Source organism: Vitis vinifera, chromosome 18, assembly GCF_030704535.1.
Source record: "Vitis vinifera cultivar Pinot Noir 40024 chromosome 18, ASM3070453v1".
NCBI classification, from domain to species: domain Eukaryota; kingdom Viridiplantae; phylum Streptophyta; class Magnoliopsida; order Vitales; family Vitaceae; genus Vitis; species Vitis vinifera.
This window is the reverse complement of record NC_081822.1, coordinates 16,564,170-16,625,117: the sequence shown is the minus strand read 5'-3', so window position 1 is coordinate 16,625,117 and position 60,948 is coordinate 16,564,170. Positions and strand designations below refer to the sequence as shown.

The window sequence follows — 60,948 nt, the reverse complement described above, 5'->3', positions numbered from 1 at the left end:
AAGCCACATGGCTACTACCAATCCACCCAAGTAGGAGGTGGCATTCCACTAACTTCAATTTCCCAATTTTGCACTTTAGTCCTTCAAGTTATCAAAAATAAAACCCATAATTGCCCATTAGTCCTTTAGGTTTTCATAACCCTAATCAGTCCCTAAGAACCTAATAAGCATGTTTAAGTCATTAACTAATCCCACTTAACCTTAATCAAAGTTTAATTCATAATTAAACATGATTAGCACTAAACTAGTTTTAATATCTAATTAAGCAAGCTTAAAGTTAAGTACTAAAATAATCATTATTGCCTATTTAATTCATTAGTACTAGGTCAATAAAGGTGATGGTGATGGTAACGGTGACAGTGACGGTAACGATTACGATAACGGTAATAGGGACAGTAAAGGTAATGGTGACGGTGACAATAATGGTCACGATGATGGTAATGGTAACGGTAACGGTGACGGTGATGGTGATGGTAACAGTAACGGTGACGATGACAAGAACGATTATTATGACGGTAACAGTAACAATCACTATAACGATAAGGATAACCATAACGACGATGACGGTAATGGTGACAGTAACTGTTGCGATAACGATGATGATAACATTGACGGTAGTGATGACAGTAATGGTTACGATAACGGCAACGGTAAAGGTAACGATAAGAGTAATAGTGACGGTGACGGTGACAGTAATAGTGGTGATAATGGTGACGGTAACGATGTTGGTAACGGCGACTGTGACGGTGATGGCAACAGTGACGATGACGTCCAAGTGAAGGGAAAGGAAAGGAACAAACGAATAAGTTTTGATAAAAACTAGGATGACCTCTCCAACATGGGAAACTAAATGAACTAAGAAAGAAAATAGATGGAACCAAGAATGGCACTCTAATGATGAGCAATCAAATGAACAAACTAATATGCTTTAAATGAACATAGATAGAACATAGGATGGATTCTCAATGATGCGGGAAAAAAAAAAAGGATCAAAGAAATAAGCTTTAGATGGAATGTAGGATGGCATTGTAATGATGGGAAACCTTAGGAGGCAAGAATGAACATAGATAAAGCCTAGGATGGCTTGAAATGATTAGAAACCAAAGGAATAAACGAATAAGTGTGGATAAAACCTAGGATTGCTTCCCATTGATTGGAAACCGAAGGAACTTACAATGAGCAATAGATAGAACCTAGGATGGGGTCCCAATGATGAGAAACCAATGGAACAAATGAACAACCATATATAGAGCTTAGGATGACTTCCCAAAGATTGGAAATTGAAGGAACTAACAAAGAACCTATAAAAGAACGTAGGATGGAATCCCAATGTTTGGATACAAAAGGAACTAAGAAGGAACGTAGATAGAAACTACGATGGTGTCACAACGATGAGAAACAAAAGAAACAATCGACTAATCCTAGGTATAACATTGGATGACATTCCAATGATTGGAAACCAAAAGAACAAACATAGATAGAACCTAGGATGGTGTCCCAGTGATGAAAAACAAAAGGAAAAAAAATAAATAAGCTTTAGATAGAAACTAGGCTAACATCACAATCATGGAAAACTAAAGAACCTAAGGACGACGATATATAGATCCAAGAATGGTGTCCCAATGATGATGAGTCAAAAGAACAAATGAATAAGCTTAGATAAAACCTAAGATGTCGTCCCAATGATGGGAAACGAAGGGAACTAAGAATGAAAATACATAGAACCAAGAATAGGGTTCCAATGATGAGCAATCGAATAAGCTTAGATAGAACCTACGACGGCATCCCAATGATGGGAAACCAATGGAACTAAGAATTAACATAGATAAAACATAAGGCGGTGTCCTAAAGATGAGAAATGAATAAGCTTAGATAGAATCTAGGATGACTTCCCAATGAATGAAAACCAAAGGAAATAACATTGAACATAGACAAAATCCTCGGATAGCATAAATATGTTTGGAAACCAGAGGAACGAAGAACGAACATAGATAGAAACTAGGATGGAGTCACAACAATGAGAAACTAAAGAAACAACAAACAAACCAAAGAAACCTAGGATGGCATCCCAACTATTGGAGACCAAAGGAACTAAAATTGAACATACATAGAACCTTGGATGACGTCCTAGTGATGAGAAAGGAAGGGAACAAACAACTAAGCTTGGATAGAATGAAAATAGATAGAAAACAAAATGGCATTCCAATGATGAGCAATCAAAGGAACAAATGAATATGCTTTAGATAAACGTAGATAGAACATAGGATGGAGTCTCAGTGATGAGAACCAAAAGGAGCAAAGAAACAAGCTTTAAGATGGAAACTAGGATGGCATCCTAATGATGGGAAACCTTAGGAGGCAAGAATGAACATAGATAAAGCCTAGGATGGCTTGCTAATTATGATAAACGAAAGGAATAAACAAATAAGCAAGGATAGAACCTAGGATAGCTTCTTAATGATTGGAAACCGAAGGAAGTTACAAAGAGCATAGATAGAGATAGGATGGGGTCTCAATGATGAGAAATCAAAGGAACAAATCAACAACCATAGATAGAGCTTAGGATGACTTCCCAATGATTGGAAATCAAAGGAACTAACAATGAACCTATACAGAACGTATGATGGCATCCCAATGTTTGGAAACCAAAGGAACATAGATACAAACTACGATGGCGTCACAATGATGAGAAATGAAAGAAACAATCGACCAATCCTAGGTAGAACATAGAATGACATTCCAATGATTGGAAACCAAATGAATGAAAATTCAACATAGATAGAACCTAGGATGGCGTCCCAGTGATGAAAAACAAAAGGAACAAAAAATAAGCTTTAGATAGAAACTAGAACCTAGGATGGGAAACCAATGGAACTAAGATGAACATAGATAGAACATGAGGTGGTGTCCTAAAGATGAGAAACGAATAAGCTTAGATTGAACCTTGGATGGCTTAGATGAACAAAAGGAACTTATAATGTACATAGATTAAGCCTATGATTACGTTCCAATGTTGAGAAACCAAAAGAATAAACGAAGATAGAACCCACAATGACTTCCCAATGAATGGAAATCATAGCAAATAACATTGAACATAGACAAAAGCCATGGATAGTATCCAAATGTTTGGAAATCAAAGGAACTAGGAACGAACATAGGTAGAAACTAGGATGATGTCACAACGATGAGAAACCAAAGAAACAACCGACTCATCTTAGATAGAACCTAGGATGCCATCCCAACTATCGAAAACCAAAGGAACTAAAATTGAACATACATAGAACCTAGGATGACGTCCTTGTGATGAGAAAGCAAAGGAATAAACGAATAAGCTTTAGATAAAACCTAGGATGAACTTAGAATGAACATAGGATGAGTCTCAATGATGAGAGCTGAAAGGAGCAGAGAAATAAGCTTTAGATGGAAATTAGGATGGCATCCTAATGATGGGAAACCTTAGGAGGCAAGAATGAACATAGATAAAGCCTAGGATGGCGTGCTAATGATGAGAAACTAAAGGAACATAGATAAAGCATGGATGGAACCTACGATAGCTTCTCAATGATTGGAAACCGAAGGAACTTACAATGAGCATAGATACAGCCGAGGACGGGATCCCAATGATGAGAAATCAAGAGAACAAATGAACAACCATAGATAGAGCTTAAGATGACTTCCCAATGATTGAAAATTAGAGGAACCAACAATGAACCTATATAGAACGTAGGATGGCATCCAAATGTTTGGAAAATAAAGGAACTAAGAATGAACATAAATAGAAACTACGATGGCGTCACAATGATGAGAAACGAAAGAAACAATCGACTAATCCTTGGTAAAACATAGGATCACATTCTAATGATTGGAAACCAAATGAACAAAAATTCAACATAGTTAGAACCTAGGATGGCATTCCGGTGATGAAAAAAAAACAGGAACAAAGAAATAAGCTTTAGATCAAAACAAAACGAAATAACATTGAACATAGAAAAAAACCTTGGATAGAAACTAGGATGGCATCCCATTGATGGTGCCACAACGATGAGAAGCAAAAGAAACAACCGACTAATCTTAGGTATAACCTAGGATGGCATCCCAACTATTGGAAACCAAAGTAACTAAAATTGAACATACATAGAACAAAAGGAACAAATGAATAAGCTTAAATAGAACATAGGATCACATCCTAATGATAGGACACTAAAGGAACTGAGAATGAAAATAGATAAAACTAAGATTGACATTCCAATGATGACATCCCAATGGTGGGAAACCAAAGGAAGTAACAATGAACATAGATAGAAACTTGGATGTTGCCTTAATAATTAGAAACCAAAGGAACTAAGAACGAACATAGATAGGAACTAGGATGGCATCGAAACGAGGAGAAAGCAAAGGAACATACGCATAAGATTAGATAGAACCTAGGATGGCATCCCAGTGATGTGAAACCAAAGTAACTACGAATGAATATATATATAGATTGTAGGATGGCGTCACATTGATCAACAACCAAAGGAATGAAGAAATAAGAAGACATAAAAACTCGAATCACATCCTAATGAATGGGAACCTTAGGAAGTAAGAATGAACAAACATAGAACCTAGAATGGCAATGCAACAAAATGAAACTAGGGAACAAATAATTTACCTTAGATAGAACCTATGATGACTTCGCAATAATTGGAAATCAAAGGACTATCAATGAACATAGACAAAACCTAGGATGGCATCCAAATGTTTGGAACCCAAAGGAATTAAGCACAAACATACATAGAAACTCGAATGTTGTCACAATGATTCGAAACTAAACAAATAACCTTAGATAGATCCTTGGATGGCTTCCCAATGATTCGAAACTAAAGGAACTAACAATAAACATAGCCAGAACCTAGGACGGAATCCAAATATTGGGAAACCAAAGGAACTAAGAACAAACATAGATAGAAATTAGGTTGGCGTTTCAACAATGAGAACCCAAAGAAACAACCAGCTAAGCTGAGGTAGAAACCTAAGATTGTATCTCCACAATCAGAAACTAAAGGAACTAACCTTGAACATAGATAGAAGATAGAAAGTCGTCCCGTTTATGGCAAAACCAAAGGAAAAAATAATTACATCACAATGATGGAAAATTGAAGAAGCGAAGGACGAAGATAGATGGATCCATGAATGGTGTCCCAATGATGATGAGAAACGAAAGGAAATAAGAATGGGGTTCCAATGATGAGCAATTGAATAAGCTTAGATATAACCTAAGATGGCATCCTAACGGTGGGAAACCAATGGAACTAAGAATGAACAAAGATAGAACATAAGGTGGTGTCCTAAAGATGAGAAACAAAAGGAAGAAATGAATAAGAATAGATCGAACTTTGGATGGATTCTGTAATACCTAGTACTAATGAATTAAATAGGCAATAATGATTATCTTAGTACTTACTTTTAAACGTGCTTAATTAGATGTTAAAGCTAGTTTAGTGCTAATTTTGTTTAATTATTAATTAAAATTTGATGAAGGTTATATATGATTAGTTAATGACTTAAGCATGTAAGTTTAATATTAGTTAATTTGGAGGACTAAAGTGCAATTATGGAAAGTTGGGGTTGGCTGCATGGAGACCCTTTATAGGGGCCTGTAGCTCGTTTTGCAGTATTTCACTTGTAGATGCTTGGGTTAGAGAGAGGATCTAGAGAGAGAAAGTGATTTTTGTTTATTTTGGTTCCTAATGGTATGTTGAAACAAATTTACGGTAAAATTTGTGTAAAAGTTGAGTGTAATTAGCTATAAACATGTTTTAGTTAAGTATTATAGATTAGTAAACATGCGATTAAAATTTAGACATTTGGGACCTGATAATGGGTTAGGCTTTAAAGGAAAAAATCAAAAAAATTAGTGCTTGGTAATTAATTAGAGAATATGAGAATTAAGAATTAATAACAGTAAGTTGTTAAAAATTAGTAAGAAAGGAAATTTTTATAAATTTTAAAGGTTGCGAAACCTAAATTATGTTGTTTTATTTCAGTTCATTGTAATAGGTAAAGATCACCTACATAGAAGAATCACAAAGGGAAAGTAAGTGTAAGGTAGGGAATTTTATGTTGTTCTACAGTGTATCTGATTTCTTCCCTTGAAACATTTATTGGAATTTCATTTTATTTCTATGATTTCATAAAATGTTTTAATGTGTCATTGCATCTCGGTTTATTGTATTAAAATGTTACAATGATATTGGAACGTATATTGGTATGAAGATTCATGGTTCTGGGTTGTGGAAATTGTTCATGGTGTGGTTGCATTCCACGAAGGATATGGAATTATCACATATGATATTCAGAGAATTGATTGGTAGGAAGTGTTTATGTGACGCTATAGTCATTATCCTTTGATATATTGTTTATGTGGGACTGTGGGTCCTTGGGTGAAAGGTGAAAATCCCTAAAGCCCCTGAGAAAGACACTCTGATATGGGTGTATGGGGTTGGTCCTACCCTTGGGTACGAGTCCCAAAAGACACAGGGTATGACTTACCCTTGGGTGATGTCCTAGAATAGTTATTATTATATTGACCGAGTATCTTGTGGAGCATTGATATCTGATGTGTAGATTGGTGGGGGTTAGCAGTTTATCAGTTGTGAAAGGATGGATGAGGGAAAGCATAGATAAAACTAGCAAACACATGCATACATGTTTGACATGATTGCATATATTAATGATTATAAAATGTTTATCATGCATGCTATTATACGTTTAATTCAAGGTTTTTATGGGTATGTCTAGGATGGTTATAAACTTTGCTATTAAGTTGTGAACTCACCCTATCCCTTCCACCTTTAGATGCAGGTCAGAAGACCTATGTTGGAAATAATGCTTGAGCATTGCCTTACTATTGATTGGATGTTGTTTGCTCGCATTGAAAGTGTTTTGAAACTTTCCCTTTGTGTTAAAGATTGAATCTTTTTTTAGGAATGATATAATATATATATATTTGTCAGGTACACTTGTAGTATGAGCTACCCATAGTGAACCATGGGGTTTTGGTATATGTAAATTAACGTAGTACAAGTTTCTTTTGTAAAACAAATCACATTTTGTTAACTAATTGTTACAAAGATTAATATAGGATGTACTCTTTATAACAGGTTTTGCATATTCTCTTTTTGCACAAAATCAAGCAGAAACTCGACATTTAAACTTTTGTATCCCCATTTTTTTTTTAGAGCACTTATACTATATTTGAGTATCAATTGTAAAATTTGAAAAAAAAAAAATAGGGGTGTGACAGATTTGCAATGATGGGAAACAAAAGGAAGTTTCAATGAGCATAGATTTAACATAGGATGACGTCTCAATGATGAAAAAACAAATAACCTTAGAGAGAACCTAGGATGACTTCACAATGATAGGTAACCAAAGAAAATTACATTGAACATAGACACAAACCTTGAATAGAGCCCATTTGTTTGGAAACCAAAGGAACTAAAAACAAACACAGGCAGAAACTTGGTTGGCATCACAACAAAGAAACAACCGACTAAGCTTAGCTAGAACTAGGATGGCATCCCAATGATCAGAACAAATAAGGAACAAAAATTGAACAGAAGTAGAACCTAGGATGATGTCCTAGTGATGGGAAAGGAAATGAACAAACGAATAAGTTTAGATAAAAACTAGGATGACATCTCTAGCATGGAAAACTAAAGGAATTGAGAATGAAAATAGATAGAATCAAGAATGGCATTCTAATGATGACCAAACGAAAGAACAAATGAATATGCTTTAGATGAACTAAGAATGAACATAGATAGAACATAGGACGGAGTCTCAATGATGAGAAAGAAAAGGAACAAAGAAATAAGCTTTAGATGGAAAGTAGGATGGCATCCTAATGATGGAATCCCAATGTTTGGAAACCAAAGGAACTAAGAATGAACATAGATACAAACTATGATGGCGTCAAAACAATGAGAAACGAAAGAAACAATCGACTAATCCTAGATAGAACATAGGCATTCCAATGATTGGAAACCAAATGAACGAAAATTCAACATAGATAGAACCTAGGACGGCGTCCAAAAGATGAAAAACAAAAGCAACAAATAAATAAGCTTTAGATAGAAACTCAAACCTAGGATGGCATCCTAATGATGGAAAACCAATGGAACTAAGAATGAACATAGACAAAATATAAGGTGGTGCCCTTAAGATGAGAAACGAATAAGCATAGATTGAACCTATGATTACTTTCCAATTTTGAGAAAACAAAAGAATAAACGAATAACTGTAGATAGATCCTACAAAGCAATCGAAGGAACAATCGAATATGCTTTAGATGAACAAAGAATGAACATATGATGAGAAGTGAAAGGAGCAAAGAAATAAGTTTTAGATGGAAACTAGGATTGCATCCCAATGATGGGAAACCTTAGGAGGCAAGAATTAACGTAGATAAAGCCTAGGATAGCGTCCTAATGATGAGAAACAAAAGCAACAAACGAATAAGCATGGATAGAACCTAGGATAGCTTCTCAATGATTGGAAACCGAAGGAACTTACAATGACCATATAGAGCCTAGGATGGGTTCCCAATGATGACAAATCAAGGGAACAAATGAACAACCACAAATAGAGCTTAGGATGACTTCCCAATGATTGAAAATAAGAGGAACGAACAATGAACCTATAGAACGTAGGATGGCATCCAAATGTTTGGAAACCAAAGGAACTAAGAACGAACATAGACAGAAACCACGATTGCTTCACAATGATGAGAAATGAAAGAAACAATCGACTAATCTTTGGTAGAACATAGGATCAAATTCTAATGATTGGAAACCAAATGAACAAAAATTCAACATAGTTAGAACCTAGAACAGCGTTCCGATGATGAAAAACAAAAGGAATGAAGAAATAAGATTTAGATAAAAACCTTGTATAGAAACAAGGATGGCATCCCATTGATGAGAAGCCAAAGAAACAACCAACTAATCTTAGGTAGAACCTAGGATGGAATCCCAACTATCGGAAACCAAAGTAACTAAAATTGAACATACATAGAACCTAGGATGACGTCCCAATGATAAAAACAAAAGGAACAAATGAATAAGCTTAAATAGAACCTAGGATCACATCCTAATGATAGGACACTAAAGGAACTAAGAATGAAAATAGATAGAACTGAGATTGACGTTCCAATGATGAGAATTCAAAGGATCACATCCCAATGGTGGGAAACCGAAGGATCTAACAATGAACATAGATAGAAACTAGGATGTTACCCCAACTATTAGAAACCAAAGGAACTAAGAACGAACATAGATAGAAACTAGGATGGCATTGGAACGAGGAGAAGGCAAAGGAACATAAGCACAAGATTAGATAGAACCAAGGATGGCATCGAAGTGATGTGAAACCAAAGTAACTACGAATGAATATATATATAGATTGTAGGATGGCGTCACATTGATAACCAACCAAAGGAATGAAGAAATAAAAACTCTGATGACATCCTAATGAATGGGAACCTTAGGAAGTAAGAATGAACAAACATAGAACCTAGAATGGCATTGCAATAATAGGAAACTAGGGATCAAATAATTTATCTTAGATAGAATCTATGATGACTTCGCAATAATTGGAAACCAAAGGAACTATCAAAGATCATCAACAAAACCTAGGATGGCATCCAAATGTTTGGAACCCAAAGGAATTCAAAACAAACATACATAGAAACTAGGATGGCATCACAATGATGAGAAACTAAACAAATAACCTTAGATAGATCCTTGGATGGCTTCCCAATTATTTAAAACTAAAGGAACTAAAAGCAAATGTAGCTAGAACCTAGGACGAATTCCAAATGTTGGGAAACCAAAGGAACTAAGAACAAACATAGATAGAAACTAGGGTGGCGTTTCGACAATGAGAAACCAAAGAAACAACCAACTAAGCTAAGGTACAAACCTAAGATTGCATCTCCACGATCAGAAACTAAAGGAACTAACTTTGAACATAGATGAAGCTAGAAAGGCGTCCTGGTGATAGCAAACCAAAGGAAAAAATGACTAAGCTTAGATAGAAACTAGGATGGCATCCCAATGAAAGGAAACCAAAGGAACTAAAATTGAACATAGATAGAACCTACAATAGCATCCTAGTGAAGATAAACCAAAGGAACTAAGATGGGAAACTAAGGAAACTTAGAATAAACATAGATAAAGCCAAGAAAGGTGTTCCAATGATAAGTAAGGATGGGAAACCTTGGGAAGTAAAACTGGACACATATAGAACCTAGAATGTTGTCCAAATGATGGTGGGACCTAGAACGACATCTCAATGATGAGAAACCAAAGGAACTAAGAACGAACATAGATAGAAACTAGGATGGTGTCGTAATGAGCAGAAAGCAAAGGAACAAACAAATAAGCTTAAATTGAAGCACAAATAGAACCTAGGATGACATCTCAATGATGAGAAACAAAAACAACAAAGAAATAAGCTTAAATGGAAACTAGGATGGCATCACATTGATGGAAAACCTTAGGAAGTTAGGATGACCAATGATAGAACCTAGGATGGCGTCCTAATTATGAGAAACCAATGGAACAATCAATGAACATAGGCTAAAACTAGGATTGCATCCAAATGTTTGGAACCCAAAGGGACTGAGAACAAATCTAGATAGAAACTAGGATGACTTCACAATGATGAGAAACATAACAAACTACCAACTAAACTTTGGTAGAACCTAGGATGGTATGCAGACGATTGGACACGAAATTAACTCAAATTGGATATAGATAGAACCTACGACGACATCCTTGTGATAAGAAATTAGAGGAACCAACGAATAAACTTAGATTAAAACTACAATTGTAACACCTAGTACTAATGAATTAAATAGGCAATAATAATTATTTTAGTACTTAACTTTAAGCTTGCTTAATTAGATGTTAAAACTAGTTTAGTGCTAATCATGTTTAATTATGAATTAAACTTTGATTAAGGTTAAGTGGGATTAGTTAATGAATTAAGCATGGTTATTAGGTTCTTAGGGACTGATTAGGGTTAGGAAAAACTAAAGGACTAATGGGCAATTATGGGTTTTATTTTTGATAACTTGAAGGACTAAAGTGCAAAATTGGGAAATTGAAGTTTGTGGAATGCCACCTACTTGGGTGGATTTATGGTAGCCATGTGGCCTGCCACCTCGTGCTTGGTTGCATCGAGACCCCTTTATAAGGGGTTGCAGCTCGTTTCCACCAGTTGACCTGCAGCAACTTGGGTTAGAGAGAGGATCTATGAGAGAAAGTGTAGATTTGAGGTAAGCAAGTTGTTTAATTTTGTAATTTTCGTTTATTTTGGTTCCTAATGGTATGCTAAACAGAATTAACGGTAAAAGTTGAGTGTAATTAGCTATAAACCCGTTTTAGTTAAAAATCACAATTAATTAAAGATTAAAGTATTTTAGCTGAAGTATTTTATTAATGGTAAGATCAGCACGAATCTTTGTTTGATTTGGTTTGATTGAAAAACATAGATTAGTAAACATGTGATTAATTAGGTTATTTGGACACTTGGGGTTTGTTAATAGGTTAGGCATTAAGAAATTCAAAAGAATTAGTGTTTCGTAATTTAATTGGGGAATATGAGAATTGAAAAAAATTAACAATAGAAAGTTGTTAAAAATTAGTAAGAAAGGAAAATTTCAAAAGTTTTAATTGAATAACTAATAATGGTTAGGAAACCTAAATTATGTTGTTTCATTTCAGTTCCTCGTAATAGGCAAAGATTGCCTACATAGAAGAAACACAAAAAGGAAACTGGTGTAAGGTAGGGAATTTTATGCTATTCTATGGTGTATCTGATTTCTTCCCTTGAATCATTTGTTTGAATTTCATAAAATGTTTTAATGATCTCGGTTTATTGCATTAAAATGTTACCAAGATATTGGTATGAAAATTCATGGTTCTGTGTTGTCAAAATGGTTGATGGTGTGGTTGCATTGCAAGAAGGATATGGAATTATCACGGATGATATTTAAAGAATTGATTGGTGGGAAGTGTTTATGTAATGCTACAGGTATTATCATTTGACATATTGTTTATGTGGGACTGCGGGTCCTTGGGTAAAAGTCCCTAAAGCCCTCGAGGAAGACACTCCGATGTGGGTGTATGGAGTTGGTCCTGCCCCTGGGTTTTAGTCCCTAAAGCCACGGGGTTGGTCCTACCCTTGGGTATGAGTCCCAAAAGACACGAGGTATGACTTGCCCTTGGGTGATGTCCCACAATAGTCATTATTATATTGATCGAGTATCTTGTGGAGCATCGATATCTTATGTGTAGATTGGTGGGGGTTAGCAGTTTATAAGTTGTGAAAGGATGGATGAGGAAAATGTTTGACAAACACATGCATACATGTTTGACATGATTACACATTTGTTAGTGGTTATAAAATGTTTATCATAAATGCTATTAAACGTTTAATTCAAGGTTTTAAGGGTATGTTTAGGATGGTAATAAACTTTCCTACTGATTTGTGAACTCATCCTATCCCTTCCACCTTTAAATGCAGGTTGGAAGACCTATGCAAGAAATAATGCTTGAGCAATGCTTTACTGTGATTAGATGCTATTCGCTGGCATTGAAAGTCTTTTGAGGCCTTGCCTTTTGAATTAAAGACTGAATCTTTTTGTAGGAATCATGTAATATATATATTTGTCAAGTATGGGCTACCCGTAGTGAACAATGGGGTTTTGGTATATGTAAATTAATGTAGTACAAATTTCTTTTGTGAAACAAAACATATTTTACTAACTAATAGTCAAAAAGTTTAATACAAGATGTACTCTTTATAACAAGTTTTGCATATCCTCTTTTTGAACAAATTCAAGGAGGAACTCAACATTTTAATATTTGTATCCCCATATTTTTTAGAGCACATATACTGTATTTGAGTATCAATTGTTTAGTTTGAATAGCAAAAAAAAACTGGGGTGTGACAAGGATAGTAACTTAAAGGAACAAAGAATGAACAGAGATAGAATCAAGAATTATGGTCCAATGATGAGCAATCAAAAGAACAAACGAATTAGCTTAGATAGAACCTAGGGTGGCATCTCTATGATGTGAAACCTAAACAAACTAAGAACGAAAATGAATAGAACTATGAATGGCATTTAAATGATGAGCAATCTCGGGAACAAATGATTATGTTTAGATAAAACCTAGGATGGCATCTTGATTATGGGGTGAAGAACGAGAGATACCCTAAACATACTTAAAGGAAGGGGGATGCCCTAAAAAAGGCAATGGAAGAAGAACGTCGTAAATGAAAATTAAGAAAGGGGATTCACTAATAAGACTCATAGAAAGGGCATGCCACAAACCAACTCTACTAAAGGGGGATGCCCAATCCCAACAAAAGCGGTTATGCTAAAAAACCTCAAGAAATGGAGTTGCGCTAAACAAACTACTGGGGATGCCCTACTACACTAAAGGAAATGGGAGTCTGCTAAGTAATCCCTAGGAAAGGGTTTGCCCTAAAAGAATTGAACGAAGGTTGTTGGTCTAAACAAACTCTAGGAAAGGGAATGAATTAAAACTCTCCATGAAGATAGATGACCTAAGAAACTGAAGGAAGAGTGACGTACTAAAGTAAATCAAGGTAGTCTAATTGCCCAATGAAGAGGAATGTGAATACCCTAATAACACTCGAGGAAAGAGGATGCCTTAAATAAACTCTATGAAGGGGAATACCCTAAACAAACTTAAGGAAGGGGATGCCCGAAAAATACACAAGGAGGATGTCCTAAACAAACTGAAGGAATAAGGCATACCCTTAAACAAACTCATAGGATGGTGTCCTAATTATGAGAAACCAAAGGAACATACGAATAAGCTTAGATAGTTCACAATGATGGGAAACCAAAGGAACGAACAATGAACATAGGTCGAACCTAGGATTGCATCCAAATGTTTGGAACCCAAAGGACCTAAGAACAAACGTAGATAGAAACACATAACAAACAACAAACTAGGCTTAGGTAGAGCCTAGGATGGTATGCAGATGATCGGACATAAAATTAACTCAAATTGGATATAGATAGAACCGACAATGACGTCCTTGTGATGAGAAATCAGAGGAACAAACAAATAAACTTAGATTAAAACTAGGATAGTAACCCAATGACGGGTAACTAAAGAAACTAAGAATGAACAGAGATAGAACCAAGAATTATGGCCCAATGATGAGCAATCAAAAGAACAACCGAATTAGTTTAGATAGAACCTAGGATGGCATCTCAATGATGTGAAACTAAACCAACTAAGAATGAAAATGCATAGAACTATGAATGGCGTTCCAATGATGAGCAATCTAGGGAACAAATGATTATGTTTAGACAAAACCTAGGATGACATCCTGATTCTGGGTGAAGGATGAGGGATACCCTAAACAAACTTAAGGAAGTGGGATGCCCTAAACGATGCCCTTTATAAACTTAATGAAGGGAATTCTCTAAACAAAGTCAAGGAAGGGGGATGCTCTAAGCAAATTCGAGTAAGCAGGATGCCTTTAAAACCCCAATGGATGAAGAACGTCGTAAATGAACATTAAGAAGGGGGATTCACTAATAAGACTCATAGAAAGGGCATGCCACAAACAAACTCTACAAAGGAGGATGCCCAATCCCAACAAAAACGGTTGTCCTAAAAAACCTCAAGAAATGGAATTGCGCTAAACAAACTACTGGATGGAGATGGCCTAAGACAGTAAAGGAAGTGGGAGTCTTCTAAGTAATCCCTAGGAAAGGGTATGGCCTAAAAGAATTGAAGGAAGTTGGTTGGTCTAAAGAAACTTTAGGAAGGGAATGAATTAAAAATCTCCATGAAGATGGATTGTAATACCTAGCACCAATGAATTAAATAGGTAATAATGATTGTCTTAGTACTTAACTTAAAACGTGCTTATATAGATGTTAAAACTAGTTTAGTGTTAATCCTGTTTAATTATGAATTGAACTTTGATTGAGGATAAGTGAGATTAGTTAATGACTTAACCATGCTTATTAGGTTCTTAGGGGTTGATTGTAGTTATGGAAACCTAAAGGTCTAATCGGCAATTATGGGTTTAATTTTTGATAACTTGAAGGACTAAAGTGCAAAATTGAGAAGTTAGAGTTAGTGGCAGCCATGTGGCCTGCCACCTCTTACTTGGCTGCATGGAGAGAGGATCTAGAGAGAGAAAGTGTAGATTTGAGGTAAGCAAGTTGTTTGATTTAGTTATTTTATTTTATTTTAAATCCTAATGGCATGTTGAAACAAATTAACGGTTAAATTTGTGTAAAAGTTGAGTTTAATTAACTATAAACATGTTTTAGTTAAAAATCACAATTAATCAAGGATTAAAGTATTTTAGCTTAAATATTTTATTAATGGTAAGATTAGCATAAATCTTTGTTTAATTGAAAAATACATTAGTAAACATATGATTAATTAGGTTATTTAGACACTTGGGATTTGTTAATAGGTTGGGCTTTAAGAAATCAAAACAATTAGTGTTTGGTAATTAATTAGTGAATATTAATATGCATTGTAAATATTGTTTAATTCAATTCAAATTTGATTTGAAAACCTGTAGGCATGTAGAATAGAGAATATTATAATTAAAAATTAGCAATAGTAAACTGTATAAATTTTCATCATTAGGAAGTCTAAATTATGTATTTCATTTCAGTTCCTTGTAATAGGTGAAGATCGCCTACATAGAAGAATCACAGATTTCTTTCCTGTGTTAATCTTGTGTAAGGTAGGGAATTTTATGCTATCCCATGGTGTATCTGATTTCTTTCCTTGAAACATTTATTGTAAATTTCATGTCATTTTTATGATTTCATAAAATGTTTTAATGTGTCATTGCATCTTGATTTATTGTGTTGAAATGTTACATTGAGATTGGAACGTATATTGGTATGAAGATTCATGGTTCTGTGTTGTGGAAATGGTTCATGGTGTGGTTACATTGCAAGAAGGATATGCAATAATCACAAATGATATTCAGAGAATTGATTGGTAGGAAGTGTTTATGTGATGCTACAAGCATTATCCTTTGATATATTGTTTATGTGGGACCGTGGGTCCTTGGGTGAAAGTCCCTAAAGCCCTCGAGGAAGACACTCCAATGTGGGCATATGGGGTTGGCCCTACCCTTGGGTGAGTCCTTAAAGACACGAGGTTGGTCCTGCCCTTGGGTATGAGTCTTAAAAGACACAGGGTATGACTTGCCCTTGGGTGATGTCCCAGAGTAGTCATTATTATATTGACTGAGTATCTTGTGGAGCATTGATATCTAATATATAGATGGTAGGGGTGAGCAATTTATCAGTTGTGAAAGGATGGACGAGGAAAAGTAAAGATTAAACCAAAACACACATGCATACATGTTTGACATGATTGCATATTTATTAATGTTTATAAAATGTTTATCATGCATGTTATTACATATTTAATTCAACGTTTTTAAGGGTATGCTTCGGATGGTTATAAACTTTCCTACTGAGTTGGGAACTCACCCTATCCCTTCCAACTTTAGATGCAGGTCAGAAAACCTATGTAAGAAATAATGCTTGAGCTTTGCTTTATTGTGATTGGATGTCGTTTGCTCGCATTGAAAGATTTTGAGGCTTTGCCTTTGTATTAAAGATTGAATCTTTTTGTAGGAAATATGTAATATATATATTTGTAAGGTGCACTTGTAGTATGGGCTACTCGTAGTCAACAATGGGGTTTTGGTATATGTAAATTAATGTAATACAAGTTCCTTTTGTGAAACACAAGATGTACTCTTTATAACATTTAAATTTTTGTATTCCCATATCTTTAAGAGCACTTATTCTGTATTTGAGTATTAATTGTTAAGTTTGAAAAAAAAAACCGGGGTGTGACATCGATGACCTAAGAAACTGAAGCAAGGGTGATGGATTAAAGTAAATCAAGGTAGTTATAGCCCAATGAAAAGGAATGTCCTAAAAAAAAAATAGAGGAATGGGATTACCCTAATAAAACTTGAGAAAAGAGGATGCCCTAAATAAACTCAATGAAGGGGAATACCCTAAACAAACTTAAGGGCATGCCCGAAAACAACTCAAGAAAGGAGGATGTCCTAAACATACTCAAGGAATAGGGCATACCCTTAAACAAACTCATAGGATGACATCCTAATTATGAGAAACCAAGCGAACATACGAATAAGCTTAGATAGTTCACAATGATTGGAAACCAAAAGAACGACCAATGAACAAAGGCCGAATCTAGGATTGCATCCAAATGTTTGGAACCCAAAGGAACTAAGAACAAACCTAGATAGAAACTAAGATGACATCACAATAAGAAACATAACAAACAACCAACTAAGCTTAGGGTGAACCTAGGATGCTATGCATACGATCGGACACAAAATTAACTCAAATTGGATATAGAAGGAACCTAGGATGACATCCTAGTGATGAGAAATCAGAGGAACAAACAATAAACTTAGATTAAAACTAGGATAGTAACATAATGACGGGTAACTAAAGGAACAGAGATAGAACCTAGAATTATGGTCCAATGATGAGCAATCAAAAGAAAAAAAACGAATAGCTTAGATAGAACCTAGGATGGCATCTCAAAGATGTGAAACTAAACAAAACTAAGAATGAAAATAAAAACAAACTATGAATGGAGTTCCAATGATGAGCAATCTCGGGAACAAATGATTATGTTTAGATAGACCTTAGGATGACATCCTGATTATGGGGTGAAGGACGAGGGATACCCTAAACAAACTTAAGGAAGTGGGATGCCCTTACAAAACTTAATGAAGGGAATTCTAAAAACAAAGTCAAGGAAGGGGGATGCTCTAAGCAAATTCGAGTAAGCGGGATGCCCTTAAAAAGCCAATGGAAGAAGAACGTCGTAAATGAACATTAAGATGTGGGATTCACTAATAAGACTCATAAAAAGGGCATGCCATAAACGAACTCTACCAAAGGGGGCGTTTGTGCTAAACAAACTACTGGATGGGGATGCCCTACTACACTAAAGGAAGTGGGAGTCTGCTAAGTAATCCCTAGGAAAAAGGGTAAGCCATAAAAGAATTGAAGGAAATTGGTTGGTCTAAACAAACTCTAGGAAAGAGAATGAATTAAAAATCTCCATGAAGATGGATGACCTAAGAAACTGAAGGAAGGGTGATGGACTAAAGTAAATCAAGGTAGTTTGATAGCCCAATGAAGAGAAATGTTCTAAAAAAATAGTGGAATGTGAATACCCTAATAACACTTGAGGAAAGAGGATGCCCTAAATAAACTCAATGAAGGAGAATACCCTAAACAAACTTAAGGAAGAGGATGCCCGAAAACAACTCAAGGAACGAGGATGTCCTGAACATACTCAAGGAATAGGGCATACCCTTAAACAAACTTATAGGATGGCGTCCTAATTATGAGAAACCAAAGGAACATACGAATAAGCTTAGATAGTTCACAATGATGGAAAAAACCAAAAGAATGAACAATGAACATAGGCTGAACCTAGGATTGCATCCAAATATTTGGAACCCAAAGGAAATAAGAACAAACCTATATAGAAGCTAGGATGACATCACAATTATGAGAAACATAACAAACAACCAACTAAGCTTAGGTTGAACCTAGGATTGTATGCAGACGATCGAATAGAAAATTAACTCAAATTTGATATGGATAGAACCTAAAGTGACGTCCAAGCAATGAGAAATCAGAGGAACAAACGAATAAACTTAGATTAAAACTAGGATAGTAACCTAATGACGGGTAACTAAAGGAACTAAGAATGAATAGAGATAGAACCAAGAATTATGGTCCAATGATGAGCAATCAAAAGAACAAACAAATTAGCTTAGATAGAACCAAGGATGGCATCTCACTGATGTGAAACTAAACAAACAAAGAATAAAAATGAAACAAACTATGAATGGCGTTCCAATGGTGAGCGATCTCAGGAACAAATGATTATGTTTAGAGAGAACCTAGGATGACATCTTGATTATGGGGTGAAGGACGAGGGATACCCTAAACAAACTTAAGGAAGTGGGATGCCCTAAATGATGCCCTTAATAAACTTAATGAAGGAATTCTCAAAACAAAGTCAAGGAAGGGGGATACTCTAAGAAAATTAAAGTAAGCAGGATGCCCTTAAAAAGCCAATGGAAGAAGAACGTCGTAAATGAACATTAAGAAGGGGGATTCACTAATTCTCATAGGAAGGGCATGCCTCAAACAAACTCTACCAAGGGGGATGCCCAATCCCAAAAAAAGCGGTTGTGCTAAACAAACTATTGGATGGGAACGCCCTACTACTCTAAAGGAAGTGGGAGTCTACTAAGTAATCCCTACGAAAAAGGGTATGCCCTAAAAGAATTGAAGGAAGTTGGTTGGTCTAAACAAATTTTACACAAATTTTACCGTGAATTTGTTTCAACATACCATTAGGAACCAAAATAAACAAAAATTACTAAATTAAACAACTTGCTTACCTAAAATCTTCACTTTCTCTCTCTAGAACCTCTCTCTAACCCAAGCTGCTACAAGTGAAATGCTGCAAAACGAGCTACAGGCCCCTATAAAGGGTCTCCATACAGCCAAGTAGGAGGTGGCGGGTCACATGGCTGGCACCAACCCCAACTTTCCATAATTGCACTTTAGTCCTCCAAATTAACCAATATTAAACTTACTTGCCCATTAGTCCTTTAGGTTTTCATAACTCTAATCAGCCCCTAAGAACCTAATAAGCATGCTTAAGTCATTAACTAATCGTATATAACCTTCATCAAAGCTTAATTAATAATTAAACAAGATTAGCACTAAACTAGCTTTAACATCTAATTAAGCACGTTTAAAAGTACAGAATCCATCCAAAGTTCGATCTATTCTTATTCATTTCTTCCTTTTGTTTCTCATCTTTAGGAAACTTTATGTTCTATCTATGTTCATTCTTAGTTCCATTGGCTTCCCACCGTTAGGATTCCATCTTAGGTTATATCTAAGCTTATTCGATTGCTCATCATTGGAACCCCATTCTTATTTCCTTTCGTTTCTCATTATCATTGGGACACCATTCATGGATCCATCTATCTTCGTCCTTAACTTCTTCAGTTTTCCATCATTGTGATGTAATTATTTTTTCCTTTGGTTTGCCATAACCGGGACGACTTTCTAGCTTCTATCTATGTTCAAAGTTAGTCCTTTAGTTTCTGATTGTGGAGATACAATCTTAGGTTTGTACCTCAGCTTAGCTGGTTGTTTCTTTGGGTTCTCATTGTTGAAACGCCACCCTAGTTTCTATCTATGTTCGTTCTTAGTTCCTTTGGTTTCCCAACATTTGGATTCCGTCCTAGGTTCTGGCTATGTTTATTGTTAGTTCCTTTAGTTTCGAATCATTGGGAAGCCATCCAAGGATCTATCTAAGGATATTTGTTTAGTTTCTCATCATTGTGACACCATCCTAGTTTCTATGTATGTTTGTGCTTAATTCCTTTGGGTTCCAAACATTTGGATGCATTGATAGTCCTTTGGTTTCCAATTATTGCGAAGTCATCATAGGTTCTATCTAAGGTAAATTATTTGTTCCCTAGTTTCATTTTGTTGCATTGCCATTCTAGGTTCTATGTTTGTTCATTCTTACTTCCTAAGGTTCCCATTCATTAGGATGTGATCCGAGTTTTTATGTCTTCTTATTTCTTCATTCCTTTGGTTGTTGATCAATGTGACACATCCTACAATCTATATATATTCATTCATAGTTACTTTGGTTTCACATCACTGGGATGCCATCCTAGGTTCTATCTAATCTTATGCATATGTTCCTTTGCTTTCTCCTCGTTTCGATGCCATCCTAGTTCCTATCTATGTTTGTTCTTAGTTCCTTTGGTTTCTAATTGTTAAGGCAAAATCTTGGTTTCTATCTTTGTTCATTGTTACTTCCTTCGGTTTCCCACCATTGGGATGTCATCCTTCGATTGCTCATCATTGGAATGTCAATCTTAGTTCTATCTATTTTCATTCTCAGTTCCTTTAGTGTCCTATCATTAGGATGTGATCCTATGTTCTATTTAAGCTTATTCATTTGTTCCTTTTGTTCTCATCACTGGGACCTCATCCTAGCTATGTATGTTCAATTTTAGTTAGTTGGGATGTCATCCTAGGTTATACCTAAGATTGGTCGGTTGTCTCTTTGGCTTCTCATCATTGTGGCACCATCAATGGGATGCCATCCTAGTTTCTATCCAAGGTTTTTTTCTATGTTCAATGTTATTTCATTTGGTTTCGATCTAAAGCTTATTTCTTTGTTCCTTTTTTTTTTTTTCATTACCAGAATGCCATCCTAGGTTCTAACTATGTTGTATTTTTGTTCATTTGGTTTCCAATCATTAGAATGTGATCCTATGTTCTACCAAGGATTAGTTGATTGTTTCTTTCGTTTCTCATCATTGTGACGCCATCGTAGTTTCTGTTTATGTTCATTCTTAGTTCCTTTGGTTTCCAAACATTTGGATGCCATCCTATGTTCTATGTATGATCAATTTTAGTTCCTTTGGTTTCCAAACATTTGGATGCCATCCTATGTTCTATGTATGTTCAATTTTAGTTCCTTTGGTTTTTGATAGTTGAGATGGAATCCTAGTTTCTATCTAAGATTAGTCGGTTGTTTCTTTGGTTTCTCATCGTTGTGACAGCATCCTAGTTTCTACCTATGTTCGTTCCTAGTTCCTTTGATTTCCAAACATTTGGATACTATCCATGGCTTTTGTCTATGTTAAATGTTATTTGCTATGATTTCCATTCATTGGGAAGTCATTGTGGGTTCTATCTACGGTTATTCGTTTATTCTTTTGGTTTCTCAACATTGGGACGTAATCATAGGTGTAATCTATGCACATTATAAGTTCCTTTTGTTCATCTAAGTCATCCAAGGTTCAATCTAAGCTTATTTGTTTCTCATCTTTAGGACACCACCTTATGTTCATTCTTTGTTCCATTGGTTTCCCATCCTAGGTTCTAGTATCTATCTAAAGCTTATTTATTTGTTCCTTTTGTTTTTCATCACTAGGACGCCATCCTAGGTTCTATCTATGTTGAATTTTCATTCATTTGGTTTCCAATCATTGGAAGGTGATGTATGTTCATCATTGTGACGCCATCGTAGTTTATATCTATGTTCATTGTTAGTTCCTTTGGTTTCCAAACATTGGGATGCCATCATACGTTCTAAATAGGTTCATTGTTAGTTCCTTTGATTTCCAATCATTGGGAAGTCATCCAAAGCTCTATCTATGGTTGTTCATTTGTTCCTTTGATTTCTCATCATTGAGACCCCATCCTAGGCTCTATCTATGCTCTTTGTAACTTCCTTCGGTTTCCAATCATTGAGAAGCTATCCTAGGTTCTATACATGCTTATTTGTTTGTTCCTTTCGTTTCTCATAATTAGCACCGATGCTAGGCTTTATCTATGTTCATTCTTGCCTCCTAAGGTTACCCATCATTAGGATGCCATCCTAGTTTCCATCTTAAGCTTGTTTCTTTGCTCCTTTTGGTTGTCATCATTGAGAATCCATCCTATGTTCTATCTACATTTATCTAAAGCATATTCATTTGTTCCTTTGATTGCTCATCATTGGAATGCATTCTGTTTTCTATCTATTTTCATTCTATACAATCTTATTCGTTTGTTCCCTTCCTTTCTCATCAATGGGACGTCATCCTAGGTTCTACCTAATATTAGTCAGTTGTTTCTTTAGTTTCTCATTGTTGTGACTCCATCCTAGTTGAAAATCTATGTTCGTTCTTCGTTCCATTGGTTTCCAAACATTTTTAAGTTATCCGAGGCTTTGGTCTATGTTCAATATTATTTCCTTTGGTTTTCATTCATTGGGAAGTCATCCTAGATTCTATCTAAGCTTATTCATTTCTCATCTTTAGGACACCGCCTTATGTTCTGTGTTAATTCTTAGTTCCATTGGTTTCCCATCATTGGGATGTTGTCGTAGGTTCTATCTAAGCTTATTCGATTGCTCATAAATGGAACCCTATTCTTGGTTCTATCTATTTTCATTCTTAGTTCCCTTCGTTTCCCATCATTGGGATGCCATCTTAAGTTTTAGCTAAGCTTATTCATTTGTTCTTTTGACTCATCATCATTGGGACACCATTCTTGGATCTATATATCCTCGTCCTTAGGTTCTTTAGTTTTCCATGATTGTGATGTCAACCTAGTTTCTATCTAAAGCTTTTTTTTTTTTCCTTTTGTTTTTCATCACTGGGATGCCATCCTAGGTTCTATCTAGTTTCTTCATTTGGTTTCCAATCATTGGAATGTCATCCTATGTTATACCTAGGATTAGTCGATTGTTTCTTTTGTTTCTCATTGTTGTGACACCATCGTAGTTTCTATCTATGTTCCTTTCGTATCCAAACATTGGGATTCCATCCTATGTTTTGTATAAGTTCTTTGTTAGTTCCTTCGATTTCCAATCATTGGGAAGTCATCCTAAGCTCTATCTATGGTTGTTCATTTGTTCCATTGGTTTCTCATCATTGGGACCCCATCCTAGGTTCTATCTATTGCTCATTGTAAGTTCCTTCGGTTTCCAATCATTGGGAAGCAATCCTAGGTTTTATCCACACTTATTCGTTTATTCCTTTGGTTTCTAATCATTTCACGCCATCCTAGGCTTTATCTATGTTCATTGAGCCTCCTAAGGTTTCCCATCATTATGATGCCATCCTACATTCCATCTAAAGCTTATGTCTTTGTTCCTTTTTTTTTTTTTTGCATCATTGAGATTCCATCCTCTGTTCTATCTATGTTCATTTAAAGCATATTAGTTTGTTCCTTTGATTGCTCATCATTAGAGCGCCATTCTTGGTTCTATCTATTTTCATTCTTAGTTCATTTAGTTTCCCATGCTGGAGATGTCATCCTAGTTTTTATCAAAACTTATTCGTTTGTTCCTTTCCTTTCCCTTCACTAGGACCTCATCGTCACTGTTACCGTCACCGTCTCCGTTACTAACACCATTATCACAACTGTTACCAGCATCATTACCGTCACCATCACCATTTCCGTTATTGTAACCGTTACTGTCACCATTACCGTCAATGTTACCATCACCATCATCGTTACCGTTATCGCAACAGTTATTGTCACCATCACTGTTATCGTCACTGTCACCATTATCGTCATTGTTACTGTTACTGTTATCATAACCGTTATTGTCACCATTATTGTCACCGTCACCATTACGGTTACTGTTATCGTTCGCGATACCGTTACCATTATTGTCATCGTCATCGTTACCATTACCATTACGGTTATCGCCACCGTTACCGTTACCGTTATTGTTACCATCACCGTTATCATTTTTGTTAATGTTACTGTCACCATTACTGTTACTGTTACCGTCATAGTAACTGTAACCATCACTGTTATCGAGACCGTGATTGTTATCGTATCCATTACAATAACCGTCATCGTTATCGTTATTATCACTGTTACCGTCATTGTTACTATCACCGTTACAGTTACAATTACTTTTACTATTACCATCACTGTTACTGTGGACGTTACCGTTACTATTACCTTTATCGTTATCGTTATCGTCACCATAACCGTTACAGTGATAGTTACTGTTATCGTTACCGTTACCATCATCGTGACCATTACCATCACTGTCTCCGTTACCATTATCGTAACCATTACAGTCACCGTTATTGTCACCGTCACCGTCATCATCACTGTCATCGTTACCATCACCGTCACCTTTATTGTAACACCTAGTACTAATGAATTAAATAGGCAATAATGATTATTTTAGTACTTAACTTTAAGCTTGCTTAATTAGATGTTAAAACTAGTTTAGTGCTAATCATGTTTAATTATAAATTAAACTTTGATTAAGGTTAAGTGGGATTAGTTAATGACTTAAACATGCTTATTAGGTTCTTAGGGACTTATTAGGGTTATGAAAACCTAAAGGACTAATGGGTAATTATGGGTTTTATTTTTGATAACTTGAAGGACTAAAGTGCAAAATTGGGAAATTGAAGTTAGTGGAATGCCACCTCCTACTTGGGTGGATTGGTGGCAGCCATGTGGCTTGCCACCTTGTGCTTGGCTGCATGGAGACCCCTTTATAAGGGGGCTGCAGCTCGTTTTCCACCATTTCACCTGCAACAACTTGGGTCTGAGAGAGAAAGTGTAGATTTGAGGTAAGCAAGTTGTTTAATTTTGTAATTTTTGTTTATTTTGCTTCCTAATGGTATGCTGAAAAGAATTAACAGTAAAATTTGTGTAAAAGTTGAGTGTAATTAGTTATAAACCTGTTTTAGTTAAAAATCACATTTAATTTAAGATTAAAGAATTTTAGCTGAAGTATTTTATTAATGGTAAGATCAACACGAATCTTTGTTTAATTTGGTTTGATTGAAAAAAATATATTAGTAAACATGTGATTAATTAGGTTATTTGGACACATGGGATTTGTTAATAGGTCCTATAAGAAAATAAAAAGAATTAGTGTTTGGTAATTAATTGGGGAATATGAGAATTGTAAAAAAAAAAATTAATAACATAAAGTTGTTAAAAATTAGTAAGAAAGAAAAACTTCATAAGTTTTAATTGAATAGATTTTAATGGTTAGGAAACCTAAATTATGTTGTTTCATTTCAGTTCCTCGTAATAGGCAAAGATCGCCTACACAGAAGAAACACAAAAAGGAAACTGGTGTTAGGTAGGGAATTTTATGTTATTCTATGATGTATCTGATTTCTTTCCTTGAATCATTTGTTGGAATTTCACGTTATTTCTATGATTTCATAAAATGTTTTAATGTGTCATTGCATCTCGGTTTATTGCATTGAAATGTTACCATGATATTGGAACGTATATTGGTATGAAGATTCATGGTTTTGTGTTGTCAAAATGGTTCATGGTGTGGTTGCATTGCAAGAAGGATATGGAATTATCACATATGATATTCAGAGAATTGATTGGTGGGAAGTGTTTATGTGGGACCGTGGGTCCTTGGGTGAAAGTCCCTAAAGCCCTTGAGGAAGACACTCCGATGTGGGTGTATGGGGTTGGTCCTACCCCTGGATTTTAGTCCCTAAGGACACGGGGTTGGTCCTGCCCTTGGGTATGAGTCCCAAAAGACACGGAGCATGACTTGCCCTTGGGTGATGTCCTAGAATAGTCATTATTATATTGATCATGTATCTTGTGGAGCATTAATATCTGATGTGTAGATTGTTGGGGGTTAACAGTTTATCAGTTGTGAATGGATGAATGAGGAAAAGCAAGGATGAAACTAGCAAACACATGCATACACGTTTGACATGGTTACACATTTGTTAATGGTTATAAAATGTTTATCATCCATGCTTTTAAATGTTTAATTCAAGGTTTTTAAGGGTATGCTTTGGACTGTTATAATATTTCCTACTGAGTTGTGAACTCACCCTAACCCTTCCACCTTTAGATGCATAGGTCAGAAGACCTATGCAAGAAATAATGCTTGAGCAATGCTTTACTATGATTGGATGTTGTTTGCTCAATTGAAAGTCTTTTGAGGCTTTGCCTTTGTATTTTTGTAGGAATAATGTAATATATATAATTGTCAAGTACACTTGTAGTAAGGGCTACCCGTAGTGAACAATGGGGTTTTGGTATATGTAAATTAACGTAGTATAAGTTTCTTTTAAGAAACGAGTCATATTTTGTTAACTACAAGTTACAAAGTTTAATATAGAATGTACTCCTTATAACAGGTTTTGCATATCCTCTTTTTGCACAAAATCAAGCAAGAACTCAACATTTAAAATTTTTAGAGCAATTATACTGTATTTGAGTATCAATTCTTTAGTTTGAAGAATAACAAAAACTGGGGTGTGACAGTACCTTAAGGTAGTGGTACTCTAAACCCTTAAAAAGGTCTCTATCAACTAAATTGAGGGAAGTACGACAATTAAGTGATTAATAGAGGGAATCAAGGAAGACTAATGGTGATTACTTAAATTCCAATAACATATTAAGCATGCTAAACAAATAATTCAAGTCAAACCATAAAGGAAGAGTAAGATGCGTACTTGGACTGCAATTTAAAGCGTTATTACAAGATACTGAAGTTATTTCAAACAACAAAATATATAACATGCATCTCATCAGTAAAAATAAAACAAACATCAAGGCCATTAGCGCCAATATCAAACATGGTATGGTTCACACAAAACATTTCATATGTAACTAAAAAGAAGTGAATGGTGGAGAGTGTACCTGAGGAGCATATCTTTAATGCAATGCACTTTCACTACAAATGGAGAAGCTAGGATAAAAGATGATGACAAACAATTACGAGATCATAATATCTGCATGGCATGAACTTACAAAGACATCAGCCATACAAGGTATATAACCAACTAAATAAATCAACTTTGGGAAAAACTTTTTCGATGCAAATAACATTCTAGAATCAATTTCAAGAAGTGAGTAACATCACACAATTGTGGAAAAAAAATTTAATACACTCCAAAAATAATTAAAGCAAATTTTAAAACTAAATGGTCATTAGCTAAGTTGAAATTGGTAGCAAGGATAAGTTTTAAAATATCTTTTATGTAGGGTTTTGTCAAATCTTCATTCAATATTCCATAACCCATACATCCTCAACCTCAACTGAAAAGATTACCAAGGCCAAGGACATTCCCATTAGTTTGGGGGCACAAGTACAAACTTATGCAAATAAAAACAAAGTTTTTGGAAAACCGAAAAGAGAATGCAACTTGTATGAAATGAGTTGCATGTTTTGCCCTAAACCTAAAACGAATTTTCTTTTAAAGTCCTTAAATGATTCAAATCTTGTTGAAAATAATTTAAATTATTTTTAAAAAAAATGATTTTAGGAGGAACAAAGAAAATTAAGAAATTCCGAACAAAAGACCTAAAAGTTGGGATTTTTTATTCATAACTTAAAAAAATTTGAAAAGAAAGGAAAAATCAACTTAGACCTTCTTTTTGGCTACCTTTTCATTCATGATGGAGAAAGGATCTTTTTTTGTAAAAGAAATTTTGACTCAAAAATCAATTAAGTTTTTTTTTAAAATAAGAACAAGCTCTCAAAGGTAAATAATCAAACATCATGAATTTTTAACTAAGGTAGCATTCAAAGAACTTTAAAAAAGAATCTAACATGAATCTTTAACCAAACTAGCATACAAAGAACTTTAAAAAACTAATACAGAAATTCAAACTCCATTATTATCTTTTAAATTTATCTAGAAATTCAAACTCCAAAAGTTATATACTACCTAAGGGAAAATCTAACAAGTTCATCACCATCATGAAAGGGAGATAGAGATTACTAGTCTTAAGGGGCAGAACAAGAGAAATGCCAATCTCACATAAGTACCAAATAGGTTGTTAAAAACAACACTGATTAAACCAATTGCTCTAACAACAAAAGCATAAGTTGATTTACATATTAAGGCAGAGAAGAAAAAAACACACTTCTTGTCATTGTCATAGCTCCGAACTTACTAAACCCCACATTCCACATTATATTATTTCTTAAGAAAACCACAAAAATAATAAGAAATAAACAACTTTTGTAGTGGATTACAAAAATAGAGTTGGCTCTATGATTTAGTGCTTCCTTTTTTCCTCTTCTTTTGTTTATAGCCAATTTAAATATTAATTAAAGCATGCAATTTACAAAAAGGAAATCCTAGTGGGACCCTTGTTCCCCTTTTCTATTCCTTATTGAGTAAGACGCCAAGCTACAGTTGAGAATTGACCTAAATCGCCAATAACTAACATGGGTTTCAGGTCAACAAACTTCAAGCAAAATAAAGATGCAATCACATTTTAAGACTTCCAACACCCTTATTGAACCCAACCACATAGTGTAACTCATTATTGTGTGAATCACAACAACTATCAACAAAAAAATATAAACACATCATTTCTTTCTTGTTGCACAGGGTCAATAATGATTGCATAGGGATGAAAAATTGTTGAAAGTGACAAATCTACCATCAAAGACAAAGCAATTCTACAACACAAACTGCTTAAAATACAATGGCATAAGCGAAGAGTTTTTTTACCATATCAATGATTCAATCAGACGACTTTCAATGATTTCTTAACCACAAACTGCCACATAAACAAGCTTTTGTTCATTTATTTATATAAGAGCCTCTCATACATGATTTTCACAACTCAAACCTGGGTACAAAGTCAAGTAAAAGAAAACATGAAATCCATAGTCATGCCCACAAAGCAGTAAAAATATATAGGCATCACTAGATAACAATGAAATCAAGCCAATCTATGAGAAGAAAAAAAATCCGAACAACCCAAATACATTATCTAGTAAGATAAGAATGCAATTGAGCGAAGTAACATAAAAGAGGAAAAATAAGAGAAAAAAGAATATTATGAAAAGAGGATGACTCCTAGAATATTTGACCCACAACCCTATCATTGGTTTAGTTGGGATTGACGAGGCTTGAACCCACAACTTCCGCCTTGCAAAGGCAATCACTGACCAATTGAACTATAATCCCACATAAATAAGGTCACAATTGTCAATATAGGTAACCAAACAAGTTGTACAAATAACACTTAACAACTCAATCTTTATAATAACAAATACTTAATTTTAATTTTATTATATTGAATGACATACAATTCTTTTGTAGAAGTACTTATAAATCAAGTATCTTCAAATCAAACAAAATATGCTCATATCCATGTGTCAAGAAAAAATGATTCATATTAAGGCTGAAAAGTAAAAAGAAATATCAGTTACTATTAGATGTCAACCCCACATCCCACATCCTATTATTTCATGCAGAAACCAAAAGAATGATCAGCCCAAAACCATAATGAATCCAAAATCATGAAAACATGACTTGGCATGGAATAAATAGTCTCTTTCAACAAACCTAAGAATATAAGTAAATCTCAAGCCTATGCCCCACACTATAATGACAACAATTACAAATTAAAGGGATTTGCACTATTACAAATTTAAGCGATTTCCATAGTGCATCCAACTTATACTACTTAAGAAATAGCAAAAACCAAAAGAATTATTAGCCCAAAACCATAATGAATTCAAAATCATGAAAATGTTATCATGACTTGGCATGGAACAAATAGTTCCTATTCAAAACCTACAAATATAAGTAAATCTCAAGGCTATGGCCCACACCATAACAACAACAATTACAAACTAAAGGGATTTTCACTACTACAAATCGAAGCGATATCCATAGTGCATCCAACTTATACTACTTAATAAGAAATTGCAAAAAGCAAAAGAATTATCAGCCCAAAACCATAATGAATTCAAAATCATCAAAATGCTTCCATGACTTGGCATGGAACAAATAGTCCCTATGCATATATAGTGTCAGGAGCCTCTTCCCCAAATTGATATAGGATATCACAACATCTCTCCAGCTTGGTTTTCCATTTTAGTTAATGGAACTAAAAATGTTGGTGGTTACACAATTTACCAATGGCTAAATCTTCTGTTGAGATTGTTTTCCTCCACTTGCCTCTTACCATAATTAAATGATAAATTCCTTTAATGTTGACACATCTTGAAGGTCTGGTGAACACTCCTGCTTGCAGAGTAACATGAAAGAGGACTGTAGTTTGAGGTTCTAGATTCATGGGAATGGGCCATGGATTTCTTGATAAGTAAAAAATCACCATAGGGATCTCTGTAGGCTAATTGCTTGGTGTCTAGCATTTTAAAGGACATACTGAGATAGGTGATGACAATTTCCAAGGGTTCATGGGATTATGAGAAGTGGATGTTAAAAAGGATGTAGCACCAAATTCATGAAGTACATTGTTTTTCTGGCTTATCATTTTAACCAACAGAATTAGCTCTCTTGTGCCATGAACTTAAGATGACTAAATGGAAGATGGTTCTTTATTATCCAATTTATAAAATGAGTGAGATTTATCATTCAAACGAGGGCATGATCTCAACCTCCATTACAATATATGGAATGATTTATCATTCAAATGAAAAAATACTGGGACACATCATAGGTGCTTGAGTACGCATAATTAATTTTCTAAAAAAAAATTAAAAATCTAAAGAAATTATAATTCCTCATGGAAACCATTCTCAGGACCACTTCTTTGAAGGGAAATACTGGCGACCTATAATCAAACACTTGAATTTTGGCTAAGTCAAGTTGCCCCACAAGCTAGTTTGCATGTCGTTTGCTGTCTGCTTGAGTGGCAACCAAGCCTTCACATGATCTCTCATCAAACCTTGGTCCACCAGCTTGCATGTTGAATAGGCACTCGTGGGTGCAAAGCGTCATCCAATGTGGCCTTGGTACCACATCATCCAAGTCAAGATGCTGACACACAACCCTATCCCTACCCCCTAATCCAATCCAAAGGAAAGGGGAAAAAGAAAAAGCAGCAATCTACTCCCATACGTACCCTTCCTTTGTGCTTCCAGGAGCTCAGATCATAGACCAACTCCAATTAATTCAATACTCCTTTCCATAACCCTACCCTTCCAACCCAGAGGAAGGGAGGAAAGAAGCAGCCACTGATTGCTTCCAGACCCAATTCAATACGCATAAATTAAGCTCAGCCACAAATTTTTTATTGCCTAACAAGAGGAATGTGTAGCCATGGAAATAGAAAAAGAATTATACACGTGTGTACACATATAATACATGGGTGCACACAATAAATGTAATGCATGTCAAGTGTAACTACAAAATGGAAGAAGAATATATTGATGTGTTAGCTAAACTTCTATTGTGGCATTTCATAAAAGCAAGATTTCCACCATTGCATTTCATAAAAAGCAACATTTCCATTGTTGTAGTTCATAGAAGCAAAATTTTGATTGTGCATTTTATAAAAAAAACACATTGCTTCTTCATGTTGTTACCTGGATCTGAGGGCCTTTTTCCTAGTAGGGGATTTCTTGTCATTAAGGGATTTTTTGCTGTGACCAGTAGAGTTGGATGGCAGAGAATTGGTTGCAGCATTAAAAGATTTTGTTTCCATTGTCAACATCTTCAAAGATATTTTTCGTAGGTAATCAGACTAAATTGGAAGTAAAAATAAAAATATATCAATTCATCAAATTATTAGTGACAAAGTAAGATAAGATAATATCAAGTTTTGCACTTTAATATTTTATACTAAGGATAGATACAAAAAATGCTCATAGGTCTTGAGGAATGGTTGAGTAAATACTAGCATGATGGATATACCTGGCTTGTGGTAGCAGAATAAATCTTTTCCTCAAACCTTTCAGCAATTTTCCTTAGCTCATGTAGTCCCTCTGGTCTAGAAATAGGAAAATGTCTCTTCAACGTGTCCATGCTAGACATTAAAAAAAGGTTAAATTGTAATGAGTTATTCTTATGCAATCATTGGTTTTAAAAAAAAAAAACATCTTAAATAGAAAATCATGTTAGTTGTGCATTGACCATGTCACATAAATTTCCAACTAGAAAACAATATTGCATGAAACAAGAATTTAGAGTAAATAGAAAATTTTTATTAAGGAAAGGAAAGGAACTAACATCCCATAATAAGAGGGGGTTTGAGGGTAAGACAACCAGAAAGCTGGTATATTTATAGGATTCCATGCTTACATCCCTTCCTTTGAACAAGTCAAACACAAAAGATTGTTTCTTGCAATTTACTGCACATTCTAATACCTTTTTTCTAGTTCCTGTTTTTTAATGATCATATTTGAACTTCTTCATATATTGATTTTTAATGTACCTAACATGCTCACAAAATCTTATTGTGTCTTGCCTGGCTTGAACTCCCAAATACAAGAATCAATGAAATTCAATTATATTCCCCCAAACAATTCATGGAATGCCAACTTACATTTCAATTATACCAAGTTCTTTGGTCACTATACTTATTTCTTGCCAATAGGAGAAATCGGTTTGGAGGTCATAGGCCAAGAATATTTTTAGACCACCTATGTAGACTAGCCTAACCTAGACTAATATTGCTTTTGTTAGAATATGATATACAAAATATGGGTCCAATTCTTGATAACTTAAAACTTTGAGGAAAATTGATTACTTAATAGAATCAGATTTAGGTTATTTAGAGGTCTCGAGTTGAAATCACTCCCCCATTTATTTATTTGTCTAATTATGTATAATCACAAATGCATGATTTATCTACCACTACTATGATTTGGGAGGATTGAGATTTGTCTGCTACTACCATGATTTATGCCTCATGGCAAGTATAGGGCTACATGCATGTAATAGCAAATGTGTGATTTGTCAATCATGGGTATAAGGCCATAGGTGTGTGATAAAAATGTGTGATTTATTTGTCACTAATACTATAATTTGTCTCTCACACCCAAGGTGGGTACAGGAACATGTTTGAGGGGGGTGTGAACATGATATACGTTTGTCTATCACTATTGCAATTTAAGAGGATGATCACAAATGCATGATTTCTTTGTCACTATTGTCACTATTGGGCTCGTGTTTTTACTCGAAATGTTTTTAGTGGAAGCATTTCTGAAAGTGTCTTTAGGAGAATTACCAATCTAATGTTTCCTAAAAAAATTACAATAATGATTTTTCAAAATTTTAAAAGTATTTTTTAATTTTGTTAAACATCTAATTTTAAAAAATATAGATATATATATATATTTTTTAGGTTAAAAATAATTTCTAAAATTACTATCAAATGCACTGTTAGTGACCTTTTTTAAAAAAAAAAATTTATTAAGTGTTAAAATCTATTACAATATATAAATTTTGAAACTAACTTGAAAATATTTTTTAAAACGGTTTTTTTTTTGTTATTTACAACAAAAATTGTTTCCAATTATTTTTTTTAAAAAAAATTCTAACTTGAAAAACAGGTTTAACAAACTTTCGACAAATAAAATTTTTTGAAAATTTGTTTTAAAAATAAATTGTTATTTTCAGAAAAAATCTTAGGTGTTTTTAATTATTTTTAATATTAAATAATAATTTAAAATATAAATAATTTTTTGAAAACTTTAATATGGGTCACAAATTGGTTTTTTTTTTTTTTTTTTTTCCTTCAATTTGTTTAAGTTAAAGTATTGTAATTGATATGTAAGTTAAAAATTTAATCACCATGTACCCATAGATTAGGTTGTGTCAAATTTATTTTTAACTTGAATTCGGCCCAATTGGCTTGCCCAACTTGAATTTTGGGCCTCATTTAAAATAAAAGCGAAGCTCGAACCTAAACCCCTTAAAAATATCTAGGTCAGGTTGGGCTAAGAATGAAATTCCTCCGAATAGGCACAACCAAGGGAATGAAAGTACCCAATGGGCTTGTATTTTTATTTGGGCCCTCCAATTATTTTTTTAACCTCATCCTAAATAGCCCAAGGACCCAAAAGAAAAAAAAATTGTTTTCTTTGAGAAGTATATCCCAACGCCTCTTAAATAAATTGTTTATATTTTACTATAAACTTTTATAAATAGAAATTTCAATATTATAATAAATTAATATTACAACCAATTTTATTTTATTTTTTTGAGAAAATCGCTTTTAATTAGTTAAAGGGAAATTTAATTAGAAAGAAGTTTAAGTAATTTGGTTAATTATGATTTAAAATTACCGTAAGTTTGAAAATAAATATCTAAGTATTTATCATTGTAACATATTGACCAGAATAAGAATATTAAAATTTTAAATAATTTTTTATTTGGAAAGAAAATTTAACCTATAGTTAAATAAATCATTATATTATTTAAAAACCAAATTTTAATATTTTTCATCTTTTATAGAAGAACCCTAATTAAGCAATCTTAGGACCCATTTGTAATATTTTCTGGAAATTGCTTTTAAAAACTATTTTTTATTTTTTAACTTAAACAAGTTTTAAAAAACATAATCAAACAAACCCATTTTTTAATTTTTTTTTTATAGAAAAAATAGGTGAAAACAATTCCGATTTGTCTTTCTAAAATTTTTTTTATTTCATTTTAATTTTAAAAATTGTTTAAAAAAGGATTTTAATTATTATTTTTAAAATTTTGTCTTAAAAATTTGTTTTAAAAATAAATTATTATTTTTAGAAAAAATCATAGGTGTTTTTAATGATTTTTTATATTAAATAATAATTTAAAATATAAATAATTTTTTGAAAACTTTAATATGGTTCTTTTTTCTTTTTTTCCTTCAATTTTTTTAAGTTAAAGTATTGTAATTGATATTTAAGCTAAAAATTTAATCACCATGTACCCAAAGATTGGGTTGTGACAAATTTATTTTTAACCTGAATTTAGCCAATGTGGTTTCTTGTTGAATTTTGGGTCTCACCTGAAATAAAAGCGAAACTTGAACCTGAACCCTTTAAAAATATTTGGACCAGGTTGGGCTAAGAATGAAATTCCTTAGAATAGGTATCCAACCAAGGGAATGAAAGTACCCAATGGGCTTGCATTTTAGTTGGGCCTTTTCAGTCTTTTGTTTGTTGGAATGAAAGGACCCAATGGGCTTGTATTTTTAGTTGGACCCTCCAATTATTTTTTTAACCTCATCCTCAACAGCCCAAGGACCCTAAAGAAAAAAAAAGTTGTTTTCTTTGAGAAGTATATCCCAACACCTCCTAAATAAAGTGTTCATATTTTACTATAAACTTTTATAAATAGAAATTTCCATACTATAATAAATAAATATTACAGCCATTTTTTTTTAAAAGAAAATCGCTTTTAATTAGTTAAAGGGAAATTTAATTAGAAAGTAGTTTTAGGAATTTGGATAATTATGATTTAAAATTGCCGTAAGCTTGAAAAATAATATCTAAGTATTTATCATTATAACATATTGACCAGAATAAGAATATTAAAATTTTAAATAATTTTTTATTTGGAAAGAAAATTTAACCTATAGTTAAATAAATCATTATATTATTTAAAAGCCAAATTTTAATATTTTTCATCTTTTATAGAAGAACCCTAATTAAGCAATCTTAGGAACCCTTTGCAATATTTTTTGGAAATTGCTTTTAAAAACTATTTTTTATTTTTTAACTTAAAAACAAGTTTTAAAAAACATAATCAAACAAATCATATTTTATTTCTTTTTATAAAAAAAAATTGGTGAAAACAATTCCGATTTGTGTTTCTAAAAATTATTTTTTATTTCATTTTAATTTTAAAAATTGTTTAAAAAAGGTTTTTAATTATTATTTTTAAAATTTTGTCTTAAAAATTTGTTTTAAAAATAAATTATTATTTTTAGAACAAATCTTAGGTGTTTTTAATGATTCTTTATATTAAATAATAATTTAAAATATCAATAATTTTTTGAAAACTTTAATATGGGACACTAATTGGTTTTTCTTTTCTCTTTTTTTCCTTCAATTTGTTTAACTTAAAGTATTGTAATTGATATTTAAGCTAAAAATTTAATCATCATGTACCCAAAGATTGGGTTCTGACAAATTTATTTTTAACCTAAATTCGGCCAATGTGGCTTGCTGTTGAATTTTAGGCCTCACCTCAAATAAAAGCGAAGCTTGAACCTTAACCCTTTAAAAATATTTGGGCCAAGTTGGGCTAAGAATGAAATTCCTCATAATAGGTATCCAACCAAGGGAATGAAAGTACCCAATGGGCTTGCATTTTAGTTGGGCCTTTTCAGTCTTTTGTTTGTTTGAATTGAAGTACCCAATGGGCTTGCATTTTAGTTGGGCCTTTTCAGTCTTTTGTTTGTTTGAATTGAAGGACCCAATGGGCTTGTATTTTTAGTTGGGCCCTCCAATTATTTTTTTAACCTCATCCTGAACAGCCCAAGGAACCTAAAGAAAGAAAAATTGTTTTTTTTGAGAAGTGTATCCCAACACCTCCTAAATAAATTGTTTATATTTTACTAGAAACTTTTATAAATAGAAATTTAAATACTATAATAAATAAATATTATGCCAATTTTTTTAGAAAATCACTTTTAATTAGTTAAAGGGAAATTTAATTAGAAAGTAGTTTTAGGAATTTGGATAATTATGATTTAAAATTGCGGTAAGTTTGAAAAATAATATCTAAGTATTTATCATTGTAACATATTGACTAGCATAAGAATATTAAAATTTTAAATAATTTTTTATTTGGAAAGAAAATTTAATCTATAATTAAATAAATCCTTATATTATTTAAAAACCAATTTTTAATATTTTTCATCTTTTATAGAAGAACCCTAATTAAGTAATCTTAGGACCCGTTTGCAATATTTTTTAGAAATTGCTTTTAAAAACTATTTTTTATTTTTTAACTTCAAAACAAGTTTTAAAAAACATAATCAAACAAATCCATATTTTATTTTATTTTTATAAAAAAATAGGTGAAAACAATTCCGATTTGTCTTTCTAAAAATTATTTTTTATTTCATTTTAATTTTAAAAATTGTTTAAAAAAGGTTTTTAATTATTATTTTAAAATTTTGTTTTACAAATAAATTATTATTTTTAGAACAAATCTTAGGTGTTTTTAATGATTCTTTATCATAAATAATAATTTAAAATATAAATAAATTTTTGAAAACTTTAATATGGGACACAAATTTGTTTTTCTTTTTTCTTTTTTTTTTCGTTCAATTTGTTTAACTTAAAGTATTGTAATTGATATTTAGGCTAAAAAGTTAATCACCATGTACCCAAAGATTGGGTTGTGACAAATTTATTTTTAACCTGAATTCAGCCAATGTGGCTTGTTGTTGAATTTTGGGCCTCACCTCAAATAAAAGCGAAGCTTGAACCTATACCCTTTAAAAGTATTTGGGCCAGGTTGGGCTAAGAATGAAATTCCTCAGAATAGGTATCCAACCAAGGGAATGAAAGTACCTAATGAGCTTGCATTTTAGTTGGGCCTTTTCAGTCTTTTGTTTGTTGGAATGAAAGGACCCAATGGGCTTGTATTTTTAGTTGGGCCCTCCAATTACTTTTTTAACCTCATGCTAAACAACCCAAGGACCCTAAAGAAAAAAAAAATTTGTTTTCTTTGAGAAATGTATCCCAACACCTCCTAAATAAATTGTTTATGTTTTACTATAAACTTTTATAAATAGAAATTTCAATACTATAATAAATAAATATTACAACCATTTTTTGTTTTAGAAAATCACTTTTAATTAGTTAAAGGGAAATTTAATTAGAAAGTAGTTTTAGGAATTTGGATAATTATGATTTAAAATTGCCGTAAGTTTGAAAAATAATATCTAAGTATTTATCATTGTAACATATTAACCAGAATAAGAATATGAAAATTTTAAATAATTTTTTATTTTGAAAGAAAATTTAACCTATAGTGAAATAAATCATTATAATATTTAAAAACCAAATTTTAATAATTTTCATCTTTTATAGAAGAACCCTAATTAAGAATTCTTAGGACCCGTTTGGCATATTTTTTGAAAATTGCTTTTCAAAGCTATTTTTTATTCTTTAACTTACAAACAAGTTTTAAAAAACATAATCAAATAGACCCATATTTTTATTTTTATTATAAAAAAAAAAAGGTGAAAACAATTGCTACTTGTGTTTCTAAAAATTATTTTTTTCAATTTAATTTTAAGAATTGTTTAAAAATAGTTTTTAATTATTATTTTTAAAAATTTGTTTTAAAATTTTGTTATAAAAATAAAATATTATTTTTAGAACAAATCTTAGTTGTTTTTAATTATTTTTATATTAAATAATAATTTAAAATATAAATAATTTTTTGAAAACTTTAATATGGGACACAAATTGTTATTTTTTTTTTCCTTCAATTTGTTTAAGTTAAAGTATTGTAATTGATATTTAGGGTAAAAATTGAATCACCATGTACCCAAAGATTGGGTTGTGCCAAATTTATTTTTAACCTGAATTCAGCCAATGTGGCTTGCTGTTGAATTTTAGGCCTCACCTCAAATAAAAGCGAAGCTTGAACCTTAACCCTTTAAAAATATTTGGGTCAGTTTGGGCTAACAATGAAATTCTTCAGAATAGGTATCCAACCAAGGGAATGAAAGTATCCAATGGGCTTGCATTTTAGTTGGGCCTTTTCACTCTTTTGTTTGTTGGAATGAAATGACCCAATGAGCTTGTATTTTTAGTTGGGCCCTCCAATTATTTTTTTACCCGCATCCTCAACAGCCCTAGGACCCTAAAGAAAAAAAAAATTATTTTCTTTGAGAAGTGTATCCCAACACCTCCTAAATAAATTGTTTATATTTTACTATAAACTTTTATAAATAGAAATTTCAATACTATAATAAATAAATATTACAAACATTTTTTTTATTAGAAAATCTCTTTTAATTAGTTAAAGGAAAATTTAATTAGAATGTAGTTTTAGGAATTTGGAGAATTATGATTTAAAATTGCCGTAAGTTTGAAAAATAATATCTAAGTATTTATCATTGTAACATATTAACCGGAATAAGAATAAGAAAATTTTAAATAATTTTTTATTTTGAAAGAAAATTTAACCTATAGTGAAATAAATCATTGTAATATTTAAAAGCCAAATTTTAATAATTTTCATCTTTTATAGAAGAACCCTAATTTAGCAATCTTAGGACCCGTTTGGCATATTTTTTGAAAATTGCTTTTCAAAGCTATTTTTTATTCTTTAACTTACAAACAAGTTTTAAAAAACATAATCAAACAGAACCATATTTTAATTTTTATTTTCAAAAAAAAAAAATAGGTGAAAACAATTGCTACTTGTGTTTCTACAAATTATTTTTCTTCATTTTAATTTTAAAAATTGTTTAAAAATAGTTTTTAATTATTATTTTTAAAAATAAATTATTATTTTTAGAACAAATCTTAGTTGTTTTTAATTATTTTTATATTAAATAATAATTTAAAATATAAATAATTTTTTGAAAACTTTAATATGGGGCACAAATTGTTTTTTTTTTTTTTTTCCTTCAATTTGTTTAATCACCATGTACCCAAAGATTGGGTTGTGCCAAATTTATTTTTAACCTGAATTCAGCCAATGTGGCTTGCTGTTGAATTTTGGGCCTCACCTCAAATAAAAGCGAAGCTTGAACCTTAACCCTTTAAAAATATTTGGGCCAGTTTGGACTAAGAATGAAATTCCTCATAATAGGTATCCAACCAAGGGAATGAAAGTACCCACTGGGCTTGCATTTTAGTTGGGCCTTTTCAGTCTTTTGTTTGTTGGAATGAAAGGACCCAATGGGCTTGTATTTTTAGTTGGGCCCTCCAATTATTTTTTTAACCTCATCCTAAACAGCCCAAGACCCTAAAGAAAAAAAAAATTGTTTTCTTTGAGAAGTGTATCCCAACACCTCCTAAATAAATTGTTTATGTTTTACTATAAACTTTTAAAAATAGAAATTTCAATACTAATAAATATTACAACCATTTTTTTTTTTAGAAAATCGATTTTAATTAGTTAAAGGGAAATTTAATTAGAAAGTACTTTAAGGAATTTGGATAATTATGATTTAAAATTGTCGTACGTTTGAAAAATAATATCTAAGTATTTATCATTGTAACATATTAATCGGAATAAGAATATGAAAATTTTAAATAAGTTTTTTATTTTGAAAGAAAAATTAACCTATAGTGAAATAAATCATTATAATATTTAAAAACCAAATTTTAATAATTTTCCTCTTTTATAGAAGAACCCTAATTAAGCAATCTTAGGACCCGTTTGGCATATTTTTTTAAAATTGCTTTTCAAAACTATTTTTTATTCTTTAACTTACAAACAAGTTTTAAAAAAAGATAATCAAACAGACCCATATTTTAATTTTTATTTAAAAAAAAAAAGGTGAAAACAATTGCTATTTGTGTTTCTAAAAATTATTTTGTTCAATTTAATTTTAAAAATTGTTTCAAAATAGTTTTTAATTATTATTTTTAAAAATTTGTTTTAAATTTTTTTTATAAAAATAAATTATTATTTTTAGAACAAATCTTAGTTGTTTTTAATTACTTTTATATTAAATAGTAATTTAAAATATAAATAAATTTTTGAAAACTTTAATATGGGACACAAATTTTTTTTTTTCCTTCAATTTGTTTAAGTTAAAGTATTGCAATTGATATTTAAGCTAAAAATTTAATCACCATGTACCCAAAGACTGGGTTGTGCCAAATTTATTTTTAACCTGAATTCAGCCAATGTGCCTTGTTGAATTTTAGGCCTCACCTCAAATAAAAGCGAAGCTTGAACCTTAACCCTTTAAAAATATTTGGGTTAGTTTGGGCTAAGAAAGAAATTCCTTAGAATAGGTATCCAACCAAGGGAATGAAAGTACGCAATGGGCTTGCATTTTAGTTGGGCCTTTTCAGTCTTTTGTTTGTTGGAATGAAAGGACCCAATGGGCTTGTATTTTTAGTTGGACCCTCCAATTATTTTTTTAACCTCAGCCTAAATAGCCTAAGGATCCTAAAGAAATTGTTTATATTTTATTATAAACTTTAATAAATAGAAATTTCAATACTATAATAAATAAATATTACAACCATTTTTTTTTTATAGAAAATCGCTTTTAATTAGTTAAAGGGAAATTTAATTAGAAATTAGTTTTAGGAATTTGGATAATTATGATTTAAAATTGGTGTAAGTTTGAAAAATAATATCTAAGTATTTATCATTGTAACATATTAACCGAAATAAGAATGTGAAAATTTTAAATAATTTTTTGTTTTGAAAGAAAATTTTACCTATAGTGAAATAAATCATTATAATATTTAAAAACCAAATTTTAATAATTTTCCTCTTTTATAGAAGAACCCTAATTAAGCAATCTTAGGACCCGTTTGGCATATTTTTTTAAAATTGCTTTTCAAAACTATTTTTTATTCTTTAACTTACAAACAAGTTTTAAAAAAAGATAATCAAACAGACCCATATTTTAATTTTTATTTAAAAAAAAATAGGTGAAAACAATTGCTATTTGTGTTTCAAAAATTTTCTTTTTTCATGTTAATTTTAAAAATTGTTTAAAAATAATTTTTAATTATTATTTTTAAAAATAAATTATTAGTTTTAGAACAAATCTTAGGTGTTTGTAATGATTTTTTATATAAAATAATAATTTAAAATATAAATAATTTTTTGAAAACATTAAAATAGGACACAAATTGGTTTTGCCTTTTTTTTTTTTCCTTTAATTTGTTTAAGTTAAAGTATTGTAATTGATATTTAAGCTAAAAATTTAATCACCATGTACCCAAAGATTGGGTTGTGCCAAATTTATTTTGAACCTGAATTCAGCCAGTGTGGCTTGCTGTTGAATTTTTGGCCTCACCTAAAATAAAAGCGAAGCTTGAACCTAAACCCTTTAAAAATATTTGGGCTAGGTTAGGCTAAAAATGAAATTCCTCAGAATAGGTATCCAACCAAGGGAATGAAAGTACCCAATGGTCTTGCATTTTAGTTGGGCCTTTTCAGTCTTTTGTTTGTTGGAATGAAAGGACCCAATGAGCTTGTATTTTTAGTTGGACCCTCCAATTATTTTTTTAACCTCATCCTAAACAGCCCAAGGACCCAAAAGAAAAAATAAACATGGTTTTCTTTGAGAAGTATATCCCAACACCTCCTAAATAAATTGTTTATATTTTACTATAAACTTTTATTGGTAGAAATTTCAATACTATAATAAATAAATATTACAACCATTTTTTTTAGAAAATAACTTTTAATTAGTTAAAGGGAAATTTAATTAGAAAGTAGTTTTAGGAATTTGGATAATTATGATTTAAAATTGCCGTAAGTTTGAAAAATAATATCTAAGTATTTATCATTGTAACATATTAACCGGAATAAGAATATGAAAATTTTAAATAATTTTTTATTTTGAAAGAAAATTTAACCTATAGTGAAATAAATCATTATAATATTTAAAAACCAAATTTTAATAATTTTCATCTTTTATAGAAGAACCCTAATTAAGCAATCTTAGGACCCGTTTGGCATATTTTTTGAAAATTGCTTTTCAAAGCTATTTTTTATTTTTTAACTTACAAACAAGTTTTAAAAAACATAATCAAACAGACCCATATTTTAATTTTTATTTAAAAAAAAAAAAAGGTGAAAACAATTGCTACTTGTGTTTCGAAAAATTATTTTTCTTTTCAGTTTAATTTTAAAAATTGTTTAAAAATAATTTTTAATTATTATTTTTAAAAATAAATTATTAGTTTTAGAACAAATCTTAGGTGTTTTTAATGATTTTTTTATATAAAATAATAATTTAAAATATAAATAATTTTTTGAAAACATTAAAATAGGACACAAATTGGTTTTGCTTTTTTTTTTTTTCCTTTAATTTGTTTAAGTTAAAGTATTGTAATTTATATTTAAGCTAAAAATTTAATCACTATGTACCCAAAGATTGGGTTGTGCCAAATTTATTTTGAACCTGAATTCAGCCAATGTGGCTTGCTGTTGAATTTGTTGCCTCACCTCAAATAAAAGCGAACCTTGAACCTGAACCCTTTAAAAATATTTGGGCCAGGTTGGGTTAAAAATGAAATTCCTCAGAATAGGTATCCAACCAAGGGAATGAAAGTACCCAATGGGCTTGCATTTTAGTTGAGCCTTTTCAGTCTTTTGTTTGTTTGAATGAAAGGACCCAATGGGCTTGTATTTTTAGTTGGGCCCTCCAATTAATTTTTTAACCTCATCCTAAACAGCCCAAGGACACTAAAGAAAAAAAAAATTGTTTTCTTTGAGAAGTATATCCCAACACCTCCTAAATAAATTGTTTATATTTTACTATAAACTTTTATAAGTAGAAATTTCAATACTATAATAAATAAATATTACAACCATTTATTTAAGAAAATCGCTTTAATTAGTTAAAGGGAAATTTAATTAGAAAGTAGTTTTAGGAATTTGGATTATTATGATTTAAAATTGCCGTAAGTTTGAAAAATAATATCTAAGTATTTATCATTATAACATATTGACCAGAATAAGAATATTAAAATTTTAAATAATTTTTTATTTTGAAAGAAAATTTAACCTATAGTGAAATAAATCATTATAATATTTAAAAACCAAATTTTAACAATTTTCATCTTTTATAAAAGAACCTTAATTAAGCAATCTTAGGACCCGTTTGGCATATTTTTTGAAAATTTCTTTTCAAAGCTATTTTTATTCTTTAACTTACAAACAAGTTTTAAAAAACATAATCAAACAGACCCATATTTTAATTTTTATTTAAAAAAATAGGTGAAAACAATTTCTACTTGTGTTTCGAAAAATTATTTTTTATTTCATTTTAATTTTAAAAATTGTTTAAAAAAGGTTTTTAATTATTATTTTTAAAATTTTGTCTTTAAAATTTGTTTTGAAAATAAATTATTATTTTTAGAACAAATCTTAGGTGTTTTTAATGATTTTTCATGATAAATAATAATTTAATTATAAATAATTTTTTGAAAACTTTAATATGGGACACAATTTTGTTTTTCTTTTTTCTTTTTTTCCATCAATTTGTTTAACTTAAAGTATTGTAATTGATATTTAAGCTAAAAATTTAATCACCATGTACCCAAAGATTGGGTTGTGACAAATTTATTTTTAACCTGAATTCAGCCAATGTGGCTTACTATTGAATTTTGGGTCTCACCTCAAATAAAAGCGAAGCTTGAACCTGAACCCTTTAAAAGTATTTGGGTTAGGTTGGCTAAGAATGAAATTCCTCAGAATAGGTATCCAACCAAGGGAATGAAAGTACCCAATGGACTTGCATTTTAGTTGGGTCTTTTCAGTCTTTTGTTTGTTGGAATGAAAGGACCCAATGGGCTTGTATTTTTATTTGGCCCTCCAATTATTTTTTTAACCTCATCCTAAACAGCCTAAGGACCCAAAAGAAAAAAAAAATTGTTTTATTTGAGAAGTATATCCCAACGCCTCCTAAATAAATTGTTTATATTTTACTGTAAACTTTTATAAATAGAAATTTCAATATTATAATAAATAAATATTACAACCATTTTTTTTTATTAGAAAATCGCTTTTAATTAGTTAAAGGGAAATTTAATTAGAAAGTAATTGAAGGAATTTGGATTATTGTAATTTTAAATTACTGTAAGTTTGAAAATTTAAGTATTTATCATTGTAACATATTGACTGGAATAAGAATATTAAAAATTTAAATAATTTTTTATTTTGAAAGAAAATTTAACCTATAGTTAAATAAATCATTATATTATTTAAAAACCAAATTATAATTTTTTTTTCATCTTTTATAGAAGAACCGTAATTAAGCAATCTTAGGACCCATTTGGCATATTTTCTGGACATTGTTTTTTAAAACTATTTTTTATTTTTTAACTTAAAAAAAGGTTTTAAAAAACATAATCAAACAAACCCATATTTTAATTTTTAATTTTATTTTAAAAAGGTGAAAACAATTCCTACTAGTGTTTCTAAACATTATTTTTTATTTCATTTTAATTTTAAAAATTGTTTAAAAAAAGTTTATAATTATTATTTTTAAATATTTGTTTTCAAAATAAATTATTATTATTAGAACAAATCTTAGGCGTTTTTAATTATTTTTATATTAAATAATAATTTAAACTATAAATAATTTTTTGAAAACTTTAATATGGGACACAAATTGGTTTTTCTTTTTTCTTTTTTCCTTCAATTTGTTTAAGTTAAAGTATTGTAATTGATATTTAAGCTAAAAATTTAATCACCATGTACCCAAAGATTGGGTTGTGCCAAATTTATTTTTAATCTGAATTCGGCCAATGTGGCTTGCCCAACTTGAATTTTGGGTCTCACCTCAAATAAAAGCGAAGCTTGAACCTGAACCCCTTAAAAAATATTTGGGTCAGGTTGGGCTAAGAATAAAATTCCTCATAATAGACATCCAACCAAGGGAATGAAAGTATCCAATGGGCTTGCATTTTAGTTGGCCCTTTTTAGTCTTTTGTTTGTTGGAATGAAAGGACCCAGTGGCCTTATATTTTTAGTTGGACCCTCCAATTATTTTTTTAACCTCATCCTAAACAGACGAAAGACCCAAAAGAAAAAAAAAAATTGTTTTCTTTGAGAAGTATATCCCAATGCCTCCTAAATAAATTTTTTATATTTTACTATAAACTTTTATAAATAGAAATTTCAATGTTATAATAAATAAATATTACAACCAACTTTTTTTTTTTTTTTGAGAAAATGGTTTATAATTAGTTAAAGGGAAATTTAATTAGAAAGTAGTTTAAAGAATTTGGTTAATTATGATTTAAGATTACCATAAGTTTGAAAAATAATATCTAAGTATTTATCATTGTAACATATTGACCAGAATAAGAATATTAAAATTTTCAATAATTTTTATTTTGAAAGAAATTTAACCTAGAGTTAAATAAATCATTATATTATTTAAAAACCAAATTTTAATATTTTTCATCTTTTATAGAAGAACCCTAATTAAGAAATCTTAGGACCCATTTGGCATATTTTCTGAAATTTTCTTTTAAAAACTATTTTTTATTCTTTAACTTAAAAACAAGTTTTAAAAAACATAATTAAATAGACCCATATTTTTATTTTTATTTTTATTTTTAAAGAAAAATAGGTGAAAAAAATTCCTACTTGTGTTTCTAAAAATTATTTTTTATTTCATTTTATTTTTAAAAATTGTTTAAATTTTTTTTTAAATTATTATTTTTGGAACAAATCTTAGTTGTTTTTAATTATTTTATATTAAATAATAATTTAATTTTTTGAAAACTTTAATATGGGACACAAATTGGTTTTTCTTTTTTCTTTTTTTCCTTCAATTTGTTTAACTTAAAGTATTGTAATTGATATTTAAGCTAAAAATTTAATCATCATGTACCCAAAGATTGGGTTCTCACAAATTTATTTTTAACTTGAATTCAACCAATGTGGCTTGCTGTTGAATTTTGGGCCTCACCTCAAATAAAAGCGAAGCTTGAACCTGAACCCTTTAAAAATATTTGGGTCAGGTCAGGTTGGGGTAAGAATGAAATTCCTCATAATAGGTATCCAACCAAGGAAATGAAAGTACCCAATGGGCTTGCATTTTAGTTGGGCCTTTTCAGTCTTTTGTTTGTTGGAATGAAAGGACCTAGTGAGCTTGTATTTTTAGTTGGGCCCTCCAATTATTTTTTAAAACTCATCCTAAACAGCCCAAGGACCCAAAAGAAAAAATAAACATGGTTTTCTTTGAGAAGTATATCCCAACGCCTCCTAAATAAATTGCTTATATTTTACTATAAACTTTTATAAATAGAAATTTCAATATTATAATAAATAAATATTACAACCATTTTTTTTTTGAGAAAATGGTTTTTAATTAGTTAAAGGGAAATTTAATTAGAAAGTAGTTGAAGGAATTTGGTTAATTATGATTTAAAATTACTGTAAATTTGAAAAATAATATCTAAGTATTTATCATTGTAAATTATTGACCAGAATAAGAACATTAAAATTTTAAATAATTTTTTATTTTGAAAGAAATTTAACCTATACTTAAATAAATCATTATATTATTTAAAAACCAAATTTTAATATTTTTCATATTTTATAGAAGAACCCTAATTAAGCAATCTTAGGACCCATTTGGCATATTTTCTGAAAATTGCTTTTAAGAACTATTTTTTATTCTTTAACTTAAAAACAAGTTTTAAAAAACATAATCAAACATACCCATATTTTTATTTTTATGTTAAAAAAAAACAGGTGAAAATAAAATCTACAAACATGTTCCTTGTCATTTAAAAACATTTTTTTTATATTTTTTAAACAAATTTAAAAATTGAAATGAAATAAAAAATATAAAAAAAATGTTTTTAAATGACAAGGAACACGTTTGTAGATTTTGAGTAATATGATACAAGTTGTTTGGGGTTTAAGGCAATGCCAATTGGCCAAGTGGGTTATTGGTCCTTGTTGCTTACAAGTAAAAAGGAATTTATATATTTAAGAACAGTAGTTTCAAACCCTCAATAATACCAAGAATTCTTATTGAAAAGCAGTTTTAAGTTCCAACACTAGAAATTTCTCAAGATCCTCAAAACATTTGCATTTGGTAATTGAAATAAAATACTCCCATTTTGTTGACAATCCTATGGCGTGAATTAAGCGAAAGATGAGGCTTCCAATCATCTCCATCCATGGAAGTTCAGCTTGAGCAGGTCTCTAATTTAAAAAAAAAAAAAAAAAAAAAAACTTGCCAGTTTCCTGTAGTAACTCAAAAAAGAACCTGAGAAAGAAAATCAAAGAATCACATTGTGGTATTTTAAAGAAGTGAACTATCCATTTCCTCCAATGAATAAAAAATTCAAAATAAAAAGCAAGAAAGAAAATCACGCCATGATATGAAAATGAATTGAATAATCGGTTTTTTATCATGGATAAAAAAAACCTAAAAGGAAACCCAAGAATGAGACTATGCCATGATCTTTCAATGAATTGAATAATTGATTTTCTTTGCTGAAAAAAAAAAAAAAAAACTGAGGATAAACCCAAGAAGGTAATCATGCCATGATGTTAAAAAGAGTTGAATTACCGGTTTTCTTTAGATTGAATCAAAAATTGAAAAAGAAACCCAAGAAAGAAAATCACGTCATGATATTGTAGCCATTTTTGTCAAATAGAATCTTCTAGATTGTCTTCAAGGCAAGAAAATTCAACACATTCCTGAAATATGAGATTAGTGTTTCAAATTTATTCTTTATTTTTCTTGTCTGTTTTCTCAAGAACTGAAGAACGGGATTTTTTTTTCGTTTTTTTTTTCTTGTTTTTGGTTTTATGGTTCATTCAATTTTTGGGAAATTTAGGAAAATTAAGCTAGAAAATGCAACACATTCTTGAACTATGAGACTAGGAAATGTTTCAATTTTTTTTTTCTTGTCTGTTTTCTTAGGAACTGAAGAATGGGATTTTTTTCCCTTTTTTTTCTTCTTGTTTTTGGTTTTATGGTCCATTCGATTTTTGGGAAATTTAGGAATAAGCAAAAAAAATGCAACGCATTCTTGAAATATGAGACTAGGAAATGTTTCGGTCTCGGGTTTTTAGTGTCTGAGCACAAACATCAACCTGACAGGATGATTTAGATAATTTCTGTCAAGCTGTTTGGTTGTATGATGCTCTAACTTCTTGGTTGTCCAATTTGTTCCAGTTTAGCATTCTAAACCAAAGTATTTGTAGCATGCCATCCTATGTTAATAACCATTTTCCCATTCATTTTCTATTTGTGGTTTTACACACCATAATTGCTCAAATTCCTATTGCATCCTCTGTTATTTCTGCCTTTTGATTTGATATAATGGTAATTATAGGTATACTTCCAAAATGCTTCTTGCTACAATTGATGAACACCGTTGAGGAACTTATGATTTTATTTATTTGCCAATTGACTTCAAAGTAAGTAAATCTTGCATGGATGGAATTTCTTCGGGGAAGAAAATCACATATGGCATATGCACATCTAATTCATCTTTTACAAATTCTGTTTTACAGAACAAATGCAATGTGGGCTATGCTTTTGTCAACATGATTGATCCTCTTCATATTGTTCCATTACATCGGGTTTGAATCCATGGATTGTAATATAATTATACTTAATATTTTTTTCGTCTTTCAAATGAAAGCTTCTTGTCTACAGAATTTCATAAGGTCTGCAATTGATATGGACTGAGAATTGCTAATAAGAATGTATCATATATTTCACAGGCGAATGGAAAAAAGTGGGAGAAGTTCAATAGTGAGAAGTGTTAGACAACCACACTGCACACACTGGTTAGTTCATAAGAAAATAAAAGAAAACTGAAAAAAAAAAAAAAAAAAACAGAGAATTAAGGAAGAAGATTAGACCGAGTCTTGTGGAAAACACAATCTCCTTAAAACAGATTCGCCTTCTCCACAGGTGCTGTGAGAATCGCAAGGCGTCTGTCTCCCAGGATAAAACGATCTTCGAATGGCAGCAGCAACACTCTGCAGCCACTCCGGCGAACTGGAAATTGTTCAACTCTATCACGGACACGGAAGGAAGGAACTCTTCAACACTCTGACAATACTCCAAAGTTTTTCTGTTCTTTTTTTTTTAAAGAAAGTCTACCACTATTTATAGACTTCAAGGAGGGAAGAACACAGACAGGTTCAGAAAGCCAAAATGAATTTGGCTTCTTGAGACTCTTGGAATTCTGGAAAAATGAATGAATTTACTTAATTCAATGGATTTACTTAATTTCATTCATCCCCTTTTTCCAACAATTCCCCACATGAAAGAAATTAAGACACGATGAACTTTGTGATAGAGTACAACGGTTGAAACCTGCATAGGAGAGGTAGGTGTTACCCTTTGAACCTTCCCTTGTAGAAATATGTTTACTCTACTAGCTAAACAGTAGACACGATGTCCTTGAACTGTTCTGCCATTTATGTAGATCATGACATATCTCACACAGGAATCTTCCTAACAAATTTCATTTCTCACTTTTATGTTCATTTTGGCCATGAACATATGCCTGGTTCTGTAAGAGTTTAATAAGAATTGTGCCCTATTCAATTCCCTTAGAAGCGGCTCCACTTCACTCTTTCATAGGTGATCTCTTAATCACGAGTAACCCGCATTACTCTGTTCGGATTTTCGAAGCATAAGGATCATTAAAAGCATAGCTTACCCTTTCCTCTTACGGGCATCACTATTTTATCATAGGAATGGACTAGGGAAGATCCCCACAGTGATTTAACAAAGTCTTTACAGTTTAGTTGTCCCTTTTGAACCTAGATCTCGGGATCTCCAGTCAACTAGGTTGGGTATCCACTGTATTGACTTATTCTTTTATGGGCTTTAGTCCCATTCCCCTTGATGACTTTTCAACTAACTCTCTATTTAACCCTTTGGTTAGTGGATCCGCAATGTTATCTTTGGATTTCACATAGTCCACAGAGATAACCCCAGTTGAGAGTAGTTGTCTAATGGTATTGTGTCTATGACGAATGTGTCTAGACTTACCATTATACATATTACTCTGTGCTCTACCAATTGCAGATTGACTATCACAATGTATGCAAATTGGAGGCACAGGCTTTGACCACCTTGGAATATCCTCTAGGAAGTGGCGTAACCATTCAGCCTCTTCCCCACATTTATCTAGTGTTATAAATTCAGATTCCATTGTGGATCTGGCAATAACCGTTTGTTTTGAGGATTTCCATGACACTGCTGCACCTCCTAGTGTAAACACATAACCACTATGGGATTTTGAGTCTTTAACATTAGATATCCAATTCGCATCACTATATCCTTCAAGTACAGCAGGATATCTCGTATAGTGCAGCCCATAATCACGAGTAAACCGTAAGTACTTTAGTACTCTTATAATTCCTTGCCAATGCTTGGCTCCGGGATTACTCGTATATCTACTCAGTTTACTAACCGCATAGGCTATGTCTGGTCTTGTACAACTCATTAAGTACATTAGACTGCCTATTACTCTAGAGTATTCTACTTGAGAAACACTCTCACCTTTATTCTTGAATAAATGTAGAGTTACATCCACCGGTGTTCTAGCAACTCCAGAATTATCTTTATCAAACTTTCCAAGAATTTTGTCTACATAATGTGACTGACTTAATATGAGTTCATCTGATGTTCTTTTGATTTTTATTCCCAATATAACATCAGCAAGTCCCATGTCTTTCATGTCAAACCTTGAATTCAACATGTTCTTTGTAGATGTGATCATCTTATCATCACTACCAACAATAAGCATGTCATCTACATACAAACATACAATGACATATCCATGTTCTGTATCCTTGACATAAACACACTTGTCACATTCATTGATTTTGAAGCCATGTGACAGCATAACATTGTCAAATTTTTCATGCCATTGTTTCGGTGCTTGTTTTAAGCCATACAAAGATTTCACCAGTTTACAAACTTTCTTTTCTTGTCCTGGAGCTGAAAAACCCTCAGGTTGCTCCATATAGATTTCTTCATCTAAATCTCCATTTAGAAAGGCCGTTTTTACATCCATTTGATGTATTTCAAGATTTCTCAATGCAGCAATTGCAAGTACCATCCTTATGGAATTTATTCTCGTCACAGGAGAATATGTGTCAAAATAATCTAGGCCTTCAGTTTGTCTGTAGCCTTTGATTACAAGTCTTGCTTTATACTTGTCAATTGATCCATCTACTTTCATCTTTCTCTTGAAAATCCACTTGGAACTTAAAGGTTTACAACCTGGTGGAAGATCCACTAGTTCCCAAGTATGGTTTTGCAATATGGAATCAATTTCACTCTTAATGGCCTCTTTCCACATAAGACCTTCTGTAGAGTTCACTGCCTCTTTAAAAGTTTGAGGTTCGCCTTCAAGCATAAAAGTTAGAAAATCTGGACCAAAAGACTTTTCTGTCCTTACCCTTTTGCTACGTCTAGGTTCTACCTCAACTTCTTCATTTTGATCCTGACTCTCAAGCATTCTTTTTTATGAACTTGGCTCTTCTTTGGATTTACATGGAAATACATCTTCAAAGAATGATGCATTCCTTGATTCCATTATCGTGTTCTTATGAATATCTGGGATATTTGATTCATAAACAAGAAACCGATAAGCATTACTATTATGTGCATAGCCAATGAAAATGCAATCAATAGTCTTAGGTCCTATTTTCACCTTTTTAGGTGGAGGAACTGCCACTTTAGCAAGACATCCCCACATTCGTAAGTATGTGTAGGATGGCTTTCTTCCTTTCCATAACTCATATGGAGTCTTTTCTGCTTTCTTTTTGGGTGCCTTATTCAAAAGGTAATTAGCAGTTAAAATGGCTTCTCCCCACATGTTTTGTGGCAGACTAGAACTTATTAACATTGCATTCATCATTTCCTTTAAGGTACGATTCTTTCGCTCAGCCACTCCATTGGATTGAGGCGAATAAGGTGCTGTTGTTTCGTGTATAATCCCATGTTGAGCACAAATGTCAACAAATGGCGATTCATACTCACCACCTCGATCACTTCTTAGTACCTTAATTTTCTTGTTGAGTTGATTCTCAACTTCGTTTTTATAGAGAACAAATTTCTCTATAGCTTCATCCTTGCTTTTTAGTAAATACACATAACAGTATTTGGTGCTATCGTCAACAAAAGTAATAAAATATTTATTACCACCTCTTGTTTGTACAAATTTCAAATCACAGATATCACTATGGATCAAATCAAGGGGTTCAGTGTTTCTTTCAACACTTTGAAAAGATGACCTTGTTAGTTTTGCCTCAACACAAGTTTCACATTTATGGTTGGAATTAATTTGGAATTTTGGTATATGATTTAAGTTAATTAATCTACGTAATGTATCATAATTAACATGTCCTAATCTACCATGCCATAGATTAGAAGACTCAAGCATGTAAGTAGAAGTACTAGCTTTATTCATATTTGACTTAATAATAGTCATTACATTGAGTTTCCACATTCCATCACTCATATACCCTTTCCCAACATACATTCCACTCTTGGACAAAACAACTTTGTTTGACTCAAAGACCAACCGAAATCCATGATTATTCAGCAATGAACCAGACACCAAGTTCTTGCGAATTTTCGGTACATATAAAACATTGGTCAGAGTCAACTCTTTCCCAGAAGTCATCTTCAAGATTACTTTACCTTGACCCTTGATCTCAGAGGTGGCAGAGTTCCCCATGAACACTTTTTCCCCATTCTCAATTGGTTCAAAAGTGGAGAACATTTTCTTATCAGAGCATACATGGCGAGTAGCACTAGTATCAATCCACCATTCCTTTGGGTTAGAACTCACCAAGTTCACCTCAGAGACTACTGCTGTGAGGTCAATGTCAGAAACATTTTTAGTGATGTCGTCAATCACATTAGCTTCCTTAGGTTTATTCTTTTTGGGCAGTCTACAATCAACAGACTTGTGACCTTGCTTACCACAATTGAAGCATTTCCCTTGAAATTTCGGCTTCTTTGAGATCCCTCCTTTAGGTCCCAACATAGATCCTTTCCCTTTGTTGTTGTTCGTCTTTGCCTTGGAACTTTGACCATGTTCCACAAAGTTAGCCTTGGCCTCATTTAGAGTGTGCGCCCCTTTCTTTTCAGATCTTCTATTATCTTCTTCAATGCGAAGTCTAATAATTAGATCCTCGATGCTCATTTCCTTTCTTTTGTGCTTGAGGTAATTCTTAAAATCTTTCCAAGCAGGGGGTAGTTTCTCAATAATAGCTGCTACTTGGAAAGTTTCACTCAACATCATTCCCTCAGCATGTATCTCATGCAAGATTACTTGAAGTTCTTGGACTTGACTTACCACAGTCTTGGAATCTACCATCTTATAGTCGAGGAAGCGACCCACAACAAATTTCTTAGCCCCGGCATCCTCAGTTTTATATTTCCGGTCTAGAGATTCCCATAGCTCCTTAGCTGTTTTCTTGTCAGAATAAACATTGTACAACGAATCAGCTAAACCATTCATGACATAATTTCTACACAAGAAGTCAGAATGTTTCCAAGCATCTATAGCACTGATGACTTGGATATCGTGCTCGTCTTCTTTGAGCTTAGGAGCATCCTCAATCAAGAATCTTGCAAGATTCAACGTGGTCAAATAGAATAACATCTTTTGTTGCCACCTTTTAAAATTTAGTCCACTGAACTTCTCTGGTTTTTCTCCTGGTGAGACAGAGATTGGTACAACAGTAGGCATCGCTGGCACTTGGGCCACAGTAGGGGTTGCCACTAGGGCTAATTCAGTTACAACAACGTTATCGGATTCAGTTGTCATTTTTCTGAAACATCCAAGAAAATGTGTCAATTTTTTTTTTCTTTTTTTTTTTTCCAAAAAAAAAACTTAAAAAAAAAAAAAAAAACTGAAAATCACTTTACAGAGTATTCCCAGGAAAGACTAGTGGGGTATAATGACCCAGACCAGGACTAGCTTCCTTAGACAGAATATTCAGTTCCCAGGAAATTGGAGGGGTCACAAATGGTCCCGCTTAAATTCCAATTACCTTAGACAGAACTTCTTTGTATTCCAAATTTTCAAAAGACTTGGTACAAACTTTATAAGAAGGTATTTTTCCCATAATAAAAAAAAACATGAGTCACATTCCAATGGTGTCTTACTGAGTTGAGCATGAGAAAAAAGGGCTCAGGTTAAGAGTTCGAAACTTCTTTTTGTAACAAATGGTTGATTTTTTTTTTTCTTCCAAAAAAAAAAAACACAAATTTGAAATTTTTTTTTTTTTCAGATTTGTTTTTTTTTTCTTCAGATAAACCCAATTTCAACAAACTTATTTTTTTTATTTTTTTTTTCGTCTTCACAACCACGGTTTTTTTTTTTCTTCTTCTTCTTCTTCCTGATAACTTTTTTTCTTTTCACCAACCACTGGTTTTCCTTTGAAAAAATCTGTTTTAAGAATGTTAAACAACCACACTGCACACACTGGTTAGTTCATAAGAAAATAAAAGAAAACTGAAAAAAAAAAAAACAGAGAATTAAGGAAGAAGATTAGACCGAGTCTTGTGGAAAACACAATCTCCTTAAAATAGATTCGCCTTCTCCACAGGTACTGTGAGAATCGCAAGGCGTCTGTCTCCCAGGATAAAACGATCTTCGAATGGCAGCAGCAACACTCTGCAGCCACTCCGGCGAACTGGAAATTGTTCAACTCTATCACGGACACGGAAGGAAGGAACTCTTCAACACTCTGACAATACTCCAAAGTTTTTCTGTTATTTTTTTTTTTAAAGAAAGTTTACCACTATTTATAGACTTCAAGGAGGGAAGAACACAGACAGGTTCAAAAAGCCAAAATAAATTTGGCTTCTTGAGACTCTTGGAATTCTGGAAAAATGAATGAATTTACTTAATTCAATGGATTTACTTAATTTCATTCATCCCCTTTTTCCAACAAGAAGGTGGCATCTCTTGCATATGCTCGAATTCAAGGAAAAACTACTCTTACTGCTCATTTCCAAAACTCGAGCTTGATGAATGAGGATAAACATTGCCGCTCTATTCTATTTCATACTACTGGTCCAAATACAGGTGATCAGGTAGGACATCTGACATAAAGTATGTCTCTATTTTGTGATTCTTTATACTAATTGGTAATGACTATTAATGTATGATTACTTGTATACCTTTCCTTGATATTGTCCCCACTGAGGAAGGTTTATAAATATTATATTATTATGCATAGTGATGTTAAGTTAGACTATTTTTTTGTTTTACTATAATTACAATGTGTAAATGTCGATCACTCAGCTGGTATAGTTTCCATTGGAGGTCATCTCACTAACCAGGGCTCAATTTCCCCTTGAGTGTCCCATCTTTATCATTGAAGTTTAATGCCCACTAATTGAATATGTTTGTAACCACTTAAAAAGGGCACTGGGTCCAAGTTGATGGGCTAAGAGTGCTTTGAATGAGTATATCCATTCCTGCCAATGTTATATCCGTTGTGATTCTATCCATGATAGTTTTTTGTCATTGCGTCAATTAAATAGGAGAAATGCATGATAAAATCCAGAGTCAAGATTGTGAAAAGTTAAAGCCATTAAATTCTGGGATGTGTCAATTGGAATATTTTCCGGCTATTGACTTTGTATTTTTCTTGGTTTCAATTGCGTTGTAATAACTTATAGGCAAAAGACTCTCCTAGATCATGCTTTTCCCTTTTTTGGTAATTTTTCTGAAAATCATACATAGAACATAACTGACCTCTTTTTCGTGTGTGGCTAGGAGCCATTCTCCATGGGTAGCAATATACAATCAAGGCCAAGTAAACTGCTTTCCAGAGCACTAACTGTAAGACCCTATATCAACTACAAAAATCATACCATATCCATCCAAGTTTTTATATTTCTAAATTTTCTAGTTTCCTTTAATTTACAGTTTAATTCAATTAGAAGTTCCCCACTCTTCTTCATTTACTTCCTTCGCTTTTCCATTCTTTCTGTAAAGCCTAAAAAGGTGAAACCATATTCCATCTTTTAATTGATGTTAGGTACTTACCATAGGGTCGTCTGTTGTTATACCTAGTTACGACTATTTTAAGTTTTAATAAAATTCTCTATTTGCCAATTTAAAAATGGAACTCAAATCCCAGAATCACAAAATAACAATACATACAAACTACCTATTTACATGGATGAATCCAAAAACATATTTGTTTTATTTATATACTCTGTTGTGATAACTATCATTTTCAAGATCCCAAGCTTCTTATCTCAATTATGGAGGTGTTTTTAGGGTGGCAAGGTAGTTTTTTAGGACCTGAAAGGAAATTACACCTTTACCCCTCACACCATATGCAAGGCTAACCACATTGGGGGTACAATAGTCTATTAGCCCTTCTCTCGCCTTTTCTCACTCACCTATTAATTTACCAAACTAAATTAATTACTCTTTTATTTGAACAAAAAGGAGGAAATTTTAAGTAAATATAAAAATTTATTTTCATTCTTAAATGCATTTATTATTATTATTATTATTATTATTATTATTTCTTTTCTAGTAATATACAGATTTTTTCAATTATATTATTTTTACGATATTTTTATTTGAAGTTTTTTATGCGAAAGTGTTTTTAGGCTTGTGTTTTTACTCAAAGTGTTTTTAGTGGAAGCATTTTTGAAAGTGTCCTTAGGAGAATTACCAATCAAATGTTTCTTAAAAAAATATGACAATAATGATTTTTCAAAATTTTTAAAGTATTTTTTAATTTTGTTAAACAAATAATTTTTTTTAAAAAAATATTTTTTAGGTTAAAAATACTTTCTAAAATTACTGTCAATATCTAGCCTTTCTTAAAAAAAATATATTATTAAGTGTTAAAATCTATTACAATATATAAATTTTGAAACTAACTTGAAATTATTTTTTTAAACAGTTTTTTTTTGTTATTTACAACAAAAATAGTTTTCAATTATTAATTTATTTTTTTTTAAAAAAATTAACTTGAAAAACAGGTTTAACAAACTTTCGACAAATATCAAAATTTGAAAATTTGTTTTAAAAATAAATTATTATTTTTAGAACAAATCTTAGGTGTTTTTAATTACTTTTTATATTAAATAATAATTTAAAATATAAATAATTTTTTGAAAACTTTAATATGGGACACAAATTGATTTTTTTTTTCCTTCAATTTGTTTAAGTTAAAGTATTGTAATTGATATTTAAGTTAAAAATTTAATCACCATGTACCCAATGTGGCTTGCTGTTGAATTTTGGGCCTCACCTCAAATAAAAGCGAAGCTTGAACCTTAACCCTTTAAAAATATTTGGGCCAGTTTGGACTAAGAATGAAATTCCTCATAATAGGTATCCAACCAAGGGAATGAAAGTACCCACTGGGCTTGCATTTTAGTTGGGCCTTTTCAGTCTTTTGTTTGTTGGAATGAAAGGACCCAATGGGCTTGTATTTTTAGTTGGGCCCTCCAATTATTTTTTTAACCTCATCCTAAACAGCCCAAGACCCTAAAGAAAAAAAATTGTTTTCTTTGAGAAGTGTATCCCAACACCTCCTAAATAAATTGTTTATGTTTTACTATAAACTTTTAAAAATAGAAATTTCAATACTAATAAATATTACAACCATTTTTTTTTTTAGAAAATCGCTTTTAATTAGTTAAAGGGAAATTTAATTAGAAACTAGTTTAAGGAATTTGGTTAATTATGATATAAAATTACCATAAGTTTGAAAAATAATATCTAAGTATTTATCATTGTAACATATTGACTAGAATAAGAATATTAAAATTTTAAATAATTTTTTATTTTGATAGAAAATTTATCCTATAGTTAAATAAATCCCAAATTTTAATATTTTTCATCTTTTATAGAAGAACCCTAATTAAGCAATCTTAGGATCCATTTGGCATATTTTCTAAAAATTGTTTTTTAAAAACTATTTTTTATTCTTTAACTTAAAAACAAGTTTTAAAAAACATAATCAAACAGACCCATATTTAAAAAAAAAAAAAAAAAAGCAGGTGAAAACAGTTCCTACTTGTGTGTCTAAATTATTTTTTTCATTTTAATTTTAAAAATTGTTTAAAAAAATAAAAAAAAATGTTTTTAAATGTCAAGGTGAAACTCGCTTGTAGATTTTGAGTAATATGATACAAGTTGTTTGGGGTTTAAGGCAATGCCAATTGGGCAAGTGGGTTATTGCCTGCAAGTAGAGAAATGATTTTTTTTTTAAAATTATAATATTATAAAAAATATTTTTATCCAATATAAAATTTTGGCAATTCAAGTTCCAATATTAATAGGTGAAGTGTAGAGCATATGTCCTACTTACAATGCCCTATGATTTATTTAAAAATTATTAATTTTATTATTATAAAATATTTTTTATTAATTTTTTAATAGGAAGTGAGTAATTATTGCCAACTAAGATTTGACTATACCAATTAAATTATATTTCTTAGCCTTTTTGAATTGAAAGTAATTTAAAAAACAAGGAAGTGTAGATTTTTATTATTTTATTATAAAGAAAATTAAATAAATTAAAATGGAATATGATAAAACCTAGGTATTTTTTATTTTTAATTATCGAGGAATCTTTTATGACCAAACCCTTAGAACTCTTCATAAAGATTCAAACCTCTCGGTACTGACCACCCATATATTTTTTTTCATAAATTTTTTTACTTTATGAAAAATAGTGAGAGAATTTATTAAATTAGGATTTTCACCATTTTAAAAAATTATGAAAATAAGAATAATTAGGAGAATGTGGTTAATCCAATTTTCTGCATGTTCTTTTTAGGAACACACTTTTCCTTTTAATTTTTATCCCCCTTTCCTTAGGACAAGTTTTCTTTTTGCATCTATTATGGCTCTTCTCCTCTACTACAGTTCCTACTTTGTCATCAGTCATTCCACCAACTGAAACTCATGCCTTAGTAAATAATACATTGAATAATGCATTAGGCACTAATACAAATTCGCCACTGGAAAGTCGTAGAGATGACTTGCAAAACCAAGTAACAACAGTGGTTGTGGAGATGTTGAAAGAAGACTCTACTAGACTAAAAGATGTCTTAAATATTATTAGCAAAACACTTTTAGGAAACCTGGTTATACTATTGTTCTTTTTGAAAGCTTAATGAAAGTTACAGTGAAGCCATCAATATGGGTTGATTCTTTGCCTTACTTTCTCCAATGGGATGTGTCATCTTCACTTCAAGCTCTCATTGAATGTGATGTTGCTCTTTAGCCCGCCCAATTGACCTTGAGGACTCAAGACCTTCTTGGCACCATAAGTAACACACTAGAACTTCTTTGCCTAATAAAAATTCGAACGGTTTCATATTCCAAATAACCCATCAAGACTGAATTTGAGCTTTCTAGACGATATGGTAATAATGGAATAGCCCTTACTAGTCATATTCATGGTGAATGTGGCAGAAATTGACTGCATTTCCGTAACATGTTTTGCTAATTTTGCCTAGGCCCTTTTGGAATCTATGGTGAACCATTATGGACCACTATGATAATTGATTTTCAACCATATGATGTATGAATAGGAGTCTTGAAAACCAACCCTAAAATTATGGTCCATTACCTAATGGGGCATTTGGGGTTAAGCTTTCTACCAGTCTAGGCTAGCCTCCCATTGAGTAGTCGGAGAGCATGAGGCAAGGCATGTTCCATTATTGGAGTCTAAGAGCCTAACACATGCCAACAATGGCATATTTCAACAAATCTAAAGAAAACTATTCTCCATAAAATTGCTTCATTTTCATTCTTCGAATTGCAAAATCAAGGATACAAACATGGTTTCCAACTTGTTGCCCATTTTCTAGCCTTTTCAAGGTTGCAATAATAGGGGTACATGCAT

At 31.7% G+C, this 60,948-nt stretch overlaps 1 protein-coding gene across 1 annotated transcript; it reads left to right on the top strand.

Moving 5' to 3' along the window:
* The first annotated feature begins 338 nt into the window (after positions 1 to 338).
* On the top strand, positions 339 to 26,676 carry LOC104878453 (predicted GPI-anchored protein 54). The gene is made up of 5 exons (XM_059734499.1): positions 339 to 449; positions 545 to 775; positions 24,051 to 24,413; positions 24,513 to 24,833; positions 26,671 to 26,676. The coding sequence occupies exons 1-5, from the start codon at positions 339 to 341 to the stop codon at positions 26,674 to 26,676; spliced, it is 1,032 nt and encodes a 343-aa protein (XP_059590482.1).
* Positions 26,677 to 60,948: the final 34,272 nt, after the last annotated feature.

Coding starts and splice junctions, on each gene's coding strand:
- LOC104878453 (XM_059734499.1), top strand. CDS start 339: ATGGTGATGGTAACGGTGACAGTGACGGTAACGATTACGATAACGGTA. Junction 776..24,050: donor ACAGTGACGATGACGTCCAA/GTGAAGGGAAAG, acceptor TCCCTTCACTAG/GACCTCATCGTCACTGTTAC. Junction 24,414..24,512: donor TCGCCACCGTTACCGTTACC/GTTATTGTTACC, acceptor ACTGTTATCGAG/ACCGTGATTGTTATCGTATC.